General features: G+C 40.1%; 1 long non-coding RNA gene across 1 annotated transcript; it reads left to right on the top strand.

The window, feature by feature from the left end:
- Positions 1–13,088: 13,088 nt before the first annotated feature.
- LOC140903466 (uncharacterized) lies at positions 13,089–60,063 on the top strand. The gene is made up of 3 exons (XR_012156255.2): positions 13,089–13,178; positions 59,762–59,821; positions 59,927–60,063. It is a non-coding gene; the product is annotated as an uncharacterized LOC140903466 (long non-coding RNA).
- The last annotated feature ends 12,026 nt before the right edge of the window (positions 60,064–72,089 follow it).

Raw genomic sequence — 72,089 nt, 5'->3', positions numbered from 1 at the left:
GGCCACCTTATTTTGCGAAATAAAGTTAAGGATTATAGTGTGGTCAGCCCTTTCTTGGGGGCACAAAGATGAGGAAGTTACAAGTTATCTCTCCACTTCAGCTTCTGTTCAGAGATTAGCCCCAGTTGTAGTTCTTACAATCCTTGTGAAAGCCATTAATTACTGTATGCTTCACCTTCTGCACCAACCAGCCACAAACCAGGAATGTGAGCATATGCAGCTCTCCCTTAACAAATGGGTCAGCAGGTGCACGTCCCTGGACACTTAAGAGCTGATCGAAGTATCAAGATAATCTAGGCAGATTTGTCTGACTAGACCTTCACGAAGCAAATTGCCTCCCATAAACTCCTAGTGTGATAATGCACTCTACACCACTACAAATGTAGATGGAACAAACTCTGGCAGAGTTTAGGTCTTTGTCCCACTAGAGTGGCTAGTCTACATAAATCTGAGCTAAGATGCTTAGGTCCATAGCTGAAGGGTTCTATCCCTTCCAGTTAGGGTAAGTGGTCCTTTAGCTCAAGTGATGCCACTGTTTCTAGCTAGGAGGCATAGTTGTTTATGGGAAGCAGTAGATGCTCACGCTTCTAATCCAAAAAAATATCCTGAATCCAAATTCTGCTGATGGCCCAAGCAGGGTCGGTTATACAAATTTATGGTTCAATACCACCATTTAGCCCTAGGTATATACAATAAAAGTAATTATGAATGTATGTCTCTATTTGTAGCTGTCAAAAACAACTTCTTTAAAGAAGCAACTACTATGCAGTTAGCACCCTGGTAATTGCAAGGAGGAGAACGTGCATTCTAGACACTTTCTTTATTAGGATTTCATTATAAAATATTCCATACTCGATTGTGCCATGCAAAGAGTTTGCCTCTCAGTTATTCTTCATTCTTAATGTCCATATCCATAAAATATATCATAAAGATCTTAAGTAGAAGGGGGCAAGAGAGAGTTTCTCGTAAGATAACTGTATTTGGAATAATAAGTTTTATGAGGTTGTCACTGGTATTTTGCAACCTGTGCCACGTGTAAGGAAAATATGAAGACTATGCATCATTTTGTACAGAGTTGCTGTCAAAATAAAAAATCAGCTATCTGTGCTCCCAATAGAATCCCTTGTATTGGACAGAAAATGAGTTAGAAACGTTTAATTCTTGAAAAAAGATGCTGGATTGTACTTCACTTGGGTTTGTGACACTGGTAGACCAGGTGCCAGCTCACACAAAGGTCCCCAGGGCTTACACAGAGTATTCCTCATTGTTTACTAATTTCACGGCTGCTTATTTAATGTGCATAATTAGTAACCAAATAGGCTCTTTGTTAAAAAATGTGGTTATGCCCTTTTAAAATGGTACATTCTGGTTCACATAAAAGTGGATGGTTGTGTGCTAAAGATAAACTGTTTTCATTAAAATCTTTTTATATGAAAATACACAGTAAAAATGTTCGCACATTTATTACCACAGTGAGGAAAAGGTTCAGGCAACACTTGCATGTTTGAGTATTAAAAAGACTGGGCCTGACTTTGGTCTCACTTTATCTGATGTAAGTTAGAAGTAGCTACACTGGTCAACAGCATTTTTGCCATTGTAAAACAGGTGTAATTATCACCTTTAGGTATACATTTTCAGGTTCTAACTAGTAATCAAAAGTGTTTTTATTGTTAGATATCCAAGAAAGGTAAGTTAATGTTAGTATGAGTACCTTAATTTTTTTCATTTCCTTGCTTTTATATATTTAACTACATACCCCTTAATGTTGCATTAAGGGTAACTTTTGGCATTTAATTAGTAACTTTCCTCATCCCATGGGAACTATAACCTACTTTTGTTTCTTTCATCTGATAATGTCTGACTTGATTCCCTCCCCCAAAGAAATATTTTACTAGCCCCCAAAAAGGAATTAATCTTATCACAGACATATATGTTTAGCAGTGTTTCATAGAGGCTGTAAGGTATTTTTTTTCAGCAAAAACAATTTGGCTTGCAATGTCAAAAGTTCCTCTTCCCCCCCCCCATGCTGTAGAATTCTAATTTGTCTAGACTGTAGTAAACTCCATTAGGGAAGTCATGCAATTTCTAAGGTGGTAAGCAGACTGCCATGTCTCATTTAGTTCATGCCTTGTTAGGTGCCCACTGAATAGCTGTACATGTGTAGCTGTTCCCGTGATTTTCAAAAATGGTGAAACAAAGCTGGGATAGGAATGGTATATATAGTTTCTCTGTAATGCTCAAAGTTTGGGATTCACCTCAGCACATGAAGTAATTTACTATGCCAGCAAAAGTCATCAACAAGGACTGTCCATAGCCAACAAGCATTACACTATGAAAGGGTATAGACTGCTCAGTGCTTTTAAGCTATTCATGCATTGTTTCTCAGATTCACATTTGATTATTTATTTCACCTACCTTAGCTATCATCTTTTATATGTAGCAGTATGGTACATGTAAATTGAAAGTTAAAGTTTATTGTTTCAAATACTTCAAATCTTTGATAAAGTAACATGTACCTAATAAAATCAAATATGTCAGTCAAAAGCAACCTCATTCTACTTTGGACTCATGGTAAGTAGAATGATCAGTATCACGTTACAGATATGCACATTATATTCTTTACTATAGATCAGTACCCTTGAAGTGCATTGGTTCTTAGAGGCCAGTGAAGCTTTCCCCAGCAGGCCCCAGCATTTGAGCACTACATGGTAGGGAATTGGGGTATTGAGAAAGTTGTTGTCTGTGAAAGAAGAATTTTTCTCTTAAGGTGACCAACAGAATGCACTAGTTGGAGAACCACAGTTTTAGTGCTGCTTTTATGATTACCTAGAGTGGTTTGGTCTAACGTCACCCCACACTACACCAGCTGTTCATAGTACTGAAGGACTGTACCATCCCATGATATCTGGAGTTTTTTCTTAGCTTCACAGTATTTCAGGGGGGAGGCACACACTTGTCTTACTCATGGTTGCTGAATGCCAACCCTAGTAACAGCATTCTCCAAGAACACTCAGGGAACCAATTAGAATGCACTCAGCATTCTCAAATCTTTCTGACCTTCAATTAAATTATCATCAGGACCTCCTAGATGGCTTTAACCCTAACTGAAAGCAGGGCTCCATCCAGCTTCACACCACTCTGTCACTGTAACTTTTCATTCCGACATTATCAGATAAAACTCACTTGTCAGTCTGAGATGCCATTTGCTGCTGCTGCCGCCATCACTGTTTCTTCAGCTCTTGAAGTTCTCCACTCCTGCTGTAGAGCTCCCTTCTCTGCTCAAGCAAATAGGAACTCATTCTAACAGCATGGGAGGACGACTCAAACTTGAACAGAAGGTTTTTAGGCCTTTGAGGTTTCTTCTTTGCAAAGAAAGCAGCAAATTCTCTCCCAGAGCTGGCATAATTAAGCTGGGCTGATGGTTCTGAAGCGGTCCGAGTGTTCTTCATATCCAAGTATTCTGTCAGCAACATCTGCAAGACATCCTGGATCTTCACCCACACATCCGCCATGTCATACCATTTGACATCACCATCATACAGCCTGGATGGAAAGGCCACGGTCTGCTGAAGATGTCCCAGCACCACAGAGTGAGCAGCCACTACAGCATCGAATTTGTCAAAGAGAAGTTCAAGCAGTTCCAGAAGTAACCTGGGCTGGTTTTCCTAGGAAAGGCGCTCTCCTTTCTGGTAGCCACTGTCCGCCACTTGTGTTGTGGACCTCTTGACAATCTGCTTGAGCTCCTGTTCCAGATGATCCTTGATAGCCTTCACGGTCTCCGGGATTTTTTTCAGTTTGGCCAGCCCTTTGATGAGGATCCCCAGAAGACAGTACTGTTCTCCTCTGGATCCAGCTCCATATCTTCTTTAATCTCCAGCACACTCACTTCTCGCACTGAGTAATGGATGGAAGATGACAGTAATATTTCTTGCGCCTGGTTTGCAGACAAACTTTGATCCACCACATGTCATGTCTAGTTGGCAGCCAGTATCTAGCGGAGTGCCCCAAGGGTCGGTCCTGGGGCCGGTTTTGTTCAATATCTTCATTAATGATCTGGAGGATGGTGTGGATTGCACCCTCAGCAAGTTTGCGGATGACACTAAACTGGGAGGAGTGGTAGATATGCTGGAGGGTAGGGATAGGATACAGAGGGACCTAGACAAATTGGAGGACTGGGCCAAAAGAAATCTGATGAGGTTCAACAAGGAAGAATCCAATGAACCACTACAGACTAGGGACCAAATGGCTAGGCAGCAGTTCTGCAGAAAAGGACCTAGGGGTGACAGTGGACGAGAAGCTGGATATGAGTCAACAGTGTGCCCTTGTTGCCAAGAAGTCCAATGGCAGTTTGGGATGTATAAGTAGGGGCATTGCCAGCAGATTGAGGGACGTGATCATTCCCCTCCATTCGACATTGGTGAGGCCTCATCTGGAGTACTGTGTCCAGTTTTGGGCCCCACACTACAAGAAGGATGTGGAAAAATTGGAGAGAGTCCAGCGAAGGGCAACAAAAATGATTAGCGGTCTGGAACGCATGAATTATGAAGAGAGGCTGAGGGAACTGGGATTGTTTAGTCTACAGAAGAGAAGAATGAGGGGGGATTTGATAGCTGTTTTTAACTACCTGAAAGGTGGATCCAAAGAGGATGGATCTAGACTATTCTCAGTGATAGCAGATGACAGGACAAGGAGTAATGGTCTCAAGTTGCAGTGGGGGAGGTTTAGGTTGGATATTAGGAAAAACTTTTTCACTAGAAGGGTGGTGAAACACTGGAATGTGTTACCTAGGGAGGTGATGGAATCCCCTTCCTTAGAAGTTTTTAAGGTCAGGCTTGACAAAGCCCTGGCTGGGATGATTTAGTTGGGGATTGGTCCTGCTCTGGGCAGGGGATTGGACTAGATGACCTCCAGAGGTCCCTTCCAACTCTGATATTCTATGATTCTATGACTACATGGCAATGCAAAGATCATTTTCATATGTGAATTTTCACACACCAGGGACTTCTGATCAGTCATTTGTATAAACCTTAAACAGCAAGTATGATAATACTGAACTTTGGGGCAATCCATTCTACTGAGTTAAGCTATCTACTTCTCTGACCATCCGTCGTGACAAAGAAATGTTGATTCTCAAGCAGGGAAGAGAGGATCTGGAGTATCTTGGTATTTTTTCAAAATTGTTGCCAATTTCCATTTAAGTGTACAATGAGTCACAGGGCCAAAAGCAGCCAATAGAGCAATACAACCCCTAAAATTTTGCATGTTTCAAAGCCATCTTCAATTATATTCATTGACCACATGATGGTATAATCTGGCATTTCTTGGGTTCATGTTGGACTAAATTTTGACATTCAAAGATCACATCAAGAAGGTAAAAGAAAGTGAACTCCAGGAATTCTGTACTCCAGAAACTGGCCAAAGAAGATGGTGAGCTTGACCCCAAAATGTCCTGAGCAATCAGTCTTCTCCTGAGCTATTAGCTGCAGTGTACTGTGCCCCAGTATGGTCATGTGCAAGCCAGGCACACACAATTTAATACTGAACTTAATCCTGTAGGATCATCACAGGGACTTTGAAACCGACTCACACTGTCACTATACTGCTTTTCAGGGATTGCACTACCATCAAGGAAGCAGGAGACAAAGAAGAGACAAAACAGGTGCATAATTCAAGACACCAAATAGCTGGACACATTCCACCACCCAAGAGGCTGAAATCCAGAAAGGGTTTTGCTTCTGAAAATCTCGTATCACAAAATACCACCGTGGAAAGATACAGAGTAACAAAACCACAAAAATGCCAAAAGAACAGGAGTACTTGTGGAACCTTAGAGACTAACAAATTTATTAGAGTATAAACTTTCGTGGGCTACAGACCACTTCATCAGATGCATAGAATGGAACATGTAGTAAGATATAATGTATATGTATATGTACATAATGTATATGTACAGAGAAGGTGGAAGTTGCCATACAAACTGTAAGAGGCTAATTAATTAAGATGAGCTATTATCAGCAGGAGGAAAAAAAACTTTTGTACTGATAATCAAGATGGCCCATTTAGACATTTAGTTGACAAGAAGGTGTGAGGATACTTAACTTAGGGAAATAGATTCAATATGTGTAATGACCCAGCCACTCCCAGTCTCTATTCAAACCCAAGTTAATGGTATCTAGTTTATATTAATTCAAGTTCAGCAGTTTCTCGTTGGAGTCTGTTTTTGAAGCTTTTCTGTTGAAAAATTGCCACCCTTAAATCTTTTACTGAGTGGCCAGAGAGGTTGAAGTGTTCTCCTACCAGTTTTGGAATGTTATGATTCCTGATGTCAGATTTGTGTCCATTTATTCTTTTGCGTAGAGCCTGTCCAGTTTGGTCAATGTACATGGCAGAGGGGCATTGCTGGCAAATGATGGCATATATCACATTGGTAGATGTGCAGGTGAATGAGCCCCTGATGGAGTGGCTAATGTGATTAGGTCCAATGATGGTGTCACTTGAATAAATATGTGGATAGAGTTGGCATCAGGCTTTGTTGCAAGGATAGGTTCCTGGGTTAGTGGTTCTGTTGTGTGGCATGTGGTTGCTGGAGAGTATTTTCTTCAGGTTGGGGGTTTGTCTGTAAGCAAGGACTGGTCTGTCTCCCAAGATCTGTGAGAGTGAGGGATCATTTTTCAGGATAGGTTTTAAATCTTTGATGATGCGCTGGAGAGGTTTTAGTTGGGGGCTGAAGGTGACAGCTACTGGCGTTCTGTTATTTTCTTTGTTGGGCCTGTCCTGTAGTAGGTGACTTCTGGGTACTCTTCTGGCTCTGTCAATCTGTTTCTTCACTTCAGCAGGTGCATATTGTAGTTGTAAGAATGCTTGATAGAGATCTTGTAGGTGTTTGTCTCTGTCTGAGGGGTTGGAGCAAATGCAGTTATATCTTAGAGCTTGGCTGTGGACAATGGATCATGTGGTGTGTCCTGGATGGAAGCTGGAGGCATGTAGGTAAGTATAGCCATCAGTAGGTTTCTGGTATAGGGTGGTGTTTATGTGACCATCGCTTATTAGCACAGAAGTGTCCAGGAAATGGACTGCTTGTGTGGACTGGTCTAGGCTGAGGTTGATGGTGGGATGGAAATTGTTGAAATCATGGTGGAATTCCTCAAGGGCTTCTTTTCCATGGGTCCAGATGATGAAGATGTCATCTATGTAGCGCAAGTAGAGTAGGGGCATTAGGGGACGAGAGCTAAGGAAGCGTTGTTCTAAGTCAGCCATAAAAATGTCGCATACTGTGGGGCCATGCAGGGACCCATAGAAGTGCCGCTGACTTGAAGGTATATATTGTCCCCAAATGTGAAATAGCTATGGGTGAGGACAAAGTCACAAAAGTCAGCCACCAGGTTTGCCATGACATTATCGGGGATACTGTTCCTGATAGCTTACCGTCCATCTTTGTGTGGAATGTTGGTGTAGAGGGCTTCTACATCCATAGTGGCCAGGATGGTATTTTCAGGAAGATCACAGATGGATTATAGTTTCCTCAGGAAGTCAGTGGTGTCTCGAAGATAGAGTCTCGAAGAGTGTACGGCCTGAGGAAAGAGTCCACATAGCTAGACAATCCTGCTGTTAGGGTGCCAATGCCTGAGATGATGGGGCGTCCAGGATTTCCAGGTTTATGGATCTTGGGTAGCAAATAGAATACCCCTGGTCAGGGTTCTAGGCACGTGGCTGCACAGACCTGTTCCTGTGCTTTTTCAGGGAGTTTCTTGAGCAGATGGTGTAGTTTCTTTTGGTAATCCTCAGTGGGATCAGAGGATAATGGCCTGTAGAATGTGGAATTAGAGAGCTGCCTAGAAGCCTCTTGTTCATATTCCAACTTATTCATAATTATGACAGCACCTCCTTTGTCCGCCTTTTTGATTATGATGTCAGAGTTATTCCTGAGGCTGTTGATGGTGTTGTGTTCAGCACGGCTGAGGTTATGGGGCAAGTGATGCTGTTTTTCCACAATTTCAGCCCATGCACATCGACGGAAGCAGTGTATGTAGAAGTCCAGTCTGTTGTTTCAACCTTCAGGAGGAGTCAGGTATCTCAGAGAACTTGGTACTTTCAGAACAACTCCCTCCCAGCACTGATCTCAAATGAAAACACTGAACTCTAAATCATGTGACAGCTTGGGTGGCAAAGATTGGTGACAATATGAAGCTGTTGAAGTTGAAGAATGACCCCAAATGTGAATGTGGCCAGCCTAGGCAAACACTCGAACACTGTCTTGAATAGTATATGGAACATACTTCATTAGTGCAAAGATTTGTAAAAAGCAAGTTTAGAACTCAAATGCTTGAATATTCACCAAAATCAAGCTTCAAATTCCACACTTAACAACGGTATACAGTTTGAATGGTTAATTTTGATTTTTATACTCAAATTTAAAATTTGGATTTCACATTGTTGGTAAGATACATAGATCAGAAGGTACAAAAAATGCCACGTGACTTACCTAAGCTGAAATTTGAATATCAGATACTCTTGATTACAGTTTATGAATGATCTGTCATCCAAGAATAATTCACTGAAGAAACTGATAGATCTCAAAGTGCTTTCACAAAGAAGGTCATTATCATTGTCCTCATTTTATAGATGGGGAAATTAAAGAACACAGCAGTGAGGTGACTAGCCCAAGCAGACCCAGTGGCCAAGTGAAAAATGGAACATAGGACTCCTATGTCCCAGTCTACTGTTCTAGATGCTAGGTCACACTGCCTCCTTTGTAGATTTTAAAAAAAGAGTGAATACATTCAAACACACACAAAGGGGACAAATTCATTTAATACATTTATTCAGTATGAATGATCCTCCATCCCTAGTGATATTTCATTTTAAGCATCATATATCTACCCACTTTATGCTAGACTCTAACCTACTGCTTTATACCAGCCTTGTGTATATACCAAGCATTTTCCTCTCTAACCTCATAACTTTTGGAACTCATGACATCTAAGGCTAAAAATGGCCCAGCAGAACTGAGCCCTTATGATTTCAGTAAAGTTGACAGAACTGTTAGGTGTCAAGGACATGAAGTATGCATCTAAGTTGTTTTGAATCTATAAATAGTTCTGTACTTGATTGTCATTTGGTCAAAGGTCTGGATGTATTCCTGTGGTGTCTTCTGCCCCCCCCCCCCCCCGCCCCCAGTCATTATTTTCCCATACTGAAGCTAAAGAATCAGGGGTCAATTGCTAATATTACCAGTACGATCAGGCAAATTCTTTTTTTCTTTATTCTGTATAATACACCAGATATTTTGATGTTTTTCTTTTTCCCCAAAAAAATATCCTGTGAATAACTTCTTTAAAAAAAAAAACCTGGTGACTGAAAACCAAATGTTTAACATTTTTCTGTTTTCAGTTAAAGCAACAACAAAACCTGTGTCTTTGATTTTCAAAGAAAGTGCCTGCTGGACAATAAACTGCTGCTGAAATTTCAGCCAGGCTTCTGGATGATAGATGGAGGGAACATAGATCTAAGATAGTCCAGGGAACATGAGAGTTGGGATAAAAATATTACAAATATATTCATAATAACATAATATTGCGTAATTTCTCTTCATCTTTCTACAAAGAATTGTATTTTTATGGGAGAAATATGGCAAATAAATAGTAAAGAATGTTATAATTTCTCCCATCCCCCTGTCCCACTTGCTATCCCCGCCCCCCCCCCCCCATAGTATGTAAGTGTATTTATCCTCACAATACTACTGGTGAGATAGGGAAATGAAGACTAAAAAACAACCTTGAGCTTGGCTAGGCTGCTGTTGTCCAGAGACCACCACCTATCCTGCTGATTCACATGGTTTATTTTTTGGTTGGTTTATTTTTCAAAGTAATTTAAAATGAATAAGTGATACCCTAATATTAGTAAACTATCGGGTGGGTAGTAGTTGGTTTAAAGGAGCACATCTAACTACAAGCACTTTTTAATGCTCATCTTAACAATAATATGTTTGAGGTGGCTGAAAGCACAATGCTGAAAATACAAAAGTGGGCAACAATAGCCAACTAGCGCACACCTTGTTTTGTGTTGCTGCTATAGCATTATCTTCAAACGCTAATAAAAGAAACATGGTTTAGTGGTTAGGGTCACTATGCTGGGACCTAAGATATCCAGGCTCAATTTTCTGCTCTGCCTCAGGTTTCCTGTGTGGCCTTGATTTGAGAAAGTCACTTAGGACCAGGTCCTCAAAGATATTTGCTTTCAGTGGGATTTAGGTGCCAAAATACCTTTTAAGGAGCTAGGGCTTAGTTTTTCTGCGCTTCAATCACCCATCCATAAAATGGGGATTTGTCATAGCATTTTGGCATTCTAAGCACAGACCCTGATTTTTGGTTTTCCCGTGGGGGGGGGCTCAAACCCCTCCCCCAATGCCCTTCACTCACTCAGCCTCATCCCCCTCTTCACTTCACCCCCCTCCACCCACCATTAGCTCCTCTCTGCCCCCTCCCCTGAGGCGCTCCCACCAGCCCCAGGGTCCCACCGAACAGATGATTGATGACGAGCCCTGTGGGCTGGAACCTCTGTGGCTAGTGAGTGCTAAGCACTCCCTATTTTTTCTTTCATGGGTACTGGAGCCCCAGAGCACCCACAGAGTTCATGTGTATGGCCTTAGGGACCAGGACAGCTAGGTGCTCTAAAACCCCAGAACAAAAAGATATGCCATACCGCAAAGAGCTTACAATCTAAGTACAAGGGGGATAGGAGGATGACAAAAAACAGATGGGTCCAGATAGACAGACTGACAGGGCAGTATAAAAAATAATGAGACATGTGAGTCAGCGGGATAGGTGGTGGTCTCTGGACACCAGCAGCCTAGCTAAGGTCAAGGTTGTTTTTTAGTCTTCATTTCTCTATCTCTCCAGTAGTGTTGTGAGGATAAATACACTCACATACTATAGTAATAGGAACCACAGTGCTATACAGAGCTGTGGTTTACAGTCAGAAGAGGGTCCAAAGTTAAAAATTAGATTAGTAAGGGGAAGAAGAAAAACATAATGGTTGTGGCACATGAACAAAAGGAATGCTGATTCAGGAAGGGAAAGGTTTCAGAGAACTAGGTGTTCAGGTTAGACTAGCCCCTAGGCAAAACTAATTTGCCCGAATGATACTTAAGCAACAGCTAATCCAACCTGACATTGACCTTGCCAACATCACGGCCAAACCATTTTCACAAGGGTAAACTTTCCTTGAAAGAATGATTCCAACATAGTTGACATAGACACTGTTTCCATCAACTTAAGGCACGTTTCCTTTCTTATTCTACAAACAATTTGTGACACTTCTCCTCACTTCTTTGTTTCCCAATTTTTTCTAGTCTGAGCAATGAAATAGTGCAGTAGTACAGCTTCTCATTCCACAGCCTTCTTTTTCAGGTTCTTTATTTTATTAGCTAAGCACTGGAGAACCATTGGTTATGCTTAGTAACCTTCCTACATTTAAAATTTGGGGTTTTATGGATTTTTTTTCTTCAGATCTTGTAACATAAAGATTCAAAGTTTTTCCGTTTGCTTATTGGCTGAGAGAGCACAGTTGCACCAAGAGCACAGGAAATCGAAACAGAAACTTTTAGGATGATCATGTGGCAGAATCAGGATCAGTGGTATAAGTGAGCTGTGCAGAGAGAATTTTTCCACGCTGACTGTGAAACCAACCTTTCCTGTTTCAGTGCACACTGACAAAGAATGAAAATGTAGACTTTCATTATGATTGGGTAATGCAGGCTAGGTAGGTTTGTTCTTCCAGAATCCCTTCATTCCTTGTGCCCCTGCTCCTACCCCAACCTCGTAAAGACTTCACATTGTGGCAAATGTTCTTTCAACCAAGGGCAGGTTTCCCTATAGACTCATTCAGTGAGCTTCCAAATACAGTCAAAGCACATTCCTCAACTGCTCACGTAACCAGGCACTGAGCACACTTCCTCCAGAGCTCTGTCATTCTCCAGGGATCAGAAACCCAATGGCAGAGATCAAAACTTAACCTTGGACTCCAGTTGTCATTGTGCTGCCACTAGACAGTTGATATGACAAGTTTGTTGTTTGATGACATACAAAATTAGGGATGGGAGAAGCAAATGAAATGGTATAAAAATCTGTTAGCCTTTTCCAAAGACATAATTACTAACTTGACCTTGTTTATACTGTGCCACTAAAGTGCCAGTCAAATCAGTTTTAGAGGGTTAGCTAGATTTCGGCATGTTCAGCTCAATGAGCGGAAAATCACTTTTGAAAGTCCTTAACTGATATTCCTGGTAGACGTGAAAAAGAAATCTGCATGGGTCAGAGAGAGCCATGCTTGCCTCTAAACTCCTTAAAGCTGATCACCTGGGATTACTTAGTGCTTCATATTTAAAGCTTTGTTTACAGTAAAATGAAAGCACAGGGAAATATATAAACTGACTTTTTATAGATTAAATTATTTCTTTGGGCTATATTGTGTGGCCTGAGTTGTAACCCTGAAGTGTGCTTGAAATGGGATATAATGCTTTTTATCTTTAGGTCAGTGGTGAATAGACTTTGGCCCACGTTAGAGATCAGAAGTCTCTACCACTTGACAGATGTTCATTGGCCTGTGTGTGCTGAGTTTTTGGTTTCCTAGAGTCCCAAAAATTCACATCACAATACACTGATGATAAAGAAATTATCAGTGTGTTATTATCAGTCTTAGCAGAAGCCAGGTTTTGCATCAATATGGACACCAGCATTCTGTAAACCCATAACTCTACATAAATAACACGTAATCCTTTCCTTAATTCCACTCCTCTCCACCTGGTATGGTAACTATCTCCCTTATTTCCTTTCTTCCACCTCCTTGAATTACTCTCTTCCTCCTTTCTTACCTTCTTTTATTCATTTCCTCCCACTCTTTTGCAGAAATCCTATGAGCTCACTCCTCTTTTCTACTTCTCACTCTGGCAATTTATTTATTATCAGGCAATTGGATCTATGGACACTCACCACCTGTGAAAAACAGACCACTGGGATACAAATTGAAACAGCAACAGAGATGTTTTCATACTAGAGGGAGAATAAGCAACAGCTATAACGTGCAGAAAGTGGGACTGTGGCCTGGACAGAGGCCAGAGAGGGGAAGCAGACAGGATACAGTACTCTCTGTTCTGCAAGATGGCTGCTGATGGAAATATGGTAAGGCTACAATAGTTCATTTTGAATGTTAAATGAAACAATGTTTGAAAAAATATGATTTCTGTTTTCTGAGCAGCTCTAGGTAAGATCTACTCACTTTGTCACAGAAAAGCTGGAACTCCAGTTTTTCTTAGCAGATATTTATTAATTTTGGATTCTATTTATACATTCTCCTTTAACATGTATTTGTCTCTCAATACCGTCTTTACCTTGCAAAAATCAAACAAATATTGGAGTTGCTTGCTTTTCTTTAAAGAACAAGACATATAAGCAGAAATAATACACATATCCACTCAAATGTGACAGTAGTCATATGCATTCTTTGACGTCCATAAATCATCCCTCTGTTTCTCAAAATCGTATTACTGTATTGGATTGGTCAGTGCAACCATGTGCTTTTCTAAAATAATTCTGGTTCTCTTACCCTCATAATCCCACTTTTGGGGAATTCCCAGCATACCCATATATTCTTATGTGTCTTCTATTATAGTGAAATAAATAATAGTTATTTCCAACTTTAATAATATAGAAAATATAAAAGGGCTTTTTTGTTGATAGCACTAATATAATACAGTAAAAGCTGTATTATCCACCACTTTACCACAAAGCTCTATTAACCAGCATTTCTAATAAATCCCAATACAAATCTTCAATCTAGTAACCGGGACCAGTATACTGACCAGAAGGCTATGCAATCGCACATTCTGCACTCTACTTTTATGCAAAAGAGGCAGACGAGAAGTAAGCAAGCTAATATCAGGGATTTATTCAAAAAAGCAGCTTCCAGGGTCTGTCATTGGGCTGAATCTGTAATGACCCTATCTCCTACACCTTCTACATTTTCTGTGATAATTGATGTTGATAATGATGACCCTGAGGCACTGCAAGATCCTGAAGTGCCTTCTGAATCATCAAAGAAAGATTAAATGATCAATATAGTTTTGGTGTTAAGTGTATTTTTTTAGGGATCGGGTCTATGCATGCACTGCCCATGGTGATATGTAGTGTCATAAGATAACCTACTATATAGAAAACTTTACCTGTATACACCTAAGTGCTTCAAGAAACCAACCACTCTGCAGGGCAGTACTAGTACTGGATTGGTGAGTACCTGTATACTATTTTATACTTGATTCATTTTATTGTATTCCAATTCTTTGAAAACCGGTATTCCATTGGTAAGTATCTCTCTTAATTAACTGGAATTTTTGACTAACTGGCACCACCCATCCCCGCAATATGCTGGATAACAAAGCTTTTCCTGTACCTTTAAGTTCTACTTACATATGTTCAACTTCCTCCACATCCCTATGAGTCCACATGTCTGTTCTTGTCTGTATCAAATTCACTGTTCTTTCCTTTCTAGGGTCATTTCTTATTCCTTAAAATGCTTTTTGAGGTCTTTTGTCCATTTAGTTCCTCAACTCAGCTTGTGAGCTAAATAGCAAGACTCCTTCCTTATTTCTTTCTAATGCTCCTTCATGTAGATGGCATGTCTAGGAAATTCTTGCTATATTAGAATCAACAAAGTCAAAATTTTCTCCTGCAAATTCACTGGAAAATAAATTTTAATTTAATTGATATCTTCTGTTGATTTCCCCAGTTCCATCCCCATTTTTTCAGCCTATTCCACTTCTGCATTTAAACCAGGCACTAGCTATGCAAGGCAACCTCTAATTTGTGGACAAATTATTCTATAAATCTTTATCTGAAAACCACAAAGTGTTATTGGACCTTACTCTGAAGCAGCTGGTACTGGCTAGCATCAGAAACAGAATATTGGATTAAATAAGACAAAAGTCTGATCCAGTATAACAATACGTAGTGTACATCTACACTACAGAGACTGTACCGGCAAAGCTATGTTGGCATAACCCTGTAGTACAGACATAGCCTAAACTAATGAAAGGGGATTTTCCTTCCATGTAAAAACACCATCTTTCCAAACAATGGTAGCTAGGCTGATGGAAACATTCTCCCACTGACATAGCTATGTCTACACTGGGGGGGAGGGGGTATGTTGAAATAGCTACAAAAGTCAAGGGTGTAGATTATTTACACAATGTAGCTATGTCAACCTACATTTTAAGTACAGACTACACCTTACATACTTGGCTGTGTTCTCACACTTTCATTGCTAAGACCCAAGCATAGCTTGCCAGCAATGGAAGTCATAGAATTGGGTTACATATACAAGTTGTAACTACATAGCAATGTGGGGTCTGGGGTGTGAAAAAACACATCTCTGAGCAGCATAGCTATGTGGACAAAATCTCCAGTGTGAACAAAGCCATAGCTATCCACATATGGGGAGGTGGTTTTCCTGCACCAACAGAAAAAGACCTTCTGTCAATGTAGGTTGCATCTACACTAGGGGGACTGTGCTGGCATAGCTATGATGGCATAGGCTCTGTAGTGTAAATATAACCGTAGGTGTATCCTGATAGCAGGATGTTCTCCTCCCCCTCCCCCTCAATGCTGTTTATCTCTTTGGCTTTCTTCGAGTCTTTTTCAGTCTTTTTATTCAATTTAAATCACTTTCTGAAGCAAACACCATAGGTACGCTATGGGACTATACCACCATAGCTCCAGTGCTGTAAATATACTAGCATAACCCCAAAGTGTAACCTCAGCCTACACTGATTGATGGGCTTTTTCCATTAGTGTAGGAACACCACTTTTGTGAGCAATGGTAGCTAGGTCCACATAAGCATTCTTCTGTTGGCTTAGTTGTGTCTACACTGGGAGTTAGGTCAGCATAGCTACATTGTTTGGGGTTATTGATTTTTCACACTTCTGAGTGACATACCCATGTCAATCTAAATGTTTAAGTTTGGCCCAGTCTAAATTTTAAGTAGACCAGGCCAAAATTTGTGTGGGCTCACTCATTCCTCATCCATCTCATACCAGAAAACTTTTATATTTATTAAGAAACTTCACATTCTTTGTTCTTTTTCAGTTTTGAACTTCATGGGCTAAATTCATCTCTGGTTTCAAATCCCTCAAATTCAGTGGTGTGACTTTAGTGGTGTGGCCCTGCATCTGTAATTCTTTCCCCATCTCCTTAGCTTGTTGGCCTCTGAGACTTTGGTTTCCAGACAAACAGATGGGTAAAAGATCTGCTACATATAACTAAGTGGGATTCATTTTGCTCACTGTTTCTAAAAGTCATATTGTAACTTTTAGTTTACCCTATCTCTGAAGTATTTTTTTCTAAAAATGATTAAGGCAAACAATATTCCAAATTGGGTATTGAAAATGCCCAACAATCTCACTTTGGAAGGCTTCCAGCTGTAGAATGACTCATCTTTTTCTTCTCTACAAACTCTCTGCCAGATTCCTATCTACAACAAATAGTCCTTTCATCCACTGGCTGGAACTTCATAATTTTCTTTTCATCTGATTTTGTAAATAATTTTTGACTCTATCGTGTTATTTCTAATCTGTCCCATGCATTATAGTTCCAGATGATAGTTGTATACAGACAAATCTAATTAATCTGCATAAGTCTGAGATGTATACTCAAGGGTGGTGTACTTCACAGGTAGCTGGTCCTAAATTCTGTTGCAAGGTCCTCTGGTGTCTGTGGCAAATGGGAAATGCTGTGGCAGCTTTATGAAAATTCAGCCAGATGTTTTGGTTCTATTTAATATGAAAAATAGGCATTCCTACTATGTCATCTTTTTTTTGCTAGTAAATGCAATTTATTCTACTCTACCCCTAATTTGTTCAGCTTGAATAGCTGACATCTTCATATAGACAATACATAATTGCACAAGAGAATTAATTGAGGGAGAAGCTGGAAGTTTTGGCAGATGGAAGTTTTGGCACCTGGGGAGGTTTTGGGTTGTGTGCTAGGTATTTTAGCTGAATATTGTTTCTAAAATAATGAGCACTGATTTCAGATGCCATCCGCCCCGCGTAGAATCAGATCCTCCTAACAAATCCCCAGTAATGTTGTCTCATCAGCAACTCTGTGTTGCCAGTCAGAGATTACAGTGCACTTATTCAAAAAGTCATTCAAAGTTACTTTCAATAGTCCTTCCAGCCTACTGTTCAGCTTTGGCATACAAAATGGCCATAACTTCCTCTTAAAGAGCCTTAGGAGCAATGTGAGTGCATTGTCCCTTTTATCCCCTCCCTTATACAATTAACATTATTTCAAGCCTCAAGATCTTTTTGTTAACACACTATTGTGTCATGGACTCTCTGCAATTTAAGATACCATTATTCTTAATTGAATATGGGTCACATAAGTTGTCCTTCCATTCCAGTAGCCTGTCTCTGGCATTGTCCAGAACCAGATATATCTGGGGTGTATGTGTACAACTCCTCCCCACTCCACCATGCCCTGAATGAGCAATTCTGGATACATCAATAGAGGATGTACCCTCTTAAGCCCTTTTATCTGGCAATTAGTTTATGTTGAAGAATGAAGGTGTGTAGCCCTATTTTTTAAAACTCTATTGAACTCTGGAAGTTCAGTGTTCATATCCTTTTTTTGTATATTTGCTCTTGACCTCAATGTCTTGTGGCAGCTAGTTCCTCAGGTTAACTACACTCTGTGTAAAGTATTTATGATATTGCAATCTAACCCTGAAGGATTTGGTTTGAATCTCAATGCATTTGGTAGCTAAGGCCATTGTTAGCTTAGATTCCTTTCCTCATTTGATATTATTACAAGGGCTGAACCTACTGGAGATTGTCATTCTATTTGGCATAGCTCAAATTGCACCTAGTCTGCCTACTTGCCATTAAAACATCAGTCTCACATGTCATGTCAGAGGATCTAATCCTGCAGTCTTTACTCAGACAGGTTGTTGTCCATTGAAATCAGTAGTATGTTGATGGGTATTTAGTCAATAAGAATGCAGGATTAGGTCTATAAATATCAACAGTATCGTGACTTTACCCTGAATATCCACTCAAGATAAACACATCTTCTTTGTCTCTGTAGCACTGGTGAAAGAACCAAAGAAGTTTATATTGATGAGAATCACACGGTTATGACACAAGACAAATAGGTAAAATTGGTTAAAAATATGATTTACCATCTCTTCATTAGAAAGAAATGGAATCGATGAGAGATGATCTTATCAAGCATTGTCTTTGCTTAGCATTAAAGATAAAACTGGGACGTATCTTATTAGTTCACTTCAATTAATAGAAGAATAAAGTATGTTTTAAAAAATTTTGTTTTTGAATTACTTAGCATTAGGAAAACATCCTTCCAAATTATTTCACTTATAACAATGTTAACATGGCTGACTGTCAGATGCTCTTGATGGAGTCTCTAGGAGTCCTAGCTTTTTCCTAAATGGCCTCCTTCAATTAATCTACAATTAGACAAGTCTATAAACTCTTAATTTCAGTTGAACCAGCCCTTAAATTCCACAGCTTCCATCTCCTTTGGTCTCCTTGTCAGTTTCTCAGAGGCAGCCTGGCATGGGGCTGTTGCCTCTCTGCTATCCCAGACCTTTTTGCCTCCCTTTTCCATCTCTATATCCCCCCCCCTTTATAACTGGATGCAATGTCTTTATTGGTCACAGCTTTGGATGCATACTTCCATGTCTGGCAGCTGTATGGGGGTGCGGTCTGCCTGATTGCTTGTAAGCAGGGAAGACCCTAGTCTCCCATCTGCCTATGCCCAGTACAGGGTTTGTAAACCTCATTACGTTGACCACTTCATCATATAGCAAATAACCAAACAGGTACATGCCAGCATAATTAAGAACAGGAGTAATGATGTTTAGTGCTATATTTGATTTCTTGCTGCTGTTTTATTTTTCCCCTTGTGTATCAACACTGATTTTTAAAAAAGGGGGTGGAGGGCGGGGCAGGATATACAATATGTTATTGATTATATTGTCTCTAACTATTTACACATTGGTTTATTTTCAAATTATAATAGCAATAACAACTTCATTAAAGACATTTCCCTAGGTTTAATGTCATGGAAGGCTAAGGGAAGATCTACACTATCTTACGTCGATATTATGTCACTCAGGGTGTGAAAAAGTCCCCCCACCCCAAGAGCAACACAAGTTACAGAGACCCAAGCGCTGGCCATATCAGTGCTATGTCAGCAGGGGACATTCTCCTGCCAACATAGCTTCCACCTCTCGCGGAGGTGGAGTAATTATGTTGATGAGAAAGCTCTTTCTGTCAGCATGGAGCGTCTTCACCAGATGTGGTACAGCTGCACTGCTGTAGCACTTCTAGTGTAGAGTAGCCCTAAGTTTAATTGTACTTTTTGAATGGGACTTGGGTTATCTACCCCTCCCCTGGTCACTAAACCCCAGGAAATGTCTTGGCTTCAGTGTCCACTGGCCTTAATGGATACTTGTGTTATATTTGAGATAGGACAAAAAGCCACACTTGACTATGTACAGACTCGATGATGATCGGAAAATATTCGTAAATGTCAATTTCACACAGACTGAAGAATCAACATTTCCAATATTAATAATCATATGTATAGACAGGCAAAATCGGAAAAATTCTGTGAGAAGTTTTTGTTTTTTTGTTTGGTTTGATTTGTTTGATATCAGGATATTTACTTTGCATATTTTGATGTGATCTTGACAGTTTTTTGTGTTTTAATGGTTATGGTCTAACTTTTTAAATTTCCATGTCTACTGTCATGAGATAATTATTTTCTGATCCCCACTGATTGTCTGACCACACATAATTTCCTACACCTGTGAAAAGGTGTAGCCAAGCCTACCTACGTTCAGTAGGTTATTCCATTCCAGTACCCTGTCTCTGGCATTTCCCAGAACCAGGTGTATCTGCGGGGTGGGTGGCATACAAAAAGACCCCCAAAATGAACAATTATGAGGTAGTCTGTACACCAAGGATGTATCCTCTATGATGGGCAACAACACAGACTTTTTGGGCAAACACCAGAGAGACTGTCTGCAAAATGAAGCAGCTGTAAACTGAGATACTTACCACCGTGTAAAAATAAAACTCTCAAACTTTAACCATTGTACCTTATGTTTCGTGGTGACCCATAGTAGTTCTGCTTCCTCAGACAGTGCTTTAGGAGAGAGAGAGAGGGAGAATTCTTGTCTTTATTTTTCTCTGTTTCTCCTCCTTTTTAAATAAAAAGTGTTCTGTTTAACTACAAGTAAGGTTGGTCTGCTAAATTGGGGAGGATACAACTGCTGTCTGCACATCCTGGGGAGCAAAGGAGAGACCTTTGACATGAGATAGAGCAATCATATGGTACTAACCAACAGAATAGTCCAAAGGCCACAAAGAGGGCTTGGGAGAAGCTACATTTATTGCCCTAAGAGATGCATGTTGTGGACGGGGGGTGGTCAGTGCTGGCACAGAGCAAGCATTCTAATTTTAAAGGTTGAAAATCAGGCAGTGTTATGTCAAAAACACAAGCTCCCATGCTTTAATAAGCACTGAGGTTCCTACTCAGACAGAGCTCCTTGGCTTCTGGGCTTCTGAACTCCATCAGCCCATCCGGCAGAACTTTGTTTCAAAATGATTGAAACAAAACATTTCAAATTTGTAATGATTTTTAAAAATTATTATTATTATTATTTATTATTTATTTCCAAATGGAACAAAAACAAATTTCCAAAAATCAGAGTCCTCTACAAAATGGAATTACTGTTCTCTGTCCAGCTCCAGTAATTACCCAGGTGGAATCTGGCCAGGAATCTGGGGCTAAGCACTCCTACACTTTCAAAAAAGTGCCAAGGAAACTTTATCAGCCACAGCTGATCAGAACAACAATTTTACATTTCATCCTTTTAATATGTTCTCTCTATACCTATAGAGAAAATGATGGAATGGAATGGAATACTGTTACCTAGGAAGCAGATTACTTTTAAGTGTCCTTTTAAAGGATTCAGGAAGGAATTGGCAGACAGACCAGCTCATTTGTCTGTCTATTTCTCTTTCCCTCCTTCTGATTAACAAGTATGCCTGTAGAATCTAGCATAGCTGTGAGAGGGAATTCTCTATTTTATTCTACCAGAATAACTAAGACACTTGCTATAAATAGCTGCATTTCTATTTCACTGCATCTTTTTCAGCTGCCCATCCTACTGTCATAGATGAGAAAATATGGTTTAAAATATAATCCCAAAGGTAAAATAACCAAAAAGTAAAGTTAATGTCCAGTTACTAATATCTGTTCCATTCTCACTGGATTGATATTGCTCTCACTGAAATAATAGCAAGACTCTGATTGACTTAAATGGTCCAGGTCCAGGCCATAATCTTTTTGTAATCTAACCTCAGAGAGTGGGCATCCCTTTCCTTATAAACTCTCTGTTGTTAATAGTGGGCCAGGTTTTCAAAACTGGCCTTTTGTTTCAGGTGTCTCAATTTTAGGGATGTCCAACTTTAGAAACCTACAGCTGTTTGCAGCAGGAAAAAAATCTCCTTGGATGTATCAATGGAACAAATTTGAAAACAAAATAATTGTGAATCATTTTTTGCGGAAGTACTTTTCAGACAATAATACCGCACACTTTATAGAACGTAAAGGGCTTGCTGTCTTTTTCTGCTTCTATTTTCCTTGCCTCCTATTGCTCTCAAACTGAGAAAGGCAAGAGAGTGAGACTTACTGCAGAGATAGCAAGAATTATTACTACACTTACAGAAGCTGCATATGACAGCGAGGCCCTGAGGCTACCCAAAAATTCTGCGGAGAATCAACTATAGGGGACTGTAGAAAATATGAACACACCTCAAAATACTGGGAAAAGAGAGGGCAGCTCCATGTTTTGAACAGTAGAAGAATAAACTATCTATTCTCTGCCTTGGACCTTCATATACCTTCAAAGACAACAGAAAGCTCTGTTTTAAACCTGTCCAATTCATCTCCACAAGGCATACTACAGTCCTGCTCTACCCACACTTCCTACCCCCTGGAATGTCACACTAAACAAGCTAAAGCAGTAATGTACTACTTGTCTTTTTGAGACAACTGTACTAAATATGTTATTACCGTACAAGTAATGTACATCAGCAACTGAATATTTAAGTTGTGCAAAATTTATGGAATAATAAAGGCAATTTGCCCATCCAAGGGAATAATTGCTTCATGGGGAGTCTGTGCATCACAAATCGGTTTATTCCTGGACTTTAAATTGGCCCTTGTTCCTGTTATTTAATGCCAGCAAACAGTAGTGCTGGCAGAAAGGCTGGCTGCCAGAAAAGGGCATTTTCAAAGTCACACAGCATGAACATTTTCTTGTCAAGACCCATTATAAGAAAAAAGTAAGTGGCATTTCAATGAAATTGTCCACTCTTTTTATTATTGTTATTATTATTATTTGCAAGTAGCTGGGGATGAAGTACCTGCTACTGACTCAGGTTCAGATTCTGAGAACATAAAGGCACCTGTCTATCATCAGAAAGCAGAAGTATATTTGTAATCTGTAGCAGATCCAACATTCAGGTTTATTTTTTTTAAAGGTATCCCTTTAAATTTTTTATATAGACATTGCACATATATCACATTGCATTAGGTTAAACATATCCTGTGATGTGACAAAATATGATGTGACCTGACAGAACCAGATGAAAACGTCATATTGTATCACATATTGGGGGGGGGGGGGCATTTTGGTGACATTTTCATTTACTGTTCTGTTTATTTAAAAACTTCACCAATTTAAAGTGGGGAAACAATAAGTTTCTTACATTTTTTAAAAAAATGTTGAAAGGTTTGTTGGAGGCTAATCTCTTAGCCATCATTTAGAGGTAAGAATGTTATGCTTTTCAATATCTACCTTTGTTAAAATAATTTCCCCATGGTGAAGAAATTAAATTATGCTATTAGGTCAACTGCCTAATAAATGTGTGCTAACTTCCAGCAAAGTAAATGGGCAACCTGTATGCATATTTTAAGGCAGCATTTGCTCATTAATGAATATAATTACCTCAAGAGTTAAATGTAACTTTCATTGTACATGATTGTGTACACCATTCATACAATTCTTCTACATGAATGATAAAACCCTTTAAAAATACTTGATATACAGTATATATTGACCCCATGCCTGCAGACAAAGAAGAGTTGTTTCCAGTGGCTACATCTCTGAAAAGCGGTTTTGCAGAAAGGATGTATAAGAACTGCAAAAATGGCTGATAGGCTATTGCTGAATTAGTATTTCTGGAGGTGGTACACCCAGAACGGAGGGGTCAGTGCAACTGAGAACGGAGTGAGTCAAACAGCCGTTCTCAAAATACAATGTGTTCCTATATGCGGAGGAACTGGAGTGGTTGAGATAACTCATTTAAAATGTCCCTACTTGGCAGCTTTTCTTTTTGCTGGTGTCAACTTGAGTTCTGAAATGAAATAATAATTTGCAATCATGTGACCTAAAGAGAGAGGAGAAAGCTGGGACACAAAAAATGTTATTCCCAGTAAAGAACTGGGACTGTAATAACTTTTTTTAAATTTTACTGGATTCAGTTAACACGAGAGGGAGATATTTAGAAATGGGCACAAACCTATCTTCTTGACACCTATGAGGAGGTGTTGCTCATGTGATATTGATGTCAGTAAGGCTCCATGAATAAGTAAGGGTTTCAGGAGAAAACCCGTCTTTTATAGCTATATATTGCTGTCTGAAAATTCACAAATTTAACTGATTCACAGGTGGCAGAGGTTAATTGTATACCCACATCCACGATAGTGAGTGAGAGAGCAGGTCCTTTATTCCCCTGGAAATAATAACTTGCTGCCATGGAAACATGATGAACACCAGCCAAGATATCTCTTGATAGGTATGAAATTAACCATTATCACCAAAGTAAATGTAAATAGCAACAACAATAAATACGCAACAGTATCTTGAAATAAAATAGAGAGTTGATTATTGAAGTATATGTGGTTAAAACAAGGATAATCAGAGAGTTGTGTGATTAGAGACATTGAAATGCACAGTGAAGTAGAGGTGAGGCAACATGCTTTTATTCTTCCCACTGGCAGCAAACTCCAGTAACTACTGACCCATGCAAAGCACGAATATGATTTCATCCTCGGCCGCAGGTAACTGTTTCTAAAACACAGCATTTCTTTAAGGTAAACCTGTCAAAATTTGACACGTACACAATCTACACATACAGTCTGCATGTAGCGTGCATCATTGTGACATTCATGCAGACATTCTGGGTTTGGCAACTGTTTGGTTTTGTGGGCCTCTTCTGACATTTACAAAGAAGCTGGGACTATTTCTGAAAGGAGCTGGAGTTGCTTGCCAAGTATGAATATCCATCTTCATACAGGCCAGCCTCAGGTGAAAGTGCCTATAGAGGTTTGTGTGGAGGTGACATGTTCCAGGTGAGAGAATAAAAGGAAAACGTAGCTTGAATGTCACCTGAGAAAAAGAATACCTTTAACTGTGAACACATGAATTGTACGGACCAGATCTTCAGCTGATGTAAATCTGCACAGCTCTGTCTACCTGTATTTGTAATTTTCATTACATTTGATTTATGATGTCACCCACAGATTCTAGATTACACTTTGCATGGGGGCTCTGAGGAATTTTTATATTTGAAGCTTAACAATTTGTGTTAAAATCTGTTTTCCTAAGATAAGAAAAATGGGAGATCTTCCTGGTATATTCTCTCAGGGATTTGGATCACTCTGATCACATGGTTTTCTCCTCATTTTAAGGGAGGCATGTATGTTTTGCTGCTTATTTGCCATACTATTAACTCTGGTGACATACCATGCTGGGGCTCGGAAAGATATGCTTTTAGGAGCTATGTTACACTGCTGTAAACATTAATACATTAACCATGCTGAACTTTCTAGAAGGATGTGATGGAGACACAGATATTATTGGGGCCCTGGCCCTACTCACCTGACTGGGTCGGGATCACAAAAAGTTAATAACTTCTCACTTGCCTGTCAATATTGTGGCAAAATGGCTGATATTGTTATGGTTGGTCCCACGCTTTTCTTGGTGGGGGTGGGGGATACCTGGGACACCATCCCTTTCTCCTGTTCTTGGGGTGCCAAGGGCCCCGTTAGTGGCCCGGGAAGGTGGTAGAGGAAGGAAGCAGGGAAGGGTTTGCTCCTCACTCTGAGCCCCAGCCCCTCTCAACCCCTGTGGGTTTCTTCCCCTCTTCCCCCTTGGGTAGGGTTACCCTCAGTCCTTGACGCTGTGGGAGGAAGTCTCCCTGCGCTGCTGGAGCAGGGTCTCCTTTCCTACAAGTTCAAAAGAGTTTGAACTTGTAGCTCCAGAGGACTGTAATACGCTGACATGTAATTTAATATTTTTTTTAAAAAGTGTTTGGGCCATATTCTATTCTGATATGCACCATGAAAATCCAGACTAATTCAAGTGAAATAATTCAGAATGTAAATTGAGTCATTAGATATTTTCACTGGTATATCTCAGATCTCAATATGAACCTTTCCCTTTCATTTGTCAGCAACACACCTCCAAACTCCTGTCCTCTCTGACCTTCCTCACACACCCCGTCTGCCTGAAGTAGAGTTTTTTTATTAGTTTCCTGGCAGGTGATTACAGGTGCTCCAATTAACCTGTGACAACCCTCCCTAGTCTACAGTGAACCATGCCTTAATTAGCCTAGGGCTTATATATTTCCCCTCTACCATTCTCCCACTGCTCCCTGGCCCTCCTGTATCACAGTATCCACTAGACAATTTATAGGTAGACGAGTGGACTAGTAGGTAAATGAATGAATGCACAAACTTTAATAGATATCAATATATTACATCTTTTTTAATAGTAGGTATAGGTATTTAACTGGTAGATGAACTTGCATGCACACACATATATATAAAATTCAATTCCCATTAATTTTATAATTTGTTCCAAAGAATTCCAAGGTTATTTGACATTTTTATACTTTGGTGCGTGCATGTAGATTTGTTTCCTCTTATTATTTGTTTCACAATTTTATACATTTGATATGGCTTTGGATTATAGGACAAATAGGCATTTCTGTGGTAAATTATTTTATTCATCCTTCTTAAGCTATAGGAAATAATGAAAAAAACCTACTATGATCATATATTATTTTTTATTTGAGATAAAGTGATGCTTAATAAGTGTGGTTATGATTACCTAGGGAAGTTGTGGAAGCTCCTTCAATGGAGGTTTTCAAAAGGAGGCTGGATAACCATCTGTACTGGATGGTTTAGCTGCAATAATCCTGCATCTTGGCAGACTAGATGACTCTTGTGGTCCTTTCTAACCCTACGATTCTATGACTGCATATTGAAATTTACTGTCTCAAGTATTTGCACTGTTGTGAAAATGATAACAAAAGAGTTTGAACTTGTAGCTCCAGAGGACTGTAATACGCTGACATGTAATTTAATATTTTTTTTAAAAAGTGTTTGGGCCATATTCTATTCTGATATGCACCATGAAAATCCAGACTAATTCAAGTGAAATAATTCAGAATGTAAATTGAGTCATTACATATTTTCACTGGTATATCTCAGATCTCAGTATGAACCTTTCCCTTCCAAAATGCAAATTCAGGTGCTTGTTTTACTTTATTTTCAGTAGGAGCCATATATTTGTGTATATTTTGTCACATTAATGTAATTGCATACAGCTTTAAGTGAAAAGATTATACAGAAATAGTATATACGTTGACCTAGTACCCCCACCAGGCTTGCATGTTGAAACAAGATGGTACATCTCCAGTGAGACTATTGCTGATGAGACAAATTTCATCAGATACTGTAGTGAATTAAATGTTTTTTTCACAGCTGCTTTTTAAAAATTAATAATAATTCTGCAATGAGCTCCTACCCTCTGCCTAAACTGGCATTCACATTACTGTGATGGTTTTGTAATAGAAATTTTTGCCTTGTCAGGCAGTCAGATACATTATTTCATAATCAATTCTTGTGTGTGATTACTATCTCCTATTTGGTTTATTTTCCCACCCAGTTAAATATAGAAATATCCATTTTCAAGACTATTTCAGTCAAAAGTACTAACCCTTTCTCTTGACTGTTCTTGTTCCCTGCCTTTCAGATAGGCAATTGGAAGGGCTAATTGTTAGAGAAGCAGAAATTTCACATTTTCACATGGTTCATTAAATAGCTAACACTCTATTTTATGTATGAAATACAATGTTTTTAAAATAAGTTAATTGTCTGGGCTAGATAAAATGTATACAATATAATACCCATAAAGTACAATTTTACAGACACACTTCAAGAGAAGATTTTTTTAATGCAAACATACGCCTGTGCTCTAGATATTTAATATTTTTCCAAAGGAAAATAAGATTTTGGGAATCTCCATTAATTCTGCTTAACTTTGAATGCAGGTTGACAACAGAGGGACTAAGTTTCAGAGTAGCAGCCGTGTTAGTCTGTATCTGCAAAAAGAAAAGGAGTATTTGTGGTACCTTAGAGACTACCCAATTTATTTATTTGAGCATAAACTTACGCCCAAATAAATTTGTTAGTCTCTAAGGTGCCACAAGTCCTCCTTTTCTTTTAACAGAGGGACTAAGACACAGATAGGTAGGCTTGCCACTATTTCATCTTCATTCCATTCAGTGGACATTCCCACATATTGTCTGATCTTTTGTATCCCACATTAGATGCACAATTAATGTGGTTCCGTGCCCCTCTTGTCAGGAGCTGCTAGTGAGATTTAGAGCCAGCATTAAAACCAGCTTTAAAAGAATTGAGTGCTATTTGGTGGAATTTTCAGATCTGCAGTAAGATTATGCCTATAGTACACAACACAAATTGAAGGCAAGAGCGGATGCCAATGTGTTATGTATTTGACAATGTCTTTTTAAATTTTAATATATTCTTCTTGTGCCTGGAGATCCCATGGGTGAAGGTATGGTCTCATTTTGCCTTGCCTACCCCAGAATTCAGGAGCACTCACCTCTCATTGGTAGCGAGAAGAATTACTGAGTGAATATTTATGGGGTTCTTTCTTTGTTTTTTTACCCCCTCTCTCATTCTTGTCTCCCTATTCTCTCTCTTCTTTCATTGTATTTTTTGCAGTGCAGAGTCTCTAGATGTGCATGATCACCTTCCCTGATTCTCAAATATATGCTGGGAAACTTTGTTAATAGCTGCCAAAAGAAAAACTTACAAAACAACAGCTCATCCTTTCCTGCACCACTGACAGATTGCAGATTTTCTATGAATAAAATATTACATTTAAATATGGAAACAATCACAGTATTGAATATCCATGATCCTTACATATAGCAAGTATGCAGGCCACTCCTTTAAAACTATTTCAAGATTTGTATGTAAGAATATTATATTTTAAGTGCTGCTTGTCTGATGTTATCCAGTTGGTATTCAAATACAGCTGAAACCAAGGATACTTTGTAGTTCACCTGTCATTACTGGATACCATACAAGGATACCACATATGCATATAATTTTATATAAGTACATTCAGCACAGAAGTAGTGTCACAGGGTTGGCTGGTCCTTTAAGGAAATTGGACTCAGCCACACCAGTGCCTAAGTGCCTAATTATCCAGCTCTCAGGTGATAGTTTGAGTTTGGGCTGGTGTTTGGGTCAGGTGGGTCAAGTATCATATGACAGTAAACCAGACAAAGTGCTTCCTACAATAGAAAACCTGTTCAGACACTCAGAAGGACGAGAGATCTATAGCGAGTAGAAACACACTTCATAGCAGAGCCAGATGAATGGCAGGAAGTGCTAGAAGGCTGTCTGCAGTAGGCCAGAAAGAAGGCTTAGGAAACAGACTGAACAATTTGAGAAGATACTTGGGGATGCCCAGGGTCAGGAGGGGGACTGACCGAGTTTCTTTGCTTAGAGAAACTGTGAAATTGAGAGTAAGCTTCAAAAGGATCTCACAAAACTAAGTGATTGGGCAACAAAATTGGAAATGAAATTTAATGTAGATAAATATAAAGTAATGCACATTGGAAAAAATAACCCCAACTATACACACAATATGATGGGGGCTAATTTAGCTACAACTAATCAGAAGAAAGATCTTAGTGTCATCATGGATAGTTCTCTGAGGACGTCCATGCAGTGTGCAGCAGCGGTCAAAAAAGCAAACAGGATGTTAGGAATCATTAAAAAGGGGATAGAGAATAAGATGGAGAATATCTTATTGCCCTTATATAAATCCATGGTATGCCCACATCTTGAATACTGTGTACAGAAGTGGTCCCCTCATCTCAAAAAAGATATACTGACATTAGAAAAGGCTCAGAATAGGGCAACAAAAATGATTAGGGGTTTGGAACAGGCCCCAAGTGAGGAGAGATTAAAGAGGCTAGGACTTTTCAGCTTGGAAAAGAGGAGACTAAAGGGGGATATGATAGAGGTGTATAAAATTATGAGTGGTGTGGAGAAAGTGAATAAGGAAAAGTTATTTACTTGTTCCCATAAGGTAAGAACTAGGGGCCACCAAATGAAATTAATGGGTAGAATCATAGAATCATAGAATATCAGGGTTGGAAGGGACCTCAGGAGGTCATCTAGTCCAACCCCCTGCTCAAAGCAGGACCGATCCCCAATTAAATCATCCCAGCCAGGGCTTTGTTAAGCCTGACCTTAAAAACTTCTAAGGAAGGAAATTCCACCACCTCCCTAGGTAACGCATTCCAGTGTTTCACCACCCTCCTAGTGAAAAAGTTTTTCCTAATATCCAACCTAAACCTCCCCCACTGCAACTTGAGACCATTACTCCTTGTTCTGTCATCTGCTACCATTGAGAACAGCCTAGAGCCATCCTCTTTGGAACCCCCTTTCAGGTAGTTGAAAGCAGCTATCAAATCCCCCCTCATTCTTCTCTTCTGCAGACTAAACAATCCCAGTTCCCTCAGCCTCTCCTCATAAGTCATGTGTTCCAGTCCCCTAATCATTTTTGTTTGCCCTCCGCTGGACTCTTTCCAATTTTTCCACATCCTTCTTGTAGTGTGGGGCCCAAAACTGGACACAGTACTCCAGATGAGGCCTCACCAGTGTCGAATAGAGGGGAACGATCACATCCCTCAATCTGCTGGCAATGCCCCTACTTATACATCCCAAAATGCCATTGGCCTTCTTGGCAACAAGGGCGCACTGTTGACTCATATCCAGGTAATAGGTTTAAAATAAATAAAAGGAAGTTCTTCTTCACCCAACGCACAGTCAACCTGTACAACCTGTGGAACTCCTTGCCTGAGGAGGTTGTGAAGGCTAGGACTATAGCAGGGTTTAAAAGAGAACTAGATAAATTCATGGAGGTTAAGTCCATTAATGGCAATTAGCCAGGATGGGTAAGGAATGGTGTCCCTAGCCTCTGTTTGTCAGAGGGTGGAGACGGATAGCAGGAGAGAGATCACTTGATCATTACCTGTTAGGTTCACTCCCCCTGAGGCACCTGGCATTGGCCACTGTCGATAGACAGGATACTGGGCTGAATGGATCTTTGGTCTGACCCAGTATCGCCATTCTTATGTTCTAAGCTGAGACCCTGTGCCACAGAGGAGGATCAAAAGTATATAGGAAAGCTTGTGCTGAGGGTGACGAGTTGAAAAGATTTTGTTTGTTTTTTCTGCAATTTTTTATTTACCCCAGAAGGCAATAGGGAAGGTGCTTCACGATTTGGCTAAAGGGCTAAGTCATTTTGAAGCACGGAATCTGCCCATCCAAGAATGTGATGGAGCTGGAAGAGAGGAAATTGAACCACTGACTTCTACCAAAGTTCCCTTGTCACAAGTAGCCTTTGAAAACTAGGAGCCAAATCCTGCTCACATTGTAGCCAATGGCAAAACTGCCATTGATATCAGAGGGATGATATTTGAACCTAGGGTTACCCATCTTTTCCTCCCACCCTCCTCTCTATTATTGCTCTCAGTGGGTGGAATGTGTGTACGGTTTCCTTTCAATATCCTTAGCCTCCCCTCATCCACATGTCCATGCTTTCCCCAAGATTAAGCACCCTAGTATCACTTTCCTGATGGGCACATGTTCTCCTCAAAGGAGGGCATTGTGTGTGACTCCTCCTTTTACGGTACCTGGGCCTTCCATGGGGCACCACAGAATGCAGTGTTGTCATCAGGCCAGTCTTTTGAAGATGTTTTCCATTTATAAATCACGTATCAAAAACGACTAAGATCACTCAAACCCACCGTGCGCCGCAGGCAGAGACCTCTGCTTTTTCAAATACAACCATTGTTCTGCCCTGAAAACTGACAATTTCAGAACACAAATACAGCAACCAACCTGCAGCCGCCTCCTGACAACAATATTTTTTAGATTTGATTTTGTATTCAGTCCAAAAGATCACATTTTTTATTGTCCCTCTTTTGTTAGGTAGAAGTGCCATTTATCTAGCTTGCTATCTCTGTCTGTTTTACTGGAAGAAATAAGATTGTTTCACCAAAATGGAAATGCAAATATTATTTTTGAAAGCAGCAAACGAAAACTTTGGAGATGAAAATTGAGCTTCATCCACTTAAATTTAGTGTTTCAAAATATAAGTTTGTGACCTTTCCAAATTACAGCTTCCACACCATATTGTAAGGCCTTCTCACTAAGAAAATACTTCTAATTCTACTCATGAAAAATATGTAAATGCCTTCATAAATGCAAAGAGAAAAAAACAACTGCTGATGAACAAAAGTGTTGAGGGATCGAAGGGGGTCATACCTAAACTCGTACATGGAGTACATACACCGCAGTATACATAAATATTCTCCTTGTATCGTCTTATGAGGGCCTGTTTGTTTCTGATTTCAGTGAGAGAGTATATTTATTTTTATTCACAACTAGACAAAATAAAATAAATTTCCCTGAATCAAAAATGAATTAAAAGGGGATGACAGACAGAAGGAGAAGGTAGCTCAGACATCTCTTCAGCAGTCCAATCATGGGTGTGACCCTCAAGCAGCTTGAAAGTTGCCCACGCAATTACTCATGGAATCTGCTAATAACTGGGCATTGCTGCCAATAAAATCTCTTTCTTATCTTGAATCCAAGTCTCGTGATTGCCACCTAAATAGGAAGAAGGGGGAGGAATACAAAGTGAAAAGCACTATGTTAAAATGACACTATATATAACTCACTGGCATGCTGTACATTTTTATGAGTTTTACAGAAACTAGTAAATATACGGACACAGGCAAGTATAAACAAAAGGCTATATACATCCTAGTCTATTCTGCAGCTTTGAATCCTTGTCTAGTTTCTCTTTTCAGTTGCACCAGTGCAATACCATTGAAGTGAATGGAGTTGCATCAGTATAAGAGAGAAGACTTTGTTTGTTTGTTTGTTTATTATGTTATGTGCAGTTGCATATGAACACAAAACTGTCCAAACTGCTAAGAAACATGAAGGTGTGAGGTCAAAGAAAATCAAATTCTTATACCAATCAGGAATAAAATTGGACCATGGTTTAAGTGAGTTGGAAGTAGGTACACCAAAGATGAATTTGGTATTTGATCTAAAACTGTACATTCACTCATTATCATATACATAAAATAGGTTTGATTCCCATGCACCCTCTATTGAGGATGGAGGTAGTCAGACTTCAACAGCTAGAAAACCACTTTGTTGCTTATTACATTTGCAGAGGACCACAGAGTGTTAATGAGCACTAGATCTTCATATTACATTGTGATGTGTCCATATGTGATTGTTTTGTGTCATTGTGTTTCAATGTAATTACCCACTGATGTGATTTCATGGAAGAACAACATCTCACAGAAGGAGGGTTATGAACTGGCCTTAGGGTTCAAAAAAGAAAGAAAGAAATACAGAGCTTGAGAGGACAAAAGAAGGTCAATAGGGGAGGGGCATGGGGGAATCAGTGAGAAAAAGGAAAAGACTGAACTACTTTAATGCACTTTTGGCAGGCTACTCAAACAGACAATCTGATGTTTCAGTTAGTGCAGAATATGGTTATGTGCAAGGCAATCACAAAACATCTCTATTCCAAGCTCTACCTTGCTTGCTATATGCTTCTAGACACGAAACAAGGTGCTGATGGGTTTATCCCAAAACTGCCACTAAGATGATACCAGTTTGTCTGGAAAATCTGGGCTAGGACATACTTTAACAAAAATCCAAAAAATCTTTGTAGGACCACATATTACCCTTTGAGTTTTATTTCTATTTTTTCTAACAGTAGTCCCCACACTCTTACAAACTACTGTAATAATATGGGTGATTTTTTTTCTTCCTTTTCCCTGATTTGTTTTGTGTTGTTTTTGTCAAAATAGTGGGTGGACACTTTCATCTTACTGCACTGCTGTAATTTCCAAGATTACATTCTTCAAAAGTTGTACTCTCCAAGAATGGCATTATAGAATCAGAGTTTTTGACTTGTTAAGGGCTCTATAAGCAAGTACTGAAGGTCTTTCCTCAGTTTGTATCAGTACCTAACCTACACATATTTAAGGGGAGTGCCTTTTCAGTGAAACATAAAGACAGAGTTCAGCAAAAAGGAGAGTCCTTGTGGCACCTTAGAACTAACAAATTTATTGGGCATAAGCTTTTGTGGGCTAAAACCCACTTCATCAGATGCATGGAGTGGAAAATATATAGGCAGGTATAAATACACAGCACAAGAAAAGATGGGAGTTGCCTTACCATGTGGGGGGATCAGTGCTAACGAACCAATTCAATTAAGGTGGATTCCTCGTTGTTTTTATAGAGACAGAGGACGTGCAAAAAAAGAATATAAAAACATATATATCATAATTGGTAGAACACCTGTATCTAAGGAGGAGTTAAAATAATAGAGCAGGATCATTTTGAGGATATTATGTTTGGTATAAGTGATATGGACAAGGTAGGCTGATATGAAAACCCAGTGTGATGCTGTAGCCAAAAGAACTAATGTGCTCCTGGGATGCATAAACAGGGGAATCTCGAGTAGGAATAGAGGGGATATTTTACCTCTGTATTTGGCACTCGTGCAACCACTACTGTAATGTTGTGTCCAGGTCTGATGCTCACAATTCAAGAAGGATCTTGATAAATCAGAAAGGATTCCTCAAAGAACTATGAGAATAATTAAAGCTTCGAAAACATTCCTTAAAGTGATTCAAGGAGCTGAACCTATTCATCTTAGCAAAGAGAAAGTTAAGGGGTAATTTGATTATAGTCTATAAGTACTTACATGAAGAATAAATATTTAATAATGAGCTCCTCAATCTAGTAGAGAAAGGTATAACACAACCCAATGGCTGGAAGTTGAAAGTAGACAAATTCACACTGAAAATAAGGCTTTAAATTTGTAACAGTGAGAGTAATTAATCATTGGAACAACTTACCAAGGGTTGTGGCAGATTCTCCATCACTGACAACTTGTAAATCAAGATTGGATGTTTTTCTAAAAGATTTTATCTTGGAATTATGTTGGGGAAGTTCTCTGGCCCCCGTTTTACAGGAGGACAGACTAGATGATCACACTGATCACTTCTGGCCTTAGAATCTATGAATCTGTGAGATGGGAAAGTTCTTATTTCAGAACTGTAGGGACTAAGCCAGGCCTCCATTGACATGATGGCATAACTTCCATTGTCTTACTGATGTCTGTGTTTGGCTCAGCTGTGTTTAGGAAGGGGATCAGCTGGCTATAAAAAAGAAAGAGAGACAGACCTGGAGAGCCATCTTTGCAGTATTCAGATAGAAGGATTGCTGCAATTGAGTGGGCTGCAAAAGAAGCTTATACAAAATATGTAACTTGAAAGAGGTTTGGTTTAGTTTGTACCTATGGATTCCTTGCCATTTAGTTTCCCAGAGTTCCCAGAGAGTTTCCCAGATCATATATCCCTAATGAACACAAAGAAAGGTATTAGATGAAAAGCAAGTGTCAAGGCAAGCTGAATTTGAGCTCTGACCTTCCCTTTCATTGCAAAATGCTACTTTCCATTTTGCTAAGCAAATAATTGCTAGAAACAAAAGTTCTGAAACAATATTGGGGGAAGGGGGAACTGATTTTCTGATCCAGAGTTTGCTGGTGTCACTTTGAGTGTGAAATAGTTCAAAATACTACGTGCACCATATATCACATGGTTGGAAATGCATGAAAAAACCCTTAGTGTTATGGAGAAAGCCTCTGGGACCTCGGATGTCAGTTCTAGGAGAGATATTGTTCTCCCTATAAATTCATCTTTCCTAGAACTGACATCCAAGGTCCCAAAGCCTTTTTCCATATCACTAAAGATTTTTTTGTATGCAATTCCAGCAACGTAGTGTATTCCATTTTTTGCAAGAAACACTCAGCCATTCATATTGCAGACAGCCAGACACCTTGCTGACTGCTTGAGAATACTACAGAGCAGTTAACAATGGAGAAACAAAAGACCAATATGTCTGTCTTAGACCTGATTTTCACTGAGCCTTCTAAACACTCACTGTATATTTAGTTTCAGAGTAACAGCCGTGTTAGTCTGTATTCGCAAAAAGAAAAGGAGTACTTGTGGCACCTTAGAGACTAACCAATTTATTTGAGCATGAGCTTTGGATGAGCTATTACCAGCAGGATAGTGAGTTTGTGTGTGTGGTTTTTTGGGAGGGGGGTGAGAGAACCTGGATTTGTGCAGGAAATGGCCCAACTTTATTATCATGCACATTGTGTAAAGAGTTGTCACTTTGGATGGGCTATCACCAGCAGGAGAGTGAATTTGTGTGGGGGGGTGGAGGGTGAGAAAACCTGGATTTGTGCTGGAAATGGCCCACCTGATGATCACTTTAGATAAGCTATTACCAGCAGGACAGTGGGGTGGGAGGAGGTATTGTTTCATATTCTCTGTGTATAAATAAAGTCTGCTGCAGTTTCCACGGTATGCATCTGATGAAGTGAGCTGTAGCTCACGAAAGCTCATGCTCAAATAAATTGGTTAGTCTCTAAGGTGCCACAAGTACTCCTTTTCTTTTTGTATATTTAGTGAATTTTAAGTAGTAACTCTCTCCCCTACCCCCGAAAAACAAACAAACAAACAAACCAACCCCTGCTATTTTTGACAAACAAAACTGGTGTGTAAATTGATAGGAAATATTATGTTCTCAAATCTGCATCTGGTGTGCATGTGAAACTCCCATGGAAGTCAGTGGGAGAAGTACATGTATAAAGATTCCCTTCATGAACCATCTGCAGACTGTTAACCTGGGACTTTTGGCACCACAGCACAGATCACTACCCCTTGAGCTGAGAAGGTAACTCCATCAGCTAATAATAATGGTAGACCAGCCACGAAAGCAGATTGTGAATGTGCACTTGCTCGAATGCTACAGATGCTCATCTGAAAGTAGAATTGGCCTACACACACACACACACACACACACTAGTTTATAACTTGTGTTGCTGCATTGTAGAGCTTGACTCAGATGAATTTAGGAGATGCAAAGGTGGTTTTGAGATACCTGTAAGCACTTTCATCTTGATCTTAGGGTTGGCCAAGAAATGGATTTTAACCAGTCAGAGAAGCTTAAAAGCTTGTGATAGCTTGTAATGGACCCAAGAGGCTGTTCAGCCTCTGAAGTTCATCAGCATGGGGTGAGTTCTGGCCTTTGACACAATGTTATAGTGATGAATCCAGGCAGGGCTGACATGGAGACAGCTATATCGGATTTACACTAATTAGAGTTCCTTTACATCAGGGAATTTCTTGACTACCCATTTAGAACAGTTTCAAGGTCTCTTGACACTGCTGTTCAGATGTAACAATACCAGTCTCCAGAGTTTGTAGGGTTCTTGACTGGCCTGTCATACTCTGCTTTTTCTGATTGTTGGCCATCTGCTCCATCCTTCTGGCTGCAAAAGGTCTCCCCTTATTGGTAGCATGGTTTTGCTCCATCACCATCAATGCCTGCACTGGATTGTTTTGGCACTTCTGTGATGGGGTATTCCTGATTACCAAAAATGCTAACAAAAACCAGAAAAAAATAATACCAGTTTCTTGGTATTTTCACAGCTGATTCCACCTTGTAAGTATGTTGTGGGTATGCTAGGGAGGAAGTGTGGTGGTCAAAGTCCCAATTTGCATGCAATTTCTTGAATTCTTCAAAGACAAATTGGGATCCATTGTCAGTGAATACAGTGTCTAGAATATCATATCTCAGAAAGTGGGATTTCAGTTTGCTAGCCACTGACTGGCTTCTTGTAATAGGCAGGGTATCAACCTCCCAGAAATCTGAATAGTCCACTGTGATCAAGTACTGCTTTTCCTGGAAGGTAAATAAATCCACTCCCACATTTTCCCATGGTCAGGTGGGCAGCTCAAATGGTAACAGGGTCGCTTTCTGCTTCTGCTTGCAGTTATCACATGACCAGTGGGTGTCACAACCTTCTATCAAGGAGCTGAGCTGGGTTTTCATCCCCAGCCAGAAAGTACATTCTCAAGCCTGTCTAACACAGCTGTCAAAACCAAGGGCAAGGCATGTATTTTTTGCATACCATTCGTATGTAATGAGTCAGGTATAACAGCTCTCTGGCCTCAAAATATAATTCCCTCCTGCACTCTCGGTTCATCTTTCATTGAAAACATTGACCTATTGCTATCCATACTTGTCTTTTATCTTCCAGTCACCCTGCTAATATCAATCTCTTGATTGCCTATTGCTGGATGTTCTTTACTATAGCCTCTTTGATTTACATCTGGGTCCTTGTTGAAACTAGGAGACAGTATAGCATGTTAATGGATTAAATGATCTAATCCCTTTCCCCCATACTGGATATATATGCCCTGTCAGGGTGCCAGCTAACACCAATAGTCATCCTGGACAATGTCTGATCCCTATTTGGTAGCGCTGCAGGTGCATCAACATGTGCTATCTCGCTGGAGTGCCGAGGCAGGGCTCTGCCATGATTGTCTCTAGGGGTTTGTGGTGTGTTTGCACTATTACTGAGTGGCCATAGATGTAATGGTAGAATTTCTCCATTCCAAATACAACAGTCAGATGCTTTTTTTTCTATTTGAGCATCTCCCTTTTCACGCTCTATCAGAACTCTGCTGATTTAAGTTACCGGCAGCTCCTGCAAAATAGCTACACCCAACCCTTTCTCTGATGCATCACCCTGGAGTGTCAGTCACTATCCAGGCTGTTAGTACTTCAGGACACCCATTATCACTTGTTTCAGTGAGTCAAATGCTTGTTGTTGGGGACCTGCTGTGTCCCATTCAACCTCCTGCCTTGTGAGCTCACATATGGGTTCTGCTGTTGCAGCCAGGGATGGACAGAACTTGTACAGAAAATGCATCATTCCTATGAAACACTGTCTCTCTTTCATATGAGGTGGCATGTCTCTGACTGCCTTGATCTTGTTAGAACATAAGAATGGCCGTGCTGGGTCAGACCAAAGGTCCATCAAGCCCAGTAACCTGTCTTCTGACAGTGACCAATGCCAGGTGCCCAAAGGGAATGAACGGATAGGTTATCATCAAGTGATCCATGCCCTGTCACCCAATCCCAGCTTCTGGCAAACAGAGGCTAGGGACACCATCCTGGCTAACAGCCATTGATGGACCTATTGTCTATGAATCTATCTAGCTCCCTTTTGAACCCCGTTATAGTATTGGCCTTCACAACACCCTCTGGCAAGGAGTTCCAGAGGTTGACAGTACATTGCGTGAAAAAATACTTTCTTGTGTTTGTTTTAAACCTGCTACCTATTACTTTTATTTGGTGGTCCCTTGTTCTTGTATTATGAGAAGGAGTAAATAACACTATCGTATTTACTTTCTCCACACCACTCATGATTTTATAGACCACTATCATATCCCCCCTTAGTCACCTCTTTTCCAGATGAAAAGTCCCAGTCTTATTAATCTCTCCTCATACATTAGCCGTTCTATACCCCTAATAATTTTTGTTGCCCTTTTCTGAAGCTTTTCCAATTCCAATATATCTTTTTTGAGATGGGGTGACCACTTCTGCATGCAGTATTCAAGGTGTGGGCGTACCATGGATTTATAGAGAGGCAATATGATATTTTCTGTCTTATTATCTATCCCTTTCTTGATGATTCCCAATATTCTGTTTGCCTTTTTGACTGCCACTGCACTTTGGGTGAATGATTTCAGAGAACTATCCACAATGACTCCAAGATCTTTTTCTTGAGTGGTAACAGCTAATTTAGACATTGTGTATGTATAGTTAGGATTATGTTTTCCGATGTGCATTATTTTGCATTTATCAACATTAAATTTAATCTGCCATTTTGTTGCCCAGTCACCCGGTTTTGTGAGATCCTTTTGTAGCTCTTTGCAGTCTGCCTGGGACTTAACTATCTTTAGTAATTTTGTATCATCTGCAAATTTTGCCACCTCACTGTTTACCCCTTTTTCCAGATGGTTTATGAATATGTTAAATAGGACTGAGCCCAGTACAGATCCTTGGGGGACTCCACTATTTACCTCTTTCCATTCTGAAAACTGACCATTTATTCCTACCCTTTGTTTCCTATCTTTTAAACAGTTATCAATCCATGAGAGAACCTTCCAGTTGGAATCTGCTTTTAGTCCCTCTGGTTTTTAAGGATGTCCAATGTATGTCACCACACACATTTTTTTTTCTGAGCTCAATTTGATGTTCTTGTCCCTGCATCACTGTCATGGTCTTGTTCAGCTTCTATAGCATTGCTCCCTTTACCTACAATGAGGATGCCATCTGCATTTGTTTTCAACCCACACAGTCCTTCCAACACTTCTCTGGAACACTTGTGGTGCTGGGCTTGTGCTCATCAGCATGATCAGTCATCTGTAGCAACCAAATGGTGTTACAATGGTTGTCAGCATACTGGACTCTTTGTCTTGATTTATATAACAAAACCTGTTCCTCACTTCACAGACCATAAAGATTCTGGCTTTGGAAAGTTCTGCCAAGATATCATCCACTGTGGGCAATGGATAGTGACAACTTTCCAATGCCCAGTTCAGTGGCTTTGGGTCTTTGCAGATGTGTAATTTGTCTCATGGCTTCTGTACCACCACCATGCTGCATAACCAAGCTGTACTGACCTCTATTGGTGCTGCTGTTGTTGTCCTCCTGCACTGCCAGGTATGTGTACAGCTTGAACTCTTCCCTCCACTGGGTCCATTGCGAGGCTGTGTTTGTGTCTGCAAAATCCAGGGCTCTGGGGGGGCTTCAGACTGAGTTTCAAGGTTCACTCTGCCAGCGGCAGAGAACTCACAGCTGAGATGCTGCCACAGTGTTACATTAGCAAAGATTGATGCTGAATGCAGGTTTAGTTGCATGAGTAAAACTTAATTAAACCCTTTGGATGGCTCTGTCCATGTGGCTGAGTTACTTCCAGTCTAACTCCCTGATTTTCTGTGTTTTCTTGGTGTTCCTTCAATAACAGTCCCTCTAGGAGACATGGACCTTCTGATGCTACTTTCACTGATCATGATACACTTTGGCTTTTCAATTACTTGTTTTCCTCAAACATGCATACTGGGATTGGAGCTGGAGGTTTGCATCATAGCAGTGCCCACTGGAGTGAGTGGATACTTATGCGAGCATATCAGATGACTCAGGCCTGAAACAAACTTCAGTTTCTCGCTAGCACTCCTGTATGTCACATCTTTGTTACAAGGCCGACCTCAAGCAAGAAGACCAGAGACCAACCACCTCCCTACCTCCCAAAGCTCCCAACATTTTTAACTGATATGAGATTTACAACAAAAGAGCAACACTGGAAAAAACCATCGGCTTGTGGGGTGGCTCTGTGTGTATTTAGTGTGCACCTAAAGTAGAGCACCATTCAACCTGTTGCTATAGTGGGATCATTCCAAAAACCTTAGTCATTCATGTATATTAAACAAATTAGATCACACAATAGTGTATTTACTTTGAGCAATCACATTGTGGCAGCATAAAGGCAAAATCCCTGCACTGTGAGTGAAATTCACCTCTGTGCCAGAGGGCCAGCACAGGACTTGTGCACCTGAGAGCTTAAGTAGAACCTAAGTGATGCACTGCCCTTGCTCTCATCCTCTGTAAAGGGGTGAATTTTACTCTAAATTAATTTGGACATTACAGGTGGTTGATTCTGGAATGAAATAAAGACATATAGAAAAGAGGGAAAATACTATTTGTTTTATCTAGTCAATTCTTCTTCCAGTGCAGGATCTGATTCTGTTTAGATAATAATAAAATCTTTAGAATTTGTTAGAATCGCAGAACATTGTGAAAATCACTCATCACTAAGAGATGAGCAGCACTGCACTGGCTCTTGCAAAGCAGAGATCTCAGAGATGGAAGGCAGCTGTGTGGGCATCCATTAAAGAGTAAAGGAGAAAATTGACAAAAATAACCCATTTCTGTCATTGGTGAATCCTTAGCTGTAGTTTAAGTTTCACCTTTTTCTGTGCACAGCAACGTAGCAAATTAGCTGTAAAAATGAAACACCTTTTCTTTTTTGGTTCAGTTATTGATGTAGGAGAGAAGGTAGGTGGAAAGAATTTGTGGAAAGGAATTGTTTTTTCAACATTAAAGGGAGCAAATGGTAGAGAAAAAAGATAAAGAACAAGGAAGAAATAGCTAAGAAAAAAGGGGATTGGAGAGAGAAAGTGAAAAGTATCAGTGCATCTGCCTGCAGAGGGTAAAAGCCAGATGTACAAATTAGAAGGCTAGCAGGTGCACAAGTGAGAGAAGGTGCGTTAAAAGGTGTATGTACCCAAACCAGTGAATAGTAGTAGTCATGGCTTCAGGCGCATCATTTTGCAGGATTTATTAATTACCTGACATCTCAAGTGTATATACTCATCATATTTCAATACCTCTAAGTCATCCCATTTATGATCTATAGTGCTGATGAGTTTGCTGGTGCTTTACTGGGGAAAGAAATACAGCACGTGAAAGAGCAAAAGTAGGCTTTGCAATTTGTAAAGGTTTTTATACCAACAATACATGGTTAGTCCTTTAAAATAATTAACCCAGGCTTTGATTAACCAGCCTATGTGTGTAAAATGATTTTTCAGTCTTTTTGCAGACATTCTAATAACCTCACATCTCAAATATATCTATTTCTAGTACCTGCAAGCGGCACGATTTGTCTGCTGACTACTTCATTTCCTAACATGGAGAGTAGTAAGTTTTTAAAACAGAATAGGAAAAAAATGTATGATGAGAAATAAAGAGGTCATTTCATTTTAAAATATGTAACCCCCTGGTGTTACTTGTTACATATTCTCCTTCTTAATAAAATTGGAGACCACCTTCTGTAAAGCTGAAAGGAGGATCATATGAACAAATACAACCAGGTAAAATGTGACTAGACAGCTGATCTGTTTCCTGAATCCTCTTAGTTTATAAGATTAAAGCATGACAAGCAGAAAAGTACAGAGATCACAGTTACACTGATCAATCTTCATTTTGGATTGTTACTTTGATGTGATCCATCCACGTAAATTCTTTTTAAGAAGCCAGGATATGGCTGGATTTATGGTGATTAAGTGTAATCTAGTATGATTCAATATGTTACAATTTAACTTTCTCAGGTCTCCTGGTTCTGGAACCTTCACACTTAGAAATACTTACTTTCTGGGGCTTAAATTTGTTATTAAAAGGAATGAGTTGTGTAGGGTTTTGGTGGCTTTACATTCATATGGAGCATCAGACAAAGGCCATTATAGATGTACTGCTTCTTGGAGATCCAGAAGTACATACTGCTTCTCGCTTTTCCTGTCCGAGATGAACCCTGTCCCAGATGAACAAACTCCTATTTCCATTTAGCATTTCTGGTGGCTGGCACCCCAATAGGAGTTCTATGGGGTCTCAAACTTATTCCTTCTGAGGGGCCTTGCAAATCCTATGAGCACCTTTGCTGGAGCTTATTGTTCACTGACACATGATCGTTTATTCACAAAAATAGCAGAAGTTTTATGATTTCTCAATAAACACACTTGGCAGAAGTAGGGAGTCTGTTAATGTAATAATGGAAAGTTGAGGGTTACAGTTATCAAAACTCTTTAACTGGGATAGTGTGCCACTCAAACAAGGGTGAGTGGCGTATATGACTGTGTCACACCCAAGGGCCCCCCAGGGGGTCCCCTGGGGGAGGCAGATCAGCAGTCATTATGCATTGTATATTGCTAACGCTGTTGCAAACATTGCACGGCAATTTGGGAAGGGTCAAAGGTGTGAGTGGGGAGTGGAAGATTCTTTTGCAGGCTGCAAGAGGCCAAAGGGGGATGGAGAAAGACAGCAGAGAACAAGTTAACTCAACACTTCGGCTAGCTCAGTCAGAAGATAAGACGCTGGCTCCAGCTCAAGGCCACAGCACATGATCGATGCTCGGCGGCCTGACAAGAAAGACAGGAGGGGAGGGGGTCTAGATTCCAACTCTGACCAGCCGCGAGAAAAGAAGATTCAACTGCATAAACCTGCAGTGTCTGCAAAACCGAGCAAGACAGTGAAGGCCGACAAGGGGGAAAACAACTGATGTAGTGTCCCTAAAGCCAGGGTGTTTTGGGAAAACCAAAGAAGCCGTGAAAGGCCAGCTCGGACCAGTACAAAGAGCAAGGGGGGAAGAAGTCCCAGACCGAGATGCCCCCAAAGGACCCTAAGGTTTAAAACCCTCCTGAGATCTGAAGCAAATTGGAGATTGGCAGCGGACCCTGAATGACCTGTGCGCACAGAACAGAACTCCTGTCCACCCCTCCCCCTCTTCTTACATTACACCTAGGCCCTGCCAGCCTTGGGTAGTGCAGGTGTGAGTATGAAAGTGGGTTAGGGCTTGGGGCACTAACACTTTCTTCCTTCCCCTGAGTAACGTGAGGAGCACCCATCACTCTCCACTGTTATTTTATTATTTTATCAATAAAGCTTTAAAACTTAGACTCTTGGTGTGTTCCATCATCTCTTTCCTTAACGATCCTGTGGCCTCAGCCTGATCACCTGACACCTCAGGCAGATTGGTAACAGAAATCTGTCACAGTTTTGGTGGTGAATTGTGGAAGGGGGGAGCCCTGCGGAGCATACCAACTGTTCTGTCCTAGATTTTTCATGTTGACCTGCCTGGCACTGTGCCTTTCATGTTGAGGATTTTGTGAGAAAGGTATGCCCACCCTCAGTTGTAGAAGGGCTGAGAAACAGAGGGGGGTTTAGCATTCCTCTCCCCACCCCGGTCCATGGTGGGCGGCGGGGGCCACAGTTGCAGGTGGGTATATCCCCCATTGTAGAAGGGCTGGGCAAAAGGAGGAGGACTTAGAGATCCTCGCTCCAAGCGAAAGGAAAAATCCTCTGTGCATACACCCTCAACCACAGCATGACTGAGTGGAAGAGGAGAACTTAGAGTTTCTTGCTCTGCCTCTGTGGGGAAAGAGGGGTTTGTATTGGGTGTATGGGCCTGCAGTGGTAGAGGCTGAGTAATACAGAGGGTGGCTTAGCGTTCCTCCCTCTGGCCCAGGAGGGTAACATTGTAAGCCCCAGTGCCGGTGTGGGGAGCGTGACATCTCAAGTGATTAAAAGACCTTAGGGGATTGTGTCAGCATGTTCAGGAAACAGAAGGGTACAGCTGCAGACTCAGGAGTCCTGCAGTCATGGGCAATGGCATCAGTGATGGGTTCAAGGCTGTACACATGGAGTTAGGGAGCGCAGATGTGGAAGTCCAGCTGCCCAGCCCGCTAGTGTCATGGGAGGCTGGTGGACTTGATGGCCGAGCCACTGGGGAGGCAGCAAAGAGGGAAGGGAAGCTGCTGCCTCCTTCTCAGGCGGGTGAAGACCTCTCCCAGCTGGAGAAGGCTCTCACCAAGGTGGGATACAATCTCTAGGGTTTGGTGGCAGAGCTTCAGAAAAGAGTGCAGACGTGGCAGGATTTGTTAGACCTATATGCCGAGTATGAAAAGCAGAAGGGTAAGAACCTAGGGGCAGCTGTGGAATTAATTTGGACTGCAGTGGCCATGTGGTATCAAATGTTGTCAGGACTGAAAGAGGAGTTGGGGAGAAGGGATGAGGCAAGTACCCGACAGCTGGTGGAAATTGAGCAACTGACAGCACAAATTACTAACCAAACAGCAACCGAAGCCTATGTCCAGGACAAGTTGCAGGCCTTGAGACAGGACTTCCAGGCGGAAAAAGCAGAATGTACCTACCTGGAACCACTGGCTAAGCAAGTGGCGGTCCTTCAGGGGCTTGTCAAAGATTTGACCATTCATGCTCAGCATAAGCTGCAACGGCAGTGTGCCCACCATGAAAAGGAAATTGAACAGTTAAAATGTCGGTTGGCCGTACGTTCAGTCCAGGTGGCGAGCCTCACAGGGGATGATCAATTTTGGGTGGAACCTTGTTGCACCCCTACAGCGGCCCTCATTAAGACTGAGGAGAAGTCCAGGGGGTGAAGAAGGAGAAGGTCTTATGTACGGCACTCCCAACTACAAGGAGAGCACCCTGTGGGGTGATTATGCAGAGGAAAAGGACCAGGAGGGGTGGGGGCTAATTAAGGAGCGCACCTTCCTTGCTAAATTGGTAGTGGAACAAAGCCTATGCCCATGGAAAGGGACAGTGCCGCAAGAAAAAAGGGATTGGGCCCAGACAAGAAGGCAGGCAGCAGGTAAAGAAATTGGAAAACAGGTTGGAAGCCCTAAGGGCATAGTGGCAGGAGTAAGGGAAGTAGTAAGTATAGACATGGGAAATTCAGATCCCTGAAATAGTACTTGGAATGGTAAAATCTGAGTTGATGAAGGTGTCATTTTGGGAAATAAGCAAGTGATTTAAGGAAAGAGAGTAAGAAGTTAACTCTGCAGATGCTGGAGGGAATTAAGCAGTTAAATGTTGTAACAGCATTTAAAAGGATAGGTGTTATTGAAAGAAAATTCTTGGTTTCTTTGCAGTCATTCTGAAGGAAAAATGGGCCCTTTTCCAAAGGAATGTCTGTAAATAATCCAGGCAAAGAGACTATATAATTGAAATCATTTGATTATGGACAATATAATCAAATTTGCAAAAATAATATAAGGGGGTTCCATTGGAACTTAGCTGTATATAAATTACATTCACTTTATACATTTGGTGCAGTTATGTAAAAACAGAGCAGTGTATATTGTAGAAGGGGTAAAAGAAATGGAAACATACTATGCTACTTAAATAAAATCCTATTAGGGCTCCAAAGGGAGCCACAATAGGTTGTGTTTTCTTTTTCAGATTTCTGTATGTTTTAAAAGCAGGAGTTGAAAGTGAACAGTAATCAGAACTCTGGTGAAAGTTGATTGTGTCCCTTGTAAAAAAGAATTGCTGAGCTGCTAATGGCTTTGAATCCAAAAGTAAGCCAGAAAGCGTCTGTGTTAATGTAAATTACCTAACTGATAAAGGTAGACGCCACTGAAATCTGGCCTGCCTATAGAACAAACACAGGAAAATATGGGGGTAATTCCTCTGCTTGCCTGCAACCAGCAAGGGTATTTGTAAAAAAAAGGAATATTTTAAGCAATAATCTGCCAACCCCAAAGGGGTAGAAATATTTTTTTCTTGTCTTTCAAAACAACAGGAAAAACTGATGCCAGCTGAAAAGCAACCAGAATACCATTAATCCACTGTGACAATAGAAATTGTGTTTTGTGTTCTATGTATGTTTTGTCTTGTGTTGTTTGTCTTGTTGCTAGCACTGTTGTGTATCAAAAGTTGTAGGGAAACCTCCTCAGGTAGCAGACACCATATTAGGAGAAATTAGTTTTGGAGCAGGGATTATAAATACTGTAGACCTGGAGGTGATTAAGAATAAATTAAGCTCTCTGTCCCAGCTACAGGACAGCCTAATACAGAAACAAATGGAAATAAAAAAAAACATACTGCTATAGCTATGGGATGTACTGAAATGCAGATAATTGTTTTGTTCAATTTGGAACACAAAATGTTTTGCATAATATCAGGAAACACTATGGTATTGATACACTTGCTAAAGCAAAGAAAAAGATCACCGTTTGATAGTTATAAATATGAATGGATGCCGTATGTTTCTAGCATAGTAAGGAGAGACCTTTTAATTGGGGAAATTGTTGTTAAAAACGCACACCAACAAGCTCTGGAAGCAAGGATATGGAAAGTTAGCCCACTCCTCATATGGCACATGGAATCGTTCTGGCTACCCCTGAGCTCGAGCCAGTGGGCTGGGGAGGGAGGGAAACTATTGGACACCAAGGGTTGTACCAAGTGGACTCCTCAAAAGTGGGTGTGCTTGTCCTTGCCTGTTGCTCCAGAGCCCTGTAGTAAAGACATTTCATTAGAATCCTGTATGTGGGATGAATTGGATAATGAGACCAAAGTACTGTATAATGTGCACTGTGTATGTTTTAATTCCTGGGGAAAAGTGTTTTGGGGAGGATGGAAGCATTAGCAACCCACTAGTAGACATATGTAAATGTAATGTACGTACTGTGTTTACCAATAATCACATTTACTATTTGCCACAACCAAAAAATCTCAGCTTTGCCCAGTTGAGGGAGGAGCTATGTGACACCCATGAAGCTGTAGAGACTGCTTTAGATAAGAAAAGGGCCAAGCGTAAGGGGATCATCATTAAAGACATCCAGGGATGGCAAATTGAAGATATGGTAATGTTGCAAATGCGGGGGAAGGCGGCCCACACTCTGGACACCGAGTGAGTGGGTCCGTATTCCATTGTGAATCACATCTCCCCGGTAGTGTACCAGCTTCAGCTACCAGACAAACTAAAATGGGCACATGCCAATCAGCTCAAAACATATGCCTTCCCCTAGGTTTCTGGTCATGGCGTCATGGGCCTCGGTTGTGGACCAGCCACCTGCCTGGACCATCCGGGTTTTCAGCTGTCCATGAGATTATCTGGGCTATTCCTCCACTGCACCCCCAAGCCCAGAATTGTCATCTGGTTACTGTGACAAAATGACTTTGGTGATAGAAACAGGTATATCCAATAAGTGTGCTTGTGTGAGAGAATTCTGAAATACCCTTGGTATTATGGTACAATTAATCAGTGGTAGAGCAGTCCCCCAAACCACAAGGCTAATATCTTGCACACTAATAGTTAACCAAACAGGACTAGTGTACTACCGCCTTCACAGGTGGTTCATGACATCAAAAAAGGCCCAGTTCAATATATCTAGGGTTCCTCTTAACAAATAATAAAACCAGTTTGAGCCGTCACCCAGGAACCTGGGAAAACTAAACACACATTCCCTGAATGCACTTAACAGGCAGAACATCCCCACTTGCAAGTACTCTGAGACTGTGTACAAACAGAGACATCTTTATTAGGGGAAGGGAACCACAGTCATAAACTGGGAAAAAAACAACAGTTGAATAGAGAGTAAAATACCCTCCTCCTTCCAGTAACTTTGGCAGTAGTCTGTCTAACTTCCTTCCTGGTAGTGAGAATGTTCCATGGTAAAAGTCTTTCAGCTGCACAATTTCACCCTTCCACCAACTCTGTTCATGATTTGGATGAGTGAGTAGCAGCAGTCCAAGTGTCTCCATGCAGCTCTGTCCCTGGTCCCAAGGGAGCCTTGGAGGTACCACCAACCAACCAAGCTTAGTGGCTTTGTTTTACTAAGGTACTGGGTAGGTGAGCCTCACCAGAGTCATTCAGATCTGCAGCTCTCCGCACCATTGCTCATCACAAAGTCTTAGTTTGTGCTTCTCTCAAAGTCCACAGGAGGGGAGCTGTCATAAATATAAAGGGAAGGGTAAACACCTTAAAATCCCTCCTGGCCAGAGGAAAAACCCTTTCACCTGTAAAGGGTTAAGAAGCTAGGATAGCCTCGCTGGCATCTGACCACAATGACCAATGAGGAGACAAGATACTTTCAAAGCTGGAGGGGGGGAGAAACAAAGGGTTTGGGTCTGTCTGTGTGATGCTTTTGCCAGGAACAGAAAAGGAATGGAGTCTTAGAACTTAGTAAGTAATCTAGCTAGATATGCGTTAGATTCTGTTTTGTTTAAATGGGTGAGAGAATAAGCTGTGCTGAATGGAATGGATATTCCTGTTTTTGTGTCTTTTTGTAATTTAAGGTTTTGCCTAGAGGGATTCTCTATGTTTTGAATCTGATTACCCTGTAAGGTATTTACCATCCTGATTTTACAGAGGTGATTCTTTTACTTTTTCTTCTATTAAAATTCTTCTTTTAAGAACCTGATTGTTTTTTTCATTGTTCTTAAGATCCAAGGGTTTGGGTCATGTTCACCTATGCAAATTGGTGAAGATTTTTATCAAGCCTTCCCCAGGAAAGGGGGTGTAGGGTTTGGGGAGGATTTTGGGGGGAAAGACATTTCCAAGCAGGTTCTTTCCCTTTTATATGTCTGTTAGATGCTTGGTGGTGGCAGAAATAAAGTCCAAGGGCAAAAGGTAAAATAGTTTGTACCTTGGGGAAGTTTTAACCTAAGCAGGTAAAAATAAGCTTAGGGTTTTTTTCATGCAGGTCCCCACATCTGTACCCTAGAGTTCAGAGTGGGGAAGGAACCTTGACAGGAGCCAAGAGCATTTAGATTTCAGAGTGGCAGCTGTGTTAGTCTGTATCAGCAAATGAGAAGTCCTTGTGGCACCGTAGAGACTAAAAATTTTATTTGGGCATAAGCTAAAAGAACATTTAGGATCCTTAGAACATAAAAATGGCCAAACTGGGTCAGACCAAGGCTCTGTCTAATCTAGTGTCCTGTCTTCCAACAGTGGCCAATGTCAGGTGCCCCAGAGGGAATGAACAGAACAGGTAGTCACCGAGTGATCCATCCCCTGTTGCCCATTCCCAGATTCTGGTAACAGAGGCTAGGGACACCATCCCTGCCCATCCTGGCTAATAGCTATTGATAGATCTATCATCTGTGAATTTATTTAGTTCTTTTTGAATGCTGTTATAGTTTTGGTTTTCACAACATCCTCTGGCAAGCAGTTCCACAGGTTGACTCTGCGTTGTGTGAAGAAATACTTCCTTTAGTTTGTTTTAAACCTGCTGCCTACTAATTTCCTTTGCTGACCCCTAGTTCTTGTATTATGAGAAGGAGGAAATAATACTTACTTTCTCCACACCAGTCATGATTTTATAGAGCTCTGTCATCTCCCCCTGAGTCATCTCTTTTCCAAGCTGAAAAGTCCCAGTCTTATTAATCTCTCCTCATGTGGAAGCCATTCCATACCCTTGCATGAGCATTTCCTCCAATAAGCCCAATATGCCAGAAAATCCAAGTCCATTTATAGTTATGGTGAATCCCCCCACCACCACCCCCAATTGTCACCAGAGGAAGCCTATGCATATGAAGCTCTCTGTGGCAGTGCTTTTCCCTGTTCATCAATAGAGTAAAGAGCTCTTTGACCTCTGGAGCTTCTGGCTATTGGCTTACACACACATATCTATTGAAGGGAGTGACTGACAGTGACTATAAAGAGAGAAATTATAAAGATCTGTCATTGTCAGAGTTAATAAGATTACACAGAGAAAGGTACATGAATGCACCCTTTGCAAGGTGTACTGCATATGTACACCTCATTAATGACCATGGTGAACAGTTTGAGAATTATTACATGATTAATAGAAAATGGTAAATTTCAATTCATGCTGTTGCCAAACATATGAAATAGTATGTGTGGTTGTATATGACTCCCTGGCTGGAGGCTTGACACTCAGGCAACTAAATGAGCCAGTCAAGGATCTGGCTGTTGTGTTCACAAAAAACACTACACATTTCTGTGCAAATGAAATTTCAAGAGAAACTGGAATGTTAAATCTGCTAACCAGAAAATAAATCTGGTCTTTGTATCTCTCCCTCTCCCTCTGTCAGGAAGAAACCTAAATATTTTAAAGGCTTGGATGCATGTACATACTCTGATATAATACTCTTTAATGTCCAAAACATTGAAAATCATCTACAATTCCTTCGACCTGCTTAGCTCCTGACCCCACTCTCCCTCTTCTTAATGTGCTCCCTTCTCCTACTTGCCTTCTCAGTCCCAATTGCACCATGCATGTTTATGCAGTTCATCCAATAAGGAACAGAAACAATACTATGTAACGTAGGAAACCAGTCACACAGACTGAATCATTTAGCAAACACTCCATAGCAAAGCATTTTCTTAGATATGAATAACCAATAATTTTGTAAATCCTCTCTGTAGACACTGTGAAAATAGAAAAGCTAAGTTATTTGGCTAAATAATTTGTTATGAACAGTTTGACCTATTGTAGTAAGGTCTGCTTGAATAGGTAAGGATTTGTATGGACAGATTCTTAAGTTCAGCCTCAATATAGCAAACCACAGAACAAACAAAATAATGGGGAAATATTTGCAGATTTGGAGTTTGGACTGAACTCTATCATTACAAAATCCTTCCCTCCATAGTGACCTTATGACAGACTCCCACATCACTCCAACCTGGGGCTGTTTCCTTAAATTCAAGGAAGTGGAACAATGGCCCAATCTCCCTTTTCCTGGATTTTCTGGTGGGCTGCAGGCTTGTTTTATCCTCTGGTATTTTGAGGGTCTGCCAGACAAGTCACTGATAGTCTGTGCCCCCCATTAGAGCAGAGAACAGCAAAGATCCACTCTCTGAAGCAGCTGAAAGCTCTCAGAGATGTAGAGAAGAAATGTACCCAGACAGGTCCTATAAATGGCAATTTGGGAAATCCCAGAATTCAGGATTGGCTCAGAAGGAGAACACCAAATGCAACTTCCCTAGAAAAACAAGTCAAAATTGTTGATCCTTCTGAGCATATGAGAAGGCTCATCTAATCATTCAAAAAGTTAACTAGAAGAAATATCATGTGACTTCAGCTATTCAAATTCCACCGTAGAACCTATCCTAGTTTGAAACCGAAATGCACCATAAAAAAGCTGCCTCAAAATTCCCATGAGCACTCAGATAGTGCTGAAATGTAATGCCAATCTTTGGGGGGAAAACACTGAAAATAAACATTTTATCCAAAGCACTGGAGGTCAGATCCTGGCTCCATCAAAATCACTAGCAAAATTCCCATTAGTTTCACTGGAGCCAGGACTTTCCCCTGGGACTTTGGAAGGCGGGTGAATTTAAATATTGACAAATTGTAAGGGAATTTAATTTTTACTGAATATTTTACACAGCTCTCCTGTAGACCATTGGATACTTTTAATACCCACATTGACTACAGTACCCACTTGACATTTTTTCCCCAAAATTTTAAAGGGTAAAAATAGAACTGGTCAAAAAATTGAAAAAAAAATCCTGTTACAATTAGTATGGTTTCTGTGTCTTGGGGTTTGAAATAAACACATGCATTGTTTTATGATTTTCTTTGAAAAAAAATCAAAATTTCAAAAGTTTGGATTTTTTTGGCATTTTCCCCTTTCCTCTTTTTTTCCTCCGAGTGCAATAAGATGAATGAGATATTCGTGAGGTTTTTCTGTTATTGTTTTTTGTTTTGTTCTCACTCATTTTTCATTTTGCAATTCTGTAGTTTTTCAAAACTTCTCCAACCTTGGAAAAGTTGGAGAATGGCAGAGATAGCATTTCATTTTTGCTTTTTCCAAATTTTGAATTTTTTTGGTTGTAACCAAAATCTAGAATTCTGAAACAAAACAAAAAGAAACCACCCAAAAGTTTTTGCACTTTAGTGTTTAGGCTTGAATAAAACATTTTTTTTTGTTTTAAAACAAAGGTTTGTATGTAAAATTTTGATCAGCTATAAGTAAAAATCCCATGTGGTAGAGACTGGCCAGTGTAAGCCTGGTTCTGATCCAAGAGGGTATGATAGCTGAACCACTCAGTAACAGCAACCCTAATAATTAAATTTAACATCTCTGTGGGAAAAAATACCAAAGAAGTCCACCATAGTAGCATTTAACTTCAAAAAGGGTTTCTGCACAAAAATGAGGAAGCTAGTTAAAAAGACATTAAAAGGAAGAGACACAAGGGTGAAATGCCTGCAAACTGCATGGACACTATTTAAAAACACTCTAATACAGGTTCAATCTCAATGTATAATCCAAATTTAAAACAGAGCACTACCTCCCCCACATGCTACCATGGATAAACAGCAGAGTAAAAGAGGTGGTTAGAGGTTAAAAGGCCTCCTTTAAAAATTGGAAGTCAAATGTTACCAAGGAAAATAGAATGGAGCATAAAGTATGGCAAGTCAAGTGTAGAAATATAATAAGGCAGTCCAAGAAAGACTTTGAGGAGTAGCTAGTTAAAAACAAACAAAACAAAAAAACCCTCACCCCCACCTTTTTAAAGTACATCAGAAGAAGGAAGACTGACAAATAGTCGGTATGGTCTACTGAGGTGCTAAAGGAGCACTCAAGGAAAACAAGGTCATTGTGGAGAAGCTAAATAAATTATTTATTTTGGTCTTCACTGCACAGGATATTGGGGAGATTCCCACACCTGAGACATTCTTTTTAGGTGACAGATCTGAGAAACTGTCCCAGCTTGAGGTATCAATAGATGAGGTTTTGGAAGAAATTGATACATTTAAAAATAATAAGTCATGAGACCAGATGGTATTCATCCAAAATTTAGGAAGGAAATTACAGAACTAATAACAGTGGTATGTAACCTGTCACTTTAATCAGCCTCTGTACCAGGTGATTGGAGGATAACTAATGCGATGCCAATTTTTAAAAAAAGACTACGGAGGTGATCATAGCAATTTCAGACCAGTTAGCCTAACATCAGTACCAGGCAAATTGGCTGAAACTATAATAGAGAACAGAATTATCAGACACATAGATAAACATGATGTGTTAGGGAAGAGTCAATACAGCTTTTCTAAAGGGAAATCATGCCTCACCAATCTATTAGAATTCCTTGAGGATGTCAACAAGCATATGGACAAGGGTGATCCAGTGGATATGTATTTGGATTTTCAGAAAGCCTTTGACACATTCTCTGAAGTCTCTTAAGCCAATTAAAGAGCCATGGGATAAGAGGAAATGTCTTTTAATGGATCAGTAACTGGTTAAAAGATAGAAAACAAAGGGTAGGAATAAGTGGTCAGTTTTCCTAGTGGATAGAGAGGTAAATATCAGGATTCCCCAAGGATCTGTACTATGATCAATGTTGTTCAACATGTTAATAAATTATCTGGAAAAAAGGGAGAACAGTGAATTAGCAAAAATTGCAGATGGTACAAAATGACTAAAGATACTAAAGTCAGAAGCTGACTGTGAAGATTTACAGAAGGATCTCACTAAACTGAATAATTGGGCAGCAAAATGGCAGATGAAATTCATTGTTGATAATCGCAAAGTAATGCACGTTGGAAAAAATAATCCCAACTCTATACACAAAATTATGGTGCCTAAATTATTTCTATATTATAATCATAGTGTATAGTTCTCTGCAGATACTTACTCAACATACAGCAGCAGTCAAATAAACTAACAAAATATTAGGAGCCATTAGGATACGAATAGATAATAAAACAGAAAATACCATAGAGCCACTATATAAATCTACTCCAACGCCTTGTATACTGTGTTCAGTTCTGGTTTCCCCATTTCAAAAAAAAAAAGATATATAAGAATTGGAAAGGGTAAACAGAAAGGTAACAAAAATGAGTGGGAGTGTGGAACAGCTTCCACATGAGGAAAGATTAAAAATCTGAAACTGTTCAGCTCAGAAAAGAGATGATTAAAAAAGGATAAGATAGAGGTCTATAAAATCATGAATGGTATGGAGTAAGTGAATAGGAAAGCATTATTTACCTCTTCACATAATTCAAGAGGTAGGGGTCACCCGATGAAATTAATAGGCATCAGGTTTTAAACAAACAAAAGGAAGTACTTCTTCACACAATGCAGAGTCAACCTGTGAAACTTGTTTCCATGGGATGTTGTGAAGGCCAAAAGTATAACTGGGTTCAAAAAAGAATTAGGTAAATTCATGGAGAATAGGTCCATGAATTGCTATTAGCCAAAGTGGTTAGGGACACAATCCCATGCTTCTGGTGTCTCTAAAAATTCAACCATTAGAATCTGGGACTTGCAGAGACGAAGGAAGAAGGGGACATGCATCAGGGCCCTAACTATGCCCTGGGTGATCGCTACTTCCCACCCCAACACAGATGTAATGAGGTTGAGTAGTGCCCATGTAAGACAAAAGAAAACTACTAATTATTCCTCCAAAAAGGTTTTTAATTACTTCCGGCTATAAAAGCAACACAGACAAAACAAGAAAAGAAAGATTAAAGACCAGCACTGAATAAGGATTAATATAAATGGCAAGTTTCAGAGTAACAGCCGTGTTAGTCTGTATTCGCAAAAAGAAAAGGAGTACTTGTGGCACCTTAGAGACTAACCAATTTATTTGAGCATAAGCTTTCGTGAGCTACAGCTCACTTCATCCGATGTAGCTCACGAAAGCTTATGCTCAAATAAATTGGTTAGTCTCTAAGGTGCCACAAGTACTCCTTTTCTTTTTATAAATGGCAAGTTATACTGAAGACAAGCACAAGTACATGTAAAGTTATTCATCAACTACCTGCTACTATTTTTAACACTATAGTATCAATACAAACTTCAGATCAATTCAGCTCGAGCAACCAGACTTCTTTACTCCATAATCTTACCCTGTATTCGTCTGAAAATACGTTATCCTTCAGTCGGCCATTTTCCACACTGGCCAGGTACAGACAGGCAAGAAGTGCACATCCCTTCGGTTCAGGGGGTGTGAGTCAGGTTTTCTGATCAAAGAGGGGTCCCATTATGATCAAACACACACACCTTAGTCCTGTGCCTTCGTACTTTTTATCTTTTCTATCGGCCATGTTTTAAAACAGACCAACCAATCAGGGTGGGCCAAATTCTTAGGGTGGTTAGGGTGGTTACTTTGATATTATAAACTATGCATGGATGCATAGTTTATCTTCATGTAGCCAATTATCTCAAATGTGGTTGCTTTAATATTATAAGCTATGCACGGGTGCATAGTTTATCTTCATACATATGAGCCAGCCTAAAGTGTTATCTAGTTGTAGCGCATCCTGACCACAAGTTTCAGTTTAATTCTGCAAAGCTTGCTTTCTGAAGCTTCCGGAAGTTTGAGGCCTAACATTGACAATACCTTTGTACATTTTAATCTTGACAATACTTTTGTTCATATTAATCACAGGACTGTATGACACAGGATGGATCACTTTAATTTCCCTGTCTGTTCATTTCATCTGAAACACCTGGCACTGGCCACTGTCAGAAGACAAGAAACTGGGCTAGATGGAGCATTGGTTTGACCTAGTATGGTCATTTTTATGCAAAGGCTTGTACACTATTGCACAGGAGAAACATGGTCCTATTTGTTGTGCATGTATGCATACCATGGATGAGGAGACTTGCCCACTAGGACTCAGACAGTCAACTAACTTCACACAGGAAGTGAAATAGCCAGTTATAATTAACAGCTTGTATTCACTACCAAACCCTGGTAAATTGGAACTGGTAACTTAAAGCTGAAGACTTTATATCCCATTACCAATCCCGTGTGACATCCTTTTTTTCAGTCACTCATCAAGGACAAGGAAGTGTGGAAATAATTGTAGAATGCCAAGTTCAATTTCACGTTTTCCTTAAAGTTACTTTTGTAACTTAGGAAGAGCAAAGATTGAAAATGTTAAGACTATAGAAAATTTATTTTTGTGCAGAAGTTGAAAAGAATAATCTGTCAAAGTGACCTACTGTGGTGCTTAATAGAAAGTAGAACATAGTGCTCTTTGATGAGATTTCAGGAAGAGGATGGAAGTGGATGGTGAGAGGGCACATTAGCAGCTTAGAAGAAACAGCTTTGGAAACAAATGTGACAATAACAGTTTTAATGAAAAGAAAAAAGGCTAGCAAATTAGGGTTATATTTTATTCAAAGTCTTTGAAGTCCCTAAATTAAATATTTGCACACTTAATAGCAAATACAATAGTTGCAATTTCAAAAGAAGTTTCAACTAGGGAGCAAAGGAATTTGGCCTGCAAAACTTGGAGCCTGACAGGAGCAGAGTGTGAAATGTACCCATGATGGAATTTTCCAAGGGGTACATCTAGGCATTAATTATTTGGGATTCAAATAATTTGCACTAGAAATTTGGGACATAGCTGCCTTAGCAAGGTGAACAGCCAACACCAGCTCCTCTGCAATGCCTTATTTTACATACAGCAGCCAGCGACAAACTGGCAGGAGCAAAGGGCACAGTCGCAACAACCCAGCTCACACTGAGAGGAGGCCCACAGACTCTGTGATTGGTACGCAAGTTGACTGTATCCCTAGAATAGGGTATAGGGTGTAGCTTTCTGAGAAACCTGGTGAGGTGGAGAGTCACACATGCATAAAGCACGAGTAACTGCCATTTCTGTAGCGGTTACTGTCACTATTGTCTGGAGGTTTTTGCCCGGAGGTCCTGACAACAGCTTCTGTCAGAGAGCCAGCTGTGAAAACCATAGCATTTGAAATCTGTGTGCATATAGCAGATTCTGAGTGCAATTGGCAGGAAAGGTTAGTCATTGTTATTCTGTAATATCATTACTAAAGCATCACTAACAGCAAGACATGGGAGAGTTTTATCACATGGCCCCATTCCTATCTGTCCCGGTTGCTATAGACTGCACTCTTTTTTTCCACATGGCAGCATCTTTCCAGAATAAGATAGTCTATGGGAACTGGAACAGGTTCCATTGTTATCAGTACCAGGGTCACTTGTAATCTTAAACATTTCCATCATAGATCCGTTGCCACAGTACCCAGGACTAAATAATAGGTTTTATTTGCTCAGGTTTTCTCTAGTAGAATTGCTTTTGGATCAAGGTGTTGTTTGGGGAGTTGGTTCTGAATAGGTGGAAGGGCACAATTCTTCTATTTTCATCTGATATCCTATTGAGGAAGGTCTTCCTATATAGACATTACTCAGGTATCTCATCACCCCTTACCAAATTTTCTACTGCTTTAGAAAGAATGTATTATTCTATTATTTATTAGTGGAGCTCCCAGTCAGAGATCAATACTCTCTGACTATTTCTGTTTATTTTCTTTTCAAAATTTAAAAGTTGTTCCAGGCACTGAAGACAAATATAACAACAACAACAACAACAACAAAGCCAGCCCCAGCACCAAAAAGCCTAGGCCCTGGTCCTTCAATTGCTCCATTATGGTTGGGAACTTGTGTCTGTCTGGAACCCCACTGAGGTCAGTGGAGTTCTCAGGCATAACAAGTGGTAGGATTGGGGCCTTAGCTTATGGCAAGACACAACAGGTGAATACTAAAAAACAAGGAGATGGGGGAGAGCAAGACAACAGTGAAACAACTGTGTTTGGTATGGTCCGCAGCACTCACAACACACCAACTGCCCATTAACTCCCTCTGATATTCTCTTGAAGGGGATAATGATTATGCATGGTCCTGTTGCATAATCACAGAATATCAAATTTGGAAGGCACCTCAGGAGGTCACCTAGTCCAACCCCCTGCTCAAAGCAGGACCAATCCCCAATTTTTGCCCCAGTTCCCTAAATGCCCCCCCCCCAAGGATTGGGCCTGGGTTTAGCAGGCCAATGCTCAAACCACTGAGCTATCCCTCCCTCCCATAATACATTTCTATATTTCTTTTGGGCTCGATCCCACTGTCTTTGCTCAGATTTTCAGTGATAAGTATGCTTGCATATCTATATCTATATTTAAAGCCACAACCTTCAGGCCTGAGATTAGCAACAATTTCTTTTCACAGACATAGTTATTAGGAGATACAATAACCTAATATCAATCAACAGCTAAAAATTTCTTATGAAAAGTGAAATGAGGGTCTTTTTTTGGGGAGGGGGGAAGGGCGGGGAAGGGAGATTCTTATTTTGATGATCTGTGTAATGAAAGAAACTCTCTAAAAAAACAATTGCAAACCTGTTTATTTCCTTTTCAAAATGTAAATTGTCAATACATAAACATTTTTATAGCCTTGCCACAAAGGGAGAACAAACATAAAACCAGAGTAGAACATTGGAAAAGGTACTGTGTAGGAAGTCTTATTCGAAAATCTACAGCAAGACATGGGAGAATTTTATAACATAGATCAGCTCCTATCTGCCCAGGTGCTACTGACTGCACTCATATTTCTTCTTGGTAGTATCCTTCCAGAATGAGGCAGCCTATGGGAACTGAAACAGGTTTTTATACTGTGTCCAAAAAACCGGGCAAGTAATAATTCGCACTCATGCAATGGCGAGAATCTTTTCAGAAAGCAACACTTTTTAATGTGCTTTTTTCCCCCTTTAACTGATTAATGAGCTAAGATATGTCCCATTTCCTTCCCCTTCCCTTTGTCTGTCTGATCTGTAGCCTGTAAGCTCTTCAGAGAAGGGGATGTGCTTTATATGTGTTTGTACAGAACCTAGGGTAAAGGGGACCCCGTCTGATTAGGAGTTTGTGTGCTATGGTAATATCAATAATGACTGAGTAAATGAATAATGAAAAGAAGCAAATAGGTAGGGATTGGGATGGTCTTCAGAGACTAATGGAACAAAACAAACAGGCTATTCTTATCCCTATAGTTCTCCCCTGTCTCCCTCCCCACACCAAAAAAAAAAAAAAAGGCCAGCAGAGGTACAAATGGAGAGAAATATGCTCTCTAAATCATGTAACAGAGAAGCGGCATTTCCCAGATCAAAATTTCTCACTTCATTCCTATTATGAATTGTGTTTTGCATTTGTGATCTCTCTTCTGTTTGCTTTTCTTCACAAGGGCACCAGGTATTTGAAACATGTACGGAAGCCAAAAAAACGCAGCCTGTGCCTCACGCAAGTAAGTCAGTGCCTCCCTGCCATGGCAATTTCTTTCACCAAGCTTTGTCTAACACTGCCCTTCTGCCTTTCTGATCTTGTGACACACATTTGTTCTCCTCCCCAGGCACCGGTATCCATCCTCTGGAGTGTAACTAGCCAGACTCTCCACCTCTCCTGATATCATGGAATGTTGCCTGGCTAAACTATCCAATGTAATGTTCCTTTGTCACCTTTTAAGCACCTGCCAAGAACTGGGTATGAGTAACTGTGAAGGTACCCCCTATAAGGCTTTATGGAATTATGCGTTTGCATATATATTTCCATATTTCCATAACTGCCATAACTGGAACATGTTGTATGCTACATATGCCATGTAACATATCTATGTAAAGGTTATGATCTATTGAATCTATTAATCCTATTTGCATGCATGTATCAGTTTTGTATTCAAAGTTATGAATATTGGCTGTGTACTGGCTTGATTTTTAAGTAGCCTTTGTAAAGCATTGGGTCAGCTTCTTGAGAAAGGAATGTGCAAAGTAAGTGCCCAATCAAGAAGCATTTAACAAACAGTGGATGTTGGAAGGCTCCAATCCACATAAGAAGTCTTCCTGGAGACATTCAAGATACCATGTGGGTAATGGCTGCTACCTGTAAGTTCTGAGTCATGTATGGACAGGTGACTTGCCCATGTGACTCCAAAACTCCATCTTGTAGCTGGACTTTGCATAGGAGAGAGGAGGGGGTCTCCACCCACAAGAGAAAGTCTATTTAAGCCCATGGGAGACCCCTCCATTTTGTCTTCAGCTGGCTAAAGTGATAGCCTCTCCACCCCCAAGGATACTTGAAAGAAACTGGAACAAAGGACAGTAACTACGGGGGTGTGAGGGATTGCTGGACCCAGACTAGAAGGAGACTAGTCTGTAAAAAGAAGCCTACTGGAATTCCTCTAAGGGTGAGGTTTTTAGCTGTATTTAGATTTCTTAGACATAGGCTTGCATGTTCTATTTTATTTTGCTTGGTAATTCACTTTGTTCTGTTTGTTACTACTTAGAACCACTTAAATTCTACATTCTGTATTTAATAAAATCACTTTTTTACTTATTAATTAACCTAGAGTATGTATTAATATCTGGGGAGAGGGGCAAATAGCTGTACATATCTCTCTATCAGTGTTATAGAGGGTGGAAAATTTATACAGGGTAAAACTGATTTATTTGGGGTTTAGACCCCATTGGGATTTGGCATCTGAGTGTTAAAGACAGGAACACTTCTTAAGTTGCTTTCAGTTAAGTCTGCAGCTTTGGGGCACATGGTTCAGACTCTGGGTCTCTGTTGGAGCAGACTGGTGTGTCTGGCTCAGCAAGACAGGGTGCTGGAGTCCCAAGCTGGTAGGGAAAGCAGGGGCAGAAGTAGACTTAGCACATCAGTTGGCAAGCCCAAGGGGATTTCTGTGATCCAACCCATCACAGTCACAAAGATCAAAATAATCTGTTACATGATATTGGTTAATGCCTCTTGTATTATATCCCTATCATTCTGTTTAATAAGAAGAGGTAGTATAGCAGGACCAGATATATTCTACTCTATTCAGAGGACGCTAAAATAAGAATAATTTACTAGCCCTTAGGAATAACATTTTAGAGACAAATTACATCATTGGGAGCAACATGTACACATCAGAAGATGCCATTTGACTCATAGAGGGTGTTATGAACTACACCAACCAAGGAGGAATGAACAGTATGTTCTTGTAGGGACCAGGTCACCACAGAGATACACATTAGCATTGGGCTACCATAGCTGGCAGGTAATACTTCCTCCCACTGCCTGCAGGGTAGTCAGAGAAAACTCTTTTAGACAGCTCACACTTTAACTCTGTTCCAGTGAACAAAATAGAAACAGTGAATCCCTCTGCCTCTTTATCTCTTTATCCGTAATGTGATTAATATACAAAAGATGGTTCTCAAGAAGGCCAATATAATAGATGCTTTATTTCCCCAATTGACTAAAGCTTATGCAGAGCTCTCAGAAAATGGAAGGTGGTGAGAACTCTAACAATTCATCCAGGGAATACAGAAGTAACAAAGACGGACCAGCTGTTTCCAAACTCCATTTTTGTCCCCTGGGAACAAACTGAAATGTCTAGTTGGGAGTAATATATCCTGCTATCAATATTTCCAGCAGAGACATTGCACCTGGCTACCAATCCATACAAATGATTTTTTACAGGATATTAGCACAAGTTGAGACAAGGGTTTGGGGACACTCTAATAAAAAGGCTCATTATCTGGCATATATAAGAGTGAGGCTTTTACAAAAAAAGACACACTTCACTATCTAACCAAATGGGAAATAAAAATAGTTAATACATAACCTAGTAGCACAGTACCATTCTACCTGTTCTGCAGACAAAACTGCTTTTACAATTATAACCAATAATGTTATTTAAAAGATGGAAGTTGGTTAAATAAGTAATTTCCCGCCCCCCATAATAAGAAGCAATAAACCAGTACCAAATTTAGAGACATCTCTTAACCATATATTCACGCCCACACGTCATTTCTACTGACACTGACAGATTTCAAAAGGTTACAAGAAGTGTTTTTTTCTGCTCCAACAGATAAGGAAACACACTACACACAGGAAAGTAATCTCCCTGTAAAGCACAAACCCTAGCTATCACTGCAGGAACAGTAGCAAACGTTCAGTGCTGACATCAGAACACAAGTTAAATGCACGTTGGATAGAGCCAATTGAAAAATGGAATTTTCTTCCCTTGGGAAATTCCAATATCTTTACATTTGGATTCACCCCCGCACACACACAGTGGAATGGAAAGTTGAAATCACAGAATCACAGCCAGTTTCAGTTTGGAAATGTTGAAATGAATACTGACAAACATAAAAATTCAGTTCATAGACCTTGGGCATCAGGGGAGTCGGTAGCTCAGACACAGGGAGAGTTCATAGTGTATCATGGGAGATATAATCTGTAAGAAGAGCAGAACCCACAAGGGATAATGAGGACATGAGGGGCCCAGGACTATAGCTCCCAAGAGGCACTCTGACGGATCAGGCAGGCAGAGATCAAAGTCAACCCGAGTTGAATTGAAATGTTTTTGTTTCAATTTTATGAATGGAAAAATCTTCCAAAATCTACCTTTTCCCACAGAAAAAAATCAATTTTGATGAAAACCCACATTCTGATGGGAAAGTCTTTTTTTGACATTTTTCATGCCACCCATGACATTGTTGATCAGGCTATTTTAAGCTGTATTGTGAGGGAGAGTCTCTCTTATGTAGCGGGTTTCTTTATCTGTGAGCGATTTTCTGTTGACAGAAGACAGAGCTTCTGTCATAAATATAAAGGGAAGGGTAAACCCCTTTGAAATCCCTCCTGGCCAGGGGAAAGCTCCTCTCACCTGTAAAGGCTTAAGAAGCTAAAGGTAACCTCACTGGCACCTGACCAAAATGACCAATGAGGAGACAAGATACTTTCAAAAGCTGGGAGGAGGGAGAGAAACAAAGGGTCTGTGTCTGTCTATATGCTGGTCTTTGTCCGGGATAGACCAGGAATGGAGTCTTAGAACTTTTAGTAAATAATCTAGCTAGGTATGTGTTAGATTATGATTTCTTTAAATGGCTGAGAAAAGAATTGTGCTGAATAGAATAACTATTTCTGTCTGTGTATCTTTTTTGTAACTTAAGGTTTTGCCTAGAGGGGTTCTCTATGTTTTTGAAGCTAATTACCCTGTAAGATATCTACCATCCTGATTTTACAGGGGGAATTTCTTTATTTCTATTTACTTCTATTTTTATTAAAAGTCTTCTTGTAAGAAACTGAATGCTTGTTCATTGTTCTCAGATCCAAGGGTTTGGGTCTGTGGTCACCTATGCAAATTGGTGAGGCTTTTTATCCAACATTTCCCAGGAAAGGGGGGGTGCAAGTGTTGGGAGGATTGTTCATTGTTCTTAGGATCCAAGGGTTTGGGTCTGTAGTCACCTAGGCAAATTGGTGAGGCTTTTTACCAAACCTTGTACAGGAAGTGGGGTGCAAGGTTTTGGGAAGTATTTTGGGGGGAAAGACGCGTCCAAACAGCTCTTCCCCAGTAACCAGTATTAGTTTGGTGGTGGTAGCGGCGAGTCCAAGGACAACGGGTGGAATACTTTGTACCTTGGGGAAGTTTTGACCTAAGCTGGTAAAGATAAGCTTAGGAGGTTTTTCATGCAGGTCCCCACATCTGTACCCTAGAGTTCAGAGTGGCGGAGGAACCTTGACAGCTTCTTTTCCTGCATCAGTGTTTTCTCCATCTCCCTTTCCTCCTAAAGGGCTCTCTTCTATCCTTCAGGAGTTGCTAGCATACTGCAGACAAATTAAATAAGGGTTAATTAGATTATTATTTTAATTTGACTATTAGGCTTTTCCCTGGAAGACCCACCCCTCTGCTGAGAGGTTCTATCTATAAGGCTGACCCTGAAAATCTTAATGTGAGAATTTCCATAAGCAAGGTTTGAAATACAAGGCTCTAAGTCATCAGAGGGATAATGCCAGCAGCAGCAACAAAAGGGAGAATTGAGGATGTCTGATTGCAGCTGCTGGTTATTTTTCAAACAGCAGTAGCTGCCTAAAATGTGCCTTTAAAATCTTGCCAAAAAAGTCTCCAGCCTGCAAAGGCATCCCCAAGCACAAGTACAGACCCTAACAGAGTCAATGGGACTGTGTGAAGCCATGAGAGGGGACACTGCACTAGCTCATCTACTTGCCAAATCGTGACCCCAAAGAACAACTTGGATAACTAAATAATTGCCTCCGTATTTTAGGTAAATTGTAGAGTAAGTACAAGGGGCAGTGCAGAGAGTGCAGGAACCTTATCGATTTATCACAGGCAAAACTGACAAGTTGTGAGGGTGGCCAAGGTAGTTAACAGTTTCCCTTTAATTTTGCATTGTAAGAGATTGTCTCATCAGAGGAAATATTTCTATTATTTAGATGAAGCATGTGTACAAAGTCCAGCCTGGAATGCCTGCCAATAAAAAAGATACCCCAACACGCTTTATGTTTAAGGGTGAGCTGGGATGCAACTCTGGAAACTATTTGACATTTGGGATTCCCCAGCCAGCAAAGGCAGGGTTAGTTGCAGACATAAAACAGTCAGGATCTGCATCTGGAGGAAGTTGTGCATGATTCTTTGAAGCACCCCGGCAGCTGATAATGGAGAACTGTTGGCAATGACTATAGAGGCAGATGCTTACCTGTACTCCTACAGTGTACAATCTTGGCTTGATGACAAGGTGAAAAGAAGGACAAGCCATCACAGAATGGGGGCAATTGCCAGCTGGTACTCTACTGGGGAAGGGTAAACTAGTCACCTAGGGCTTCTTGCTTGGCTGTAGCAGGTCTCATCAATCCTTGCCAAGAAAAGCACCTGCCTGAAAACAAGCAAGCTCCTCAAACAGGAGAAATGAAGGAAATTAAGACAGATCATTTTTAAACAAACAAATTAGTTTTTGTTAAATATATTTTAAGTTGAAAAATATTGTCAGTAGTGTAAAATTATAGCCTAACGTATATAAACCAATGATAGAGAAAAAAATGCTGCACATTTAAAGTAAATTATGACGGAAGCAAAAAGAAAAATACCCTCTCCCCACCAAAAAATCCCAAGCTTGTATAACTTTGTACATGTGTTTTATATATCCCTTCAGTTGATCTCTTTCCATCTTCAGTAGGTTTCTGTTATCATGGTTGGCTTTAGTGATTTGTTAAAAAAACCCGCAGCTAACACCAGGGAAAATTACAAAATGTTTTCACTGTATAACCCTGCTCATTGATTCATAAGTTCATTGATTACAGAGACTAGAAGGACCACTATGATCATCTAGTCTGACCTCCTCTATAACACAGAACATAGCACTTCCCGAAAGTGGATCACAAGTTTAATAATTCCTAGAGCATATTTTGTAGCAAAACATCCAATCTTGATTTTAAAATTGTGAGTGATGGAGAGTCCACCACAACTCTTAGGAAATTATTCCAAATATTAATTACTTCCACTATCAAAAACGTACACCATGTTTCCAGTGAGAATTTCTCTAGCTTCACCTTCCAGCCATTGGATCATGTTATACCTTCTCTAATAAATTAAAAAGCTGAAATATTTGTTCCCTATGTTGATGTTTAAAGACTGTAATTGTCACCCTTAACCTTCTCTTTGTAAAGCTATAAAATTGAGCTCTTTGAGTCTACCTCTAAAAGGCATGTTTTCTAAGCCTTTAATCATTCTCAGGGCTCTTCTCCGAACCCTCTTCAATTTACCAACATCCCTCTTGAATTATGAGCACTAGAAATGGACACAGTATTCAAGCACCAATCAAACCAGTGCCAAATACAGAGATAAAATAACCTCTCAATTCCTACTCAAGATTTTTTGTTTATGCAACCCAGGAATGCAAGTAGCTGTTTTGGCCACAGCATCACAGTGGGAGCTCATGCTGAGCTGATTATCCTCCACAACCAACAAATCTTTTACAAAGTCACTGGTTCCCAGGATATAGTTCTCCATCCTGTATGCCTGGCCTACATTTTTTTTTCTTAAATGTATACATTTACATTTAGCTCTACTGAAATTCATATTGTAGACTTGCAACCAGTTAACCAAGTGACACAGATTGCTCTGAATCAGTGACCTGTCTTTTTTGTTATTTAGCACTGACCCATTTTTGGCTCATTTGCAAACTTTATTAGTGATGATTTTATGGGTTTTTTTCAAGGTCATTAACAAAATTGTTGAACAGAATTAGGGTTAAGAACTGATCCCTACTGGACCCTGTAGTTAGACACACCCCCCTTCTCCCATTTGCCCTTTCAAGTACAGCCTGCACGGTTTCCCTTTCAAGTGCACTTTGCACAGTTTCCTTTTATGCTGTTACAAAGCCACAAGCAGCGGAAGTCCCCAATGATGTTAGATGCTTGCTTAAAGCTGTACTGCACTATATCACCAATTGTATTCATGCTTACAAACATGTAATCAATTTATGTAAGGAATGAGTGAGATAGTGTGAGTGACAGCGAATGGCAAAGCAAAGAAGCAAATATCGCCTTTATGGAACGATGGTATTATCTTGGTGAAGGTATAAATCTCGAGACAGGTGGCCAGGTGGGTTACCAACAAGGGAATGTAACAACAACAAGGCCTGGAAGCAGCAGAGCCCTCCTACAGATCCGGAAGTACTTCAGGGACTCTTGTTGCCCCACAGCCGATCTCTGGGCAGCTGTGGCCTGGCCAGTCCCAGCCACTTGTAAAATCGAAATGAACATCCACTCCTGCAGCCTGCCAGAATTAATAAGTTGTGTGTGTGTGTGAGTATAATTGCACAAATATGGGAAGCAATAAATCAGCCCTCAGTGCTGTTCTAGTTCACCTTTGTGGTTATTTCTTGGCTTGTTCCAAGAATGGGTAACAGACTGCACTGGAAACACATATGCTTGATGATGATTCCATATTTACAATCATTTACAATTTGAGACCTATCAGTTAGCCAGTTTTAATATATTAAATGTGGGCCATGTTAATTTTATTTTGTTCAAGTTTTGTAATAAAAAAGTGGTGCAGAACCAAGTCAAGCATCTTAATAAGCCAATTTTTTAATCTAATCAAAAATAGGTATCAAGTTAGTTTGACAGGATCATTTTGCCATAAAACCATGCTGATTTGCATTAATTACATTATCCTTTAATTATGTATTAACTAAATTCCATATCAGCCTCTAAATTTTAATGCCTGGGATTGATGTTTGGCTGACTGCTCTATACTTACCTGAGTCTACCATTTACCCTTTTTAAAAATTGGCACAATGTTATCTTTCTTCCAGTCTTCTGAAACTTGATAAACAAATTAGGGAAATACAACCTAGATGGAGCTACTATAAGGTAGGTGCATAACGCATTGGAAAACCATTCCCAGAGAGTAGTTATCAATGGTTTACAGTCAAGCTGAAAGGGCATATCAAGTGGAGTCCTGCAGGGATCAGATCTGGGTCTGGTTCTGTTCACTATCTTCATCAATGATTTAGATAATAGCATTGAGAGTACACTTATAAAGTTTTCAGATGATATCAAGCTTGGAGGAGTTGCAAGTGCTTTGGAAGATCGGATTAAAGTTCAAAATGATCTGGACCAACCGTAGAAATGATCTTACATCAATAAGATGAAATTCAATAAGAACAAATGCAAAGTACTCAACCTAGGAAAAAAACAATCTGCTGCACACATACAAAATGGGAAATCACTGCCTAGGAAGGAGTACTGTGGAAAGGGATCGTAATGGATCACAAGCTAAATATGAGTCAATGTGTAATACTGTGGAAAAGAAAGCAAACATGTTTCTGGGATATATTAGAAGGAGTGTTGTAAGACACAAGAAGTAATTCTTCTGTTCTACTCCACGCTGAGAAGGCCACAACTGGAGTATTGTGCCAAGTTCTGGGCGCCACATTTCAGGAAGGATGTGGACAAATTGGAGAAAGCCCAGAGAAGAGCAACAAACATGATTAAAGGTCTAGAAAATATGATCTATGAGGGAAGATTGAAAACACTGGGTTTGTTTAGTATGGAGATGAGAAGACTGAGGGGGACATAACAGTTTTCAAGTACATAAAAGGTTGTTATAAGGAGGAAGGACAAAAATTGTTCTCCTTAACCTCTGAGGACAGGACAAGAAGCAATTGGCTTAAATTGCAGCAAGGGAGGTTTATGTTGGACATTAGAAAAAACTCCCTGGCTGTGCGGGTAGTTAAACACTGGAAAATGTTGCCTAGAGAGGTATTGGTCACTGGAGATTTTTTAGACCAGGTTAGACAAACAGCTGTCGAGGATGATCTAGATAAGGGGTTCCCAAACTTGGTTCACAGCTTGTTCAGGGTAAGCCCCTGGCAGGCCGCGAGATGCTTTGTTTACCTGGGCGACCTCAAGTACAGCTACTCACGGCTCCTGGTGGCCACGATTCGCCGTTCCTGGAGAATGGAAGCTGCAGGAAGCGGTGCGGGGTGGTACAGGCCAGGCCAATCCACTGTGGGGGTGGGATAGCTGAGTGTTTTGAGCATTGGCTTGCTAAACCCACGGTTGTGAGTTCAGTCCTTGAGAGGGCCATTTAGGGGTCTGGGGCAAAAATTGGGGATTGGTCCTCCTTTGACCAGGGGGTTGGACTAGATGACCTCCTAAGGTCCCTTCCAACCCTGATATTCCATGATTCCTTCTGTTCCTAATATATTTTTTAAAAACTACTTCTTATTGTCTGTAACTCTGCTGGCCATAGATTTATTTCAGTGCCCCTTTGTTTCCATTATCAGTTTTCTATAATTCCCAAAAAATGATTTATATTCATTACTATCAACTTCTTATAAAGTTTATATTTGTTATATATGTATATTTCATTATTAATTATTAATGATTAATTATTAATGATTAATTATTAATTATTAATATTATTATTATTATACCTGTCTTTACATCCACTCTAGACCAGTTTTTTGTTTTTTTTTAACCAGGACAGCCTTCTTCCTCAGTTGTGGGATAGTGGCTTGTGTGGCTTCGAGTAAGGTGTCCTTAAATGATTCCCAATTATCATTCACATTTTTCTGATTACATTTTTCCTTCCAACTTTTTTGGCTCATAATTATTTCAGCTTTGTTCAATTGGCCCTATTAAAGCACCAAGTATCTATATTAATGGTCTGGGCTTCATTCTGCTTGCACGTTGCAAATTTCAGCAACTTATGATCATATGTACCTAATCTACTATTAATTTTCTATTCTGTGATCATAGTCTGTTTATCTGTTAGGACAAGTTCTAATAAAGAATTCCCCTGTGTTCGCTGCAACACTCTTTGAGTTAGGAAGCTGTTATTTATAATCTTATCTCCAATGTTTAGAAAATGCCAGAATGCTTTAGAACTGGCAGGATAAGACCTCCAGGATATGCCACTCAAATTGGAGCCCCCCCATGCTCATGAAGTTTATTTTCCTGCACATTATAGATAAGTGGCTCCTAGTGTTCCCTCAAATCCGTAAGAAAATAAAACAGAGGAAAAGGATCAAGACTGCAGGCCTGATTCTACACTCACCCTGGTTTGACACCATTACATTATATAATGAGTTAGATGGAGTTCTCCCTGTCTACAAGAGGAGCATAAGACAGTGATGAGATGGGATGTTGCATCTGGAAAAAGTGTACATCCTCCTGGAATCCCATCTTTCTGTGTTTCACCTGTTCTGAACATGCCTTGCAACTAGGTGTCATTTGATTAGCTCTTCCTGAATCTTACTGCACATTTAGGGCAAGTGTATACTAGGGCACTCCATGCAGCTGTGCTGCTGTAGCACATCTGGTGAAGACATGTTATACCGACACTCTGCTCTCCCATCAATATAATTCGTCCACCTCTGTGAGACATGTAAGCAATGTTGGCAGGAGACGCTCTCCTGTCGATATAGCACTGATGTGGGCAGTGCAAAACTTGCATCTTTTTTTGTGGGGGGGTGTTCATACTCTTGTGCGATGTAAGTTCAATCAACTTAAGTGGTAGTGTAGCCCTGCCCTTAGAATTATAACCATATGGAAATGCCAGTGAGAAAAGTTATCCAGCCAGAAAAGCCTTTGTAACATTACTCCAGTTTAACAAAGCTTTTTGCCTGAGAATTTCTTCAATTTTAAAAAAGATTTTGGAAGAACATCTCTGTGTCTTTGATGTCTATATGGCACAACAGCTCAAACTCATTGTACACAAAGGACACAGATTATGTTTTCAGACACAATTTGCATAGCAGCTCTGACATGGGGCTTTGCCTACGGCGTTTGCATATGAAGCTTGGACTCTTCACTAAGATCCACACTAGACCACATAAGGAATACAGTGAAATGTGCCATGCACATACCCTAAAGTACTCATTATCAATGTTTAATAACTCTACAATTATTCCTACTCTCCATAACTGCTCAAATGCCCTCATACTCAGTGACATCAGCATGACAAAATAATTTTGGACTTTATAATTTAAACTTGTTTCCAAGCCTTGCATTTTATGATGAAGGGGCAAAATAGTGTTTGGAAACTTTTCAAAAGAAAACCACTATTTTAGAGAATTGTCTAGCTCGCCTCAGGCTTCCCCAGAAAGCCATATTATGGCAGAAGGCCATGAACGTTGTTTATGAGGAAGATTGGTTATATCTTGGTGGGGTTAGAGTGACAGAGTTTGTACTGCCATTATAATGGAATTGGAGAGTCGATAATATATAGAATTGCTGCAATATCTTCACAATGATGAAAAACTTTTAACGTCTGGGAAAGATTAGGGCATTTGGCAGTACTTGTTTATTTACAGTTCTCCAGATATTTATCACTTTCTTGTTCATATTTTTTATTTCAGACTCTTCAGAGGATGGATTTAGTACTCATTTCAGAATTTCTGGAGTCCCTAATCCTCCAAGTTATGTGAAGCAAAAGCCTGAGCACACTGACAGATATCATTTTTCAAGTCATGTAGCTCCACAAGGGATTGACTGTGTTGAATAAACCTCACCCTTTATTTCAGTGTATCCTGTAATGTACTGAATAATATGTGTATAAGCTTCATAGTTGTTGAGTGTCACCCTTTTGTCCATAATGAAAAGGCAGGTGTGCATATGTTGCCTTGACAAGGACTGGCCTGGGCAGCCCTTTTCAGTAATTACTGCACTACTTTCTATTTCAATATCATATAGTTCTCTCTTACCCAACCAGCTATGACATGGAATGGGACTACTGTGGTTTGGCTTTTTACTGTAACCCATGAAATCCCATTAAAATTAATTAGTGTTGTTATAGCAACACTTTTTATAACATTGCATGACACTCCAGGGAGGAAGTGACACAAGGGTGAACTGTATGAGAAATTGTTTTCTAAATTCCATTCTCCAACTCCCCAACCTCATTGTTTTTTTTTAAAAAAATTCATTTCCCCCTTAAATTGGTTTCCTGCTGTATTGAAGCCATTGAGTCGGCAAATCTCAACCGCAGTCTTATACTGGTCTTGTTCATGTGAACCCTGAAAGACATGTACTAAATTTTGGCACCATGAAGTACAGATATGGCCTGTTTTTAAATAAATATTAAAATATATATGTAAACACACCATGATTGCACACAGGATGGAAACTTCCTGCTGTACCTCACTACCTGCTTACATAGACACTACTAAAGAATAAAAGTTGTCTTTGAAATCAAAGCTGCTTGTCTAGCCATAGTTTTC

Source organism: Lepidochelys kempii, chromosome 1 (genome assembly GCF_965140285.1).
Source record: "Lepidochelys kempii isolate rLepKem1 chromosome 1, rLepKem1.hap1, whole genome shotgun sequence".
In the NCBI taxonomy this organism is placed as follows: domain Eukaryota; kingdom Metazoa; phylum Chordata; order Testudines; family Cheloniidae; genus Lepidochelys; species Lepidochelys kempii.
The sequence above is the reverse complement of the archived record's forward strand: the minus strand, read 5'-3'. Positions and strand labels throughout refer to the sequence as shown.